Genomic DNA, 72,089 nt, shown 5'->3' on the forward strand with positions numbered 1-72,089 from the left:
GATGCTTCGCATTTTCCTATCTCCTCCTACGATAATTGTTTTTAATGGCTGAAAACCGGTTGAACAGCTCGAGTATAGCATCATAATGTTGAAGACAGGCCGATTTTCTTTAAAAAATACTATTTTGATAGATTTAATATACGTTTATACAAATGTATTGATTTGCGATGAATGGAACATTCCAATCTCTGTTCCACAAGTGTCTATTCCCTCAGGCGTCGTAAAGGCAAGTACAGGTACTGTATACTCATAACAGAAATTCGATCCATTTTTGTTTCAATCTGTGCTGCAGAGGTTGGATATAAATTTTTTTTAAACGGATAATGAGCTAGCGTTTTCACTCGCCGTATATTATGTACACATCTTTATTATTAAAGTACATCACATGCCCTAAACGCAGAACAACTTTGGTGGGTAGGGGGTGGGTAGGAACCAACTTAAGTATGAATTTGCTCTAAGAAACAATTGAAAACCATTAGGCCTACTAATTAAGTTGAGTTAGATAATTTAATATTTATTGACGATTAAATCGAATTTATGATTTTCCCCGAATAGAGGTGGTTTTCACAAATTGTTTTACATTATATAAACATATATACGTCGTAGTGATGTATCGTTACATGTACTGTACGATTTCAATCGACTATGACGGTGATAGTTTCAACAAAGTATTAAATCGCAATGTTTTACTGTGTTTAGTGGTATATTATTTGTAAAACATGAAAACAATTAATATTTCGTTAATAAATGGGTAAAGAATATATTTAAAAATTGTTCTTCTTTGCACCCATCCTCTTCCCCATCCCTCAACCCAAATGTTACATACAAACCACAATTTAAGTTTGTTTAAATTTGACTTAAACAATTGGTCTCATTTTGTGACAAGTTTATCTTTCGGAAGTAATTCCCAGGGTACTAATTTTACAGTACATAAATCACAGTGTCTATCTATTCGTTCCTGTAAACGACATGTATTATTGTCCTGCGGTACGTATACATTTGAAATCGCCAGTTTTTTTAACGCTGAAATTATTATGTATTCGAGAACCATCTGTGGGCACGACCTAGATGGTACGCGAGCGAAGCGAGCGTACCATCTAGTCAATTAAAATGATTCTTAAGATCGTCGCTATGTAAACCAATAAAATAGAGGCCGGTATTTTCTATTTTATTAAAAAAAACCTGGTGTTGCTAGGGTTGGTGTGAATGGGATATCTCAGGAGTTTCTCAGCGTTTTGAATTTCCACAAACCCCGGAGTAGTATCTCCGGAGATCATTGCGAAGTTTTGGTGTGAATGGGGTATAAGTGAACACAATATGATTAATAATATATAAGTCTGTTTAGTTTAGTACAAAGAAGTAATGCGGTACGTAAGTAATATTAAAACATTTCGAGTAGGCCTACAATTCCAGTCATTTTGGTCGACCGATTAAAAAAGAAATTATCAATCAATAATTATATAATTAATAGTATATATCGTATTGCACAAAATACATAATTATAATCAATTGCAAATTAGATAGTAAATTACTTCAGAGGAAGTCAGGATTTTATATACAATGTTCGAATCAAACTGAACAATGTACCTTTACAATTATAATATTGAAGACTGTACTTTTGTATATACAACAATATCCAACGTTAATAGCTCTAGACAAATGTACTACATATTATATTGCAAACAATTTGATTTGTAAATTTGTAAAGTCATGCATGATTTAATAATCTTGAATTAGGAACGTTAATTTAATATTATCACATGGTATAAGTGTAACGGATGATGATGATCGACCTAAGTGCAATTGTGAGTAAAGATTCTGTACAAGTACAAGACTCCACGGAATAGTTGTAGACTGAGATTTGAAAGAAGATAGATTTGAAGATAGCAGAATGTTATGTATAAATAGTACTGAAATTCTACGAAAACGTACATTAAGTCACGTCATAATAATGTTGGTAAGTACAATGTCAAAGTATTTATAGACTAGGATAATGTTAAACTATTACAGGGTTGGAAGTGGAAGTAGCATTGAGTACTTTTTGGCCGAAAAAAAAACAAAACCACAGCATTGACATGATTCTTATTCTACTTCTTTAGATTACTGTTTAGGCTTTATATAATGATCGTATTGTTTTTTTTTTATAATCATTTCTTTTTTTTGTTTTCAATATTTCATATATCAAATGGAATGAATTATAACAATGTTAATATTTTCCCTTTTTCGGTATTTTCATACATATTATTAAAAAATATGTTTTCAGAATTAATAATTGTATTTATCGATATGTTTTTAATAGACAATTCTTGCAGTTCAGCGAAGTTACCTAGCGGATTGTAGGAATATCAGCGCATGCCCAGTCAACCAGACACTAGTCAAAGCTTCAGACGGATACAGTTGTGTCACGCTTTTAGTAAAAAATAAGTGTTTCAGATATAGTAAAAACATGACAAATACTGTTAATAATTTATCTAACCGAACGAAAACTGCTACTGAAATAATACATGATGGTATTTTGGCTCACTTCGCATTTGAAGGTAATACATTGGCAAGCTCAGTTGACACAGAAATCTACGGTGCCATGGGCGGTTCTGGAATTACCTTTGCACATGGATTTTTTAACCTAGGAATTGTTTTTACAGGCAATCAGAGAATGATGTTTGCATTGGAGGATTTGGATTTTGAATTTTCTGTCAGTTTTTGGTTTCATCATGTAGGTGATGATGGAAATCAAGTTATCATAAACAATGGGTGTGGTAGTGCTCACTGGCAAATAATATCATATTCAACAAATATGGTTATGGTTGTATTTACCGATAATAATTTATTATCTGGAACTGTCCTTGGTTTTGTTAAAGAACTCCAAGAATGGCATCATGTACTTATGACGTGTAATGGCTTTTTGATGTCCGTGTACATAGACGGCGTAATGGCAGGTGATGTTTATTTTAACCTTCCAGTCATGAGTTCTGATATTTTCGTTGGTCAAACATGACTGTTCCGATTCCAGTGATCCATTTAATGGTATGATAGATGAATTGTTAATATTTAATAGCTCTATACCCATAAACGTAATTCAAACCTTGTATCAGATCTAAAAATGATTAAAGTCAATGTTACAATGTATCAACTAGTGTGCCTGGGCTGGCTAATCGCAATATATATTTTATATTTATTATTATTATGATTATGAACATATATATATAAAAATATATTTTATATTTATTTATATATATATGTTCATAATCAGTGTACCATGTCCCGCATGCGATTTTTTTTTTCGTACATAAGTTGGGGACCCCCTCATGAAACGTCACAAAATAAACATGAATAATTCATCAGTTAAATTTGTTGTTCCGTGTGCACCCAAGCGTATAGCAACAAGAAGCGATTACACAACTGCGATACGATACTTTCTACAGTAGGCCTAGGTTAGGATTCTAAGTCAATTCACGCGATTGCCTTCGCGCACTCTTCTTCACACAAAATGTGTCGAGTCGACGCTAATCGACAGCTAGGCAAGACATTAAACTAAGTAGTAATTCATTGGACATAGCCCAAAGAAAGCTTAGACCCACAAGAATAAAGAATGTGTATAATTTGTGTACTGTATTTTTTTTAAATTCTGCTATTTTATTATCAAACAATGCATGTACTCAAAGGAACTTTAAAAATGCGCGTATATGAAAACATGAGATGGGAAGATTAGACCCACGAGAATAAAAAATGTATTTTTGTGTAATGTTTATTGTTTAATTTTGCTGACTTATTACTCGGATTGTGTCATACCTATAACACACACACACACACACACACACACAGCTCTACTAGAATAGACATATGTCTAGAGACTAATAATTAGGCCTAGGCCTAATAGTATTAATAGAAACTATAATTTTAACACGTAATTCTTTAGTAAATTATATTAAAAACACTATCATAAACTAAAGGCTGATTATTTCGACAATCCACACAAAACGCCGCTATTCTTCTATGAAACAACAACAACAGCGCGGAGATAGGCCTAGTAGGCCTTACGGCGAAGCTGAAATGATGCCTGGAAAAGCAATCCCGTTCCTCATCAAGCATAATACTTTTTTACTACATATACTGTTCTAAATAAATACTAATTTAGTACAAAAAGTAAAAGTTCCACAAAAAAATACCTGGCGTTTGGTAGAAAATTACCGTTAAAGTTGGTAAATATGCCAACGATTTCTTACGAAATAGCGAGGCTGAAACAACTGGTGGCGCACTATAACTAGACTGTACTATTATTATCACGGTTTATAAGAAATATATAGGCAAGTTATTTATTATCAAAATAGATTTATTCTTTATTTTTTTAAATAAATTTGGTGAATACAAATTTATATTAACTCTAAAATTGAAATTTAGAGTTAATAATTATCCCCCGACATTAAAACATTTATAATTACAAATGGCTTCAACTGTTCGTATAATGGTTTCTCCCGACAGGTAGGCTATTAATAGCAGTAGAAATACAGCAGCAATATTATGCGAAGTTTATACCGTAGGATGTACATAGTGACTGATATGATTTAACTGTGAAACATATAGAACACATATTCCTAGTAATAAACACCAATGCAATAGTAAATTTAAATTATTAAATAAAATACAAACATCAAATATTTGTTTTGTTTCAATGTAATTGTATTTATTCTCATGGTTAATATTTTTCTTTATATTCTCATGGTTACACAATTTCTTTTAATGGTTACACAATTTCTTTATATTCTCATAGTTACTATTTTTCTTTATATTCTCATGGTTACAGTTTTTATTATTATATTCTCATGGTTAAATTATTTATTTATATTCTCATGGTTACAGTTTTTATTATTATATTCTCGTGGTTACATTATTTATATTCTCATGGTTACAGTTTTTATTATTATATTCTCATGGTTATATTATTTATTTATATTCTCATGGTTTCCATTTTGTTTTCATTTTTTTTAAATCTTTTTTTTTATTCACATGCTCACAGTTTCTGTTTGCATAACCATGGTTAGTGTTTCACATTGGTTATAGTGTAGGCCTATTACATTACAGTTACTTTTTATGATGATTTTGTTGCATTCAAAACCGTATAAACTATATTTCATATTCATCTTCCTTATAGTCTAATTCATCATCTTCAATGCCATAGTCTGGTGTGTCTTCTTTTTCTTCTCTTGTCCTGTTTTCACACTCATCTCATTCACACTCGAACAGTTAATCCTAGAGCAAGTGACTTTGGAGTCTGCCTTCTTCCTTTCCAAGCAAGGTACAGGATGTCCTGGCTTATCGATAAAATTTTCGTTCGAGTTTCTTCAGTAACATCTGAAAATGAGGTTTGTATAGTATCTTCTGCAGCACCAACACACTTTGCGATTAGATTAAACAACTCATATGGCACAATTTCAGATATGTCAACATCATTAATGTCCGCTGCTCTTGGAGGCCATTCACTCTGCATACCTTTGTTTGATTTGATGGCATTATTTACTATCGTACCTGCAAGTACATTTTATAGCATTGGGTGAATGAAACATAGTAATAATAAATTTATATAAAGCATATACTGTATTGTGTACAGCATTTATGATCGACACCACTTACTATCATAACAGTTTTGTTTTTTGAGTGTATACAGCTTTCACCTCTTTGATCCACAGCATTTCCTTAATTATGCAATAACATTTATTGTTGTTATTTAAAAATAAACCAATATATACAAGTTATTGTATTTTAACCGTACCTGCAAAATATAGAGTCCTTAGTTTGTCTCTATTGTCACCATCAGTGGAGATTTCGTGTGTTGTAGAAGTAGTTGGAATATCTATGTCATACTTTGATGATTCATCTGTCTCCGTTGTACTTTTTCCTGATGACAAAAATGGATCAGCCACAAATCCAGGGGATACATTGCTAAAGTACACCAGAACTGATTCATTTCTAATTAAGAAAAAATAAATAAAATATTTAGTTTGACCAATCCACAAAAAGATTTTTTTTTTAAATTATCCCTGGTGAAATAATCATTTAATATAAACACACTAAGCAACTAACCTTCTTGTGGGTGAATAAAAAATTAGGTTAGGATAATCCATCCTGAGCTTCTTCTTCAACACGTCTGATCTATAAATAACACATTAATTGATTATAATTAATTGTAACATAGATACAATGAAGAAATTATTACAGTAACTGGATCTCAAAATTATTTCATCGTTTTTAAGAAGGAATCGACAGCCTACCTTATAGTTGACAAGTAAACTTTTTCTGTTTTTTCAATTGATTTCATGAAAAGCTTTTGGAGTTTTGCGAGTCTTAGTATCTCCTGTCCATACTGTAACCGTTTATCAATTGCATCTCTGCAAAATACCTTATAGCTTTGCTTATATGTTAAAAAAACACTTTCCAATTCCCTGTAAATAATAATAAATACTGTATTATTAAAATATATTTTAATATTTTATAGATTTTGGTGTTTAAAAATTCAACATTTAGACTGAAGCAAATAAATAAAAAATTAAAAGTGTAAATTAAAAAAACCAACAGAGTTTTAGAAAGTTACGTTTTACTCACTTTCCAGAATCATGTCGTTTACGTGAATTAACAACTATTTTGGTGTAGTTTTTGTAACATTGGTCATGATATCGCACTTCAATACAAGCACAGCTTTTGCCTCGAATGTCTTTTAAAATACTTTCGTCCTCTCTCATTTCTGCAGCTTTTCGCAACATTCCTGTCATAAATCAAATCAACAAAAGCAATAGTGTGTAATTCCTAAATGATTGAAATGATATTTTGTTATGCATAACTACAGCATGGAGATATAAAATGTATAGCTCCATGTACACTATATAGCAAAGGTTCACATGGAAGAAATGTCCTGGAACACCTCATTATGCTGTACAGTAGGAAGGTTTTCTAATTGGATTACATCAGTTGAGCCTGCAAAACTCATTATAGGATGGGGATTAGAAAGCAGATTGATTAATTAACCATATGTTTACAAATTTAAAGGATAGGAGAAACAACAATAACAAGTAAATTTTTTTTCTTCAAATAATTACCTGCATCATCTGTTAAAGCCTTTCTTAATTTATCATGACCTCTTTTGCCTTGGATCGTCACTAATTTGTCTTGCAATTTACAAATGATACATTTCTTTGGCAAAATAGTGGCTTTTTGAACCATTGCTGTGGCTGAACTACTCTCAAAAAATGCTTGGCCCTCTTAACTGGTGGCTCATCTGGGCTCTCACTGTCTCCTGCTTGGGATCTCTTTTTGGCAACTCTTGTTTCAGCCTAAACATCAATTTCAACGTATAATTAATTTATACAGCATTTTATTTTGTCTTATATAGAGCCTATATTGGTATTTAACTAAAATTAATTTTGTAGCCTACTGAATAATATATACTGTATAATATAATATGGCCTAGGCCTAGGGCCTGGTACTACAGTAGTAGAAAGCCCAATCAACAACCAAGCACAGAAACTAAGGGCACAATATAGATCTATAAGTAAGTGCAGTAGCACCCTATATACTGTATCATTTAACTATATTATTAACTCTTAGAGTATTCTGATAATAATCGAAACCAAATATTACCTTTTTTAGTCGAGATGTATCAGTATATCGCCTGTAACAGGTAGCATGAAAACCTAAGCCTGATGCTCGCGTACGACATCGTCAAACGATTTACCTTCATCAGACATACCAAGCTCCGTCAAATGTATGGCGATTTCCTTGCCGTCTCCATCTAATTTTATCCAACTCTTTGAACAGAGCAACACTTTATTCCATCGAATCTCAGTAATTGGACTGATAATTTCATTTGAATGCTTGTAAATTTGGAAAAAACAGTTCAACTTTACTTTGTCTGAGCGAGAAGATCCTTCCTCGTCGGACGCCATTTCGTGTTTACATCGTGCTGATTTTGACGTCTGCTGCCTAAACGTCGCGTATGATTGGTTTAACTGATGTCATGTGATACAAAATGGCAACTGCGAAAATATATTCTTTTATACTTTTAAAATCAAGATTTCTTTAAAATGTCAGGAAAATTTTCGTGGAACTTTTTAATACGTGATTAATTTATTTTTATGTATATGAATCAAGAGAGTTCACTTATTATGCTTAATGAGGAACAAGAACAAATGTTTTTATCTTCACCGTAAGGCCTATAGATACCGCACTTGTGTAATCACTTCTTGTTGCTATACGCTTGGGTGCACACGGAACAAGAACATTTAACTGATGAATTATTCATGTTTATTTTGTGACGTTTCATGAGGGGGTCCCCAACTTATGTACGAAAAAAAAAATCGCGTCCCGCATACCTGGCTCAGCCTATATATTGTGCCAGTTCTGCGGTACATTTCATTTCGAAACTTGAGCTGCACTGACCAGATATAATAAGATCGAAACAGTACCGTCTGCAGATTGGATATATATATAGCACGCTCGTTGAGCTTGTGCACTCTTTGTGTTCATAATCAGTGTACCATGTCCCGCATACCTGGCTCAGCCTATATATTGTGCCAGTTCTGCGGTATATTTCATTTCGAAACCTGAGTTGCACTGACGAGATCTAATAAGATCGAAATAGTACTGTCTGCAGATTGGATATTACGCTCCTCTACTTTCTGCTTTATTCATATATAGTACGTTGTTTTGTAGAGCACTCTTCATTTCGAAACGGTGCATTTTTGTTGTGAATACTATTCGCATTTTGCAAAGCACGCTCGTTGAGCTTGTGCACTCTTTGTGTTCATAATCAGTGTACCGTGTCCCGCATACCTGGCTCAGCCTATATATTGTGCCAGTTCTGCTGTATATTTCATTTTGAAACCTGAGCTGCACTGACGAGATCTAATAAGATCGAAACAGTACTGTCTGCAGATTGGAGATATATATATATATATATAAATTAATTAAATAATTTTCAGTGTATCACCGGGCGGTTTGGAATTTATTTCTATGCCTGTTGTGTATATATATATATATATATACATATGAACATTAGACTTGTACACCAATATATATACATCAAAACTTGAAACAATAGCTATATATAACGTATTGTTGATTGATAAAAAGACTAGTCCGACCCCAGTTCAGGTTCACGTCAGATTTTACGTACAGCATTAGCGACTTCTTGCTTTCACGACGCGCAACGCGGCTAACCGCATATCGAATAAGATTGACCTATAGTCTATAGATGCGTGTAGCGTCGTGAAAACGAAGCATTGAGATGTGATTTTAATTTGCCAGAGTCGGACCGAAGTAGGTTTGAGAGAAACTTTATGTAATTAGATTTGATTTTGTATTGTGAGAAATTAATGAACAAAGACTTGACATATATCTATATTGCTGTGTACTTATTTTTTTATCCATATGACTAACTCGCAGAGGGGATCAGGGTTTCATTTATCAATAGTTATATAGCTTATATTTATGAAGTGCTTAAGCAAACAATTTAAACTTAATTATCAAACCGTCTTGACATAAAAATTACCATAGATAAATTTTACAGCAAATCATGTCTTAAGACGAAAAATCTTTCCTTACGCGTGCGCATAACGGTTTTTCTCTTAGCGATGGCAGCGCTATAACATTTTATCTCTGCATTCTGGCTACTCTGATTTTTTTACTTGAAAAAAAAGAAAAAGCAAAATTTGGAAGCAAATACTAAAATCATTCGCTCGAAACGTAAATAAAATTAACATTTATTTATTTGTATCAATTATGAAAGCGACCTTTGGCAGTCGATACTGTTTTCTAAAATTAACTGCTGGTTAGTCAAATGGGTCGTACCTATAATCCCAAAATAGTGGTTTTCCTCGTCCAATTTTTAGGCCTTCTTACTGAAGATATCGATATCATTTAGCATCCGTGATACCGCGGAAAACGCACTAGCGTAGCCTTTCTGAACGTGCGATGTTCCAGCCTTGCACGCTCGCGTTGTCAAAAAAGAATTTTATGTTGCAGAAATGAGATAAGACCAAAGAACTTATAACACATGAATCTCCTGTTCGTCTGAAGCGCGCAACAATTTCGAAAGGCATTGTGGGATAGAATAGAGGTATGGGTGGCGCCATTGTGAGCCATGGAGTAGGGCGCCCGCATCAAATTAGAAAGTCAAACTCATAGAGGGGATCTGCTAATACTCTAGGGGGGGATAGAGTAATTGACTGAGGAGTATGGTGCCCGCATCAAATTAGAAAGTCAAAATCATAGAGGGGATCTGCTAATACTCTAGGAGGGGGGGGGGGGGGTAGAGTAATTGACATCCTAGTTTGGAGGGGTCGCTGCTCCATGCTGTGAAATGGCGTCGCCCAGTTTGACCTTTTAACCCTGTACTTCAGATACTGTGTTTTGAATACAAATTGAAGAACAGGAGATTCTTGTGTTATGAGTTCTTTGATAAGACTAAATTGTTCAACTTGAGGCAGGGTGTTGTTCGTCTGAGTCTAGATTAAGAAAGTATCTTTTCTTCGATATAATTATATTAATAAATCTGACTTTAGCAAATTCAAGGATTTAAGGTAAAGTTTAGACGATTTTTTGCAAGGTATAGTACTTTATTTGTTACTTGGCAAAATATATTTTTCGCTGATGATTTCATAAACTTGTGTTTATGTTCTGACAAACTGTTGAACCGGATAGAATTTGCACAACTATGCCTATATACAGTATATATGTGTAAAATAAGTATCCAAGTATCATATGCTGGTATTATTTTCTAGGAAAAACAATAATAATTAGTGCGGAAGGCTAATACACGATAAACAGTATAATATGATCTAATGATATTGTTTTTTACCTATTGCCAGAGATACAATGGTCATTTTTTGTTGGTTCACTTATCTAAGCGGTTTTGGGATTTTCTTCTAAACGTCTTGCCCAACTCCATAATTAGTAGGCTACTCAATTACTCTCTTGTTCTTATTTATTTGTATTTATCGTCACATAAATAAATATATTAAAAATAAAAAATGGTGAAATAAACACATTTCAAGTTGGTATTATTTTTTAGGAAAGAGTTTATTGGACCAGAAGGTTATGGATTGTATTACAGAATCGGCTAATATTAATTGATATAAAATGCCATAATGTGGAGATAAGATAAAGATAATCTGATAAAAATTATAAGAAAGAACATTTAACGTTATGTCATTTACATTGCATATATCGTATTTCAGAAAATGTATAATTAGTACTCAACTTACTAATTAAGTAAATTATTCTGCGAAGAAGGCATATTTTAAAAATAAATTGTTCAGATCAAATTAAACAGTCTACAATTACAAATAAAATATTGATTACTGGAATTGTGTAGTTTCAAGATGCGTTTGATACCGAACGTTAAGAGCACTACAAATATTTACTATGATGCAATACATAGATGGAAAAGAAATTCGATATAGATTTGTAAAGACAAATTAGAAACGTTATTGACCACAAAATAAGGCTGACAGTTATGATATCGTACAATAAGAAGACTAGCTTTAAGTACAATCACTTGACTTGACTGATTTGATAAAAATAGTTTTGAAGAACAAACATTGAAGATAGATACAAGAATGTTATGCAGAAATAACACTGAAATTCTACGAAAATGTACATTAATTTATATAATAATAATTTGGGTAAGTACTTGAATTGTAACATTATTATAGGTTGGGAATTAAAAATAACAGTGTTGGCGGTGGGCAACAAATAGACATGTCTCGTCTATTTACCTATTTGTTAGGCCTATTCGATTCAGTACTCTACTGCGAATCACTGACATGACGGTACATGCAATAGCATTACTTTTCTTATTTCGGATGATAAATTTACATAATTACTCAGAAATTTTTAAATTATATTATTTCTTTTTTTTGATACTTTACGTAACATTCAAGTTATACACAAAATTAGGTATTTTTCTGTTTTGTTCAGTTATAAAAGTTATATTTTTCCCCATATATTATTTATTATTATTACAATGATTAGTGTCTTATTATTAATTTAGATTATTTTGTAGACTTTATATAATGATCGTATTGTTTTTTTTTTAACATCATTACATTTTTTTTCCCTCAATATTTTCATATTTCAAAAGATATGAATTATAAAAATGTTAATATTTTCCTTTTTCAGTATTTTTTAAACATTATTTAAAAGTTATAAATATGTTTTCAGAATTAATAATTGTATTTTATCGATATGTTTTTAATAGAACATTCTTGCAGTTCAGCGAAGTTACCTAGCGGATGGTAGGAATATCAGCGCATTATAAAAAACAATTTACCTTTACAATTATAATATTGACTGTACTTACATATATACAATATACCCAACGTTAAGATACATTATATCATAATTATTACCAATTGTATTTTATCGATATTTTTTAATAGACAATTCTTGCAGTTCATCGAAGTTACCTAGCGGATGGTAGAAATATCAGCGAATGCCCAGTCAACCAGACACTAGTGAAAGCTTCAGACGGACACCGATGTGTCACGCTTTTAGTAAAAAATAAGTGTTTCAGATATAGTAAAAATATGACAAATACAGTTAATAATTTATCTAACCAAACGAAAGCTACTATAGAAAAAATACATTATGGTATTTTGGCTCATTTCGCATTTGAAGGCAATACATTGGCCAGCTCAGTTGACACAGAAATCTACGGTGCCATGAGCGGGTCTGGAATAATTACCTTCGCACATGGATTTCTTAACCTAGGAATTGTTTTTACAGGCAATCAGAGAATGATGTTTGCATTGGAGGATTTGGATTTTGAATTTTCTGTCAGTTTTTGGTTTCATCGTGTTGGTGATGATGGAAATCAAGTTATCATAAACAATGGGTGTGGTAGTGCTCACTGGCAAATAATATCATATTCAACAAATATGGTTATGGTTGTATTTACCGATGATATATTATCTGGAACTGTCCTTGGTTTTGTTAAAGAACTCCAAGAATGGCATCATGTACTTATGACGTGTAATGGCTTTTTGATTTCCGTGTACATAGACGGCGTAATGGCAGGTGATGTTTCTCTTAATCTTTCAGTCATGAGTTCTGATATTTTTGTTGGTCAGACTAGTTATGAATGTTCCGATTCCAGTGATCCATTTAATGGTATGATAGATGAATTGTTAATATTTAATAGCTCTATACCCATAAACGTAATTCAAACCATATATCAAAACTAAAAATGTTACAATGCATCAACTAGTGTGCCTGGCTGCCTAATCGATAGTTTTCTTGTGGCAAGTTTATTGCTATTGTTTTGATGTATATATATTGGTGTCAAAGTATAACGTTCATATGTATTGTTAGGCCAAAATGAGTCCGGCCCCAGTTGAGGTTCACGTCAGATTTTACGTACAGCATAACGCGTGGTTCCCACTAGCGACGAAACACAAGGACGTAACGCAACGCAAGTGAATTGACCAATCAAAAGCGATGGCTTATTCGCTTTTGATTGGTAACCGTCTATAACTTCGCTCGTCCTTGCGTTACGTTCTAGTGGGAACCAAGCTTTAGCGACTTTTCGCTTTCATTGACCTATAGACGCGTGTAGCGTCGTGACAATGAAGCATTGAGATGCGATTTTAATTTGCCACAGCAGGACCGAAGTAGGTTTGAAAGAAACTTTATGTAAATAGATTTGATTTTGTATTGTGGGAAATTAATGAATAAATACTTTCTTTTGTCTTGTGTGAATTCTTCTCACGTTTATTTAAATTCTCAGAGATGAATATATTATATACATATAAGTACATTTGTGACAATTAAAAGTAAGTGTTTAAAGGGGTTAAAATACAGGTATATTTACAAAATAAAATGCTTGAATTCAGTATCAACCACATTTGTTTACATTTACAATTTTAGATACGATGTTAACTAAAATGTAAAAATAAAAAATGGGGGTAAAATACATGATTAAAATGTTCTTGTTAAACTATCTTATTTGTGTTCGAGTAGAGAGGCTATGCATAAAGACTTGACATGTATCTATATTGTTGTGTACTTTTCCCATATAACTAACTCGATCGTAGGGCGTCAGGGTTGGCATTTATCAATAGTCTAGTTATATAGCTTATATTTAAGAAGTGCTTAAGCAAACAACTTAAGCTTATTTATCAAACCGTCTTGACATAAAAATTGCCATAGGTAAATTTTACTTAGCGCAAGCGCAAAGTTAATCTCTAGAAGGCAGCAAATCATGTCTTAAGACGAAAAATCTTTGCGCATTACGCTTTTTCTCTTAGCGATGTCAGCACTATAACACTTTATCTCCGCATTCTAGCTACTATGCTTTTGTTACTTGAAATAGAGAAAGAGCAAAAGTCAGAAGTAAATACTAAAATCATTCGCTCTAAATTAATTAAATAAAATCAATATTTATTTATTTATATCAATTATGACAGTCGATACAGTTTTCTAAAAGTAACTGCTGCTTAGTCAAATGGGTCGTACCTATCCCTTAATAGTAGTTTTACTCGTCCCACTTCTAGGCCATCTTTATCGATATCATTATTTAGCGTCCGTGATACCACGGAAAACGCACTAGCGTAGCCTTTCCGATGCGATGTTCCAGCTCAGCACGCTCGCGTTCTCAAAAAAGAATTTTTCCTGTTGCAGAAATGAGATAAGACGAAATGTTTCATCTTAATGCAGGGTGTTGTTCGTCTTAGGTTTAAGACAAAATTAAGCAAATATTTTTTCTTTGATATATTAATACATCTAACTTTAGCAAAATTAAGGATTTTAGGCAAAGTTAAGTCGATTTTTTAAGTAGGATAAATACGGCCCCTAGTAGATAGTTCGCCTGTTTGCCTGTAAACTTACTTTTTATGTTGTTTCTGTGTGAGGGTGTGTGTGCAGACAAACTATTAAAAGCTGACAAACAAATATTTGTGATACCATGATTGGGGTGAGTTCAGCAAAAAAGTAGCATAATTGAATGATAACATATCAAGACAAAAAAAAAATAAAAGGGTAACGGAAGAGAACGTAGAGAATACGTATGGGGTGGAGAAGAAATTCCAGCAAAGGTCACGAATGAATTGACAGAGTAGAATGTAACACAGACAATACAAATAAAATGTTTGAAGAAAACGCTGAAGAGAACACGTGGTGACTGAAGAGAATGTAACAGAGAACATGATGATCACTGATATACGGGTTATTATGTCTTCCAGCTCGATATTTGTGCCAAAATAGATTTTTTAGCTAATTAATTTTATTATTCTTGAGATGCTAAATCCAAAAAGTTTGGTGCCATTTTTGTTTTACCACTCCTTCAGCTGCCATTTTGTATTTCAAAATGGCCGACGTTCCACACTAAAGTTGGTCATTCATGGTATCATTGGAAATGGAATGTAATACTGATCATTTTATTCCACTACACCCATATCAATAAACGCATAGTTACATAGTAATTGTGCAATAAAAAAAATCACGTGACCAATAAAGGTCAAAAGGTCAACATGCAATTTCACCAAATACTGTACTGTTTGGTATCGTTGGATAGATTTTGTTATTCTAAATACAGTTTTATTAATGAATAAGTGCGGTACTGGTGGATTACACTTAACTTCAATGTCAAGTTTCAAACTGTTGTCAAATCACAGCTTTGTTTTGTTTCGTTGGATAGCTTTTTAAATTCTGAATCTATTTTATTTGTATTAGTCTAAATTTCTGTTTTTTGTAAAAAGAAAATGGTCATGGTATTATTTGCGTAGCGTTTAAAATCATTTGTATAACAGTGTTATTTTGTCAAAGCGGGTACCACACAATATAAATCCATCTGTGTACAATGTAAATGTTAATTGGCATGCCTTTCTCTTTGAACATAAAATGAAGTGCAGCAAACAGAATGTTTGCATTTGGTATTATTATACAGTGAACAAATCTTAAAAAATTTAAATCAATTAGTTTTCCTCAAATCAAGTTTACACGAAATAAACAAAAGTCAGTGTCCTACTGCTGCTTTTACTACCTTTACAAACTACCAATCGATATTGTAAAGAAACTAATTATTGTGTTTGGAATGTCTAAAAGTTCCCTTTGATCGTTACGTATGGTTTGTGATTATCGCAATATAAATCCTAACCTCATTCTCACAGATTTCCTCATCTTTAACGCTTCAAATTATTTAATTAAATTTCAGTATATCACCACGCGGTTTAGAATTATTTTTCTTTGCCTGTTGTGTTTATATATAATATAAAAGTATCTCTTTGGAGATCCCGCTTCGTGAATAAAAATACTGAATAGATGAGGGTGTATCAATTTGATCTCTGGTGCGCGTGCGTACAACTGAGGACTAGTGCTGTTCCGCCGTACCACGCCGAGAGTGTGAAAGAGTCGCTATCCAATCGAGTTTGAACAATACTATGAAAGCCCCAGTGGTCTGATGGTTAGGACAGCTGCATATCAATTAGCAGACGGTCCAAGTTCGAATCTCATTCTCACAGATTTCCTCATCTTTATCGTTTCAAATTAATTAATTACATTTTTTATTATATCACCGGGCGGTTTAGAATTGTTGTTCTTTGCCTGTTGTGTTTATTCAATCGAGTTCGAACAATACCATGAAAGCCCCAGTGGTCTAATGGTTAGTACATCTGCATATAAAGCAGGCGGTCCGAGTTCGAGTCTCGGTTGGGGCGACTTTTTCTCATTCTCACATATTTCCTCATCTTTATCGTTTCAAATTGATTAATTAAATTTCAGTATATCACCGGGCGGTTTAGAATTAATGTTCATTGCCTGATGTGTTTATATATATAAAAGTATCTCTTCGGAGATCCCGCCTCATGAATAAAAATACTGAAAGATGAGGGCGTATCAATTTGATCTCTGTTGCGCGTGCGTACAACTGAGGACTAGTGCTGTTCCGCCGTACCACGCCGAGAATGTTAAAGAGTCGTTATCCAATCGAGTTCGAACAATACCATGAAAGCCCCAGTGGTCTAATGGTTAGGACATCTGCATATCAAGCAGGCGGTCCGAGTTCGAGTCTCGGTTGGGGCGACTTTTTCTCATTCTCACAGATTTCCTCATCTTTATCGTTTCAAATTAATTAATTAAATTTCAGTATATCACCGGGCGGTTTAGAATTAATGTTCATTGCCTGATGTGTGTATATATATGTATATATAAATAAATATATGAATAAAAATACTGAAAGATGAGGGCGTATCAATTTGATCTCTGTTGCGCGTGCGTACAACTGAGGATTAATGTTCTTTGCCTCTTGTGTTTATATATATGTATATATATACATCCAAAGGCAAATTAATGAAAATGACAATGCTGTGGGTATCAATGGAGATACAAAAAAAAAAGCGAAAAGCTAAATCAAAACGATATAAACACAACAGGCAAAGAACAATAATTCTAAACCGCCCGGTGATATACTGACATTTTATTAATTAATTTGAAACGATATATATATATATATATATATATATATATATATATATATCTATAAAAGGTACTAAAATCAATGAATTTACCTCCAAGATCAAACAACAAGTTTGCGTCGTAATTAATTTACCTGCAAAGCAATGGTTGTTTGATCTTATTTTTTACTACTTGAAATGCAAAAACCGGGCATATCGAGGATCTTGATAGTTAAACTTAACTTATACTAAAGTATTTTCACACACTGAAATTGTTATTATAACCAGATAAATGTTGCCAACATTTGAATACATTGTAAAACCAATAAGAAAAACCGTATTTATCTTCATACGAAGGAGACCGTTTTCATTGTACATTTAAAAACAATTTATTTACATAATTGGAAAATTATGACAAAACTGTATTCAGAATAAAAACAGCTATCCCACGATACCAAACAGTAAAGTATTTGAGAAAATTAAATGTTGACTCTTTGACTTTATGTAACTATGCATTTTTTGATATGAAAGTAATGGAATAAAATGATCAGTATTACATTCCCTTTCCGATGATACCATGGATGACAAAGTTGAGTGTGGAATGTCGGCCATTTTGAAATACAAAATGGCGGCTGAAGGAGTGGTCGAACAAAATGGCACCTAACGTTTTTGAATTCAGCAACTCAACAATAACAAAGTTAGCGAATAAAATCTATTTTGGCACACATATCAAGCTGGAGCTAGTTTTCCTTACATATGTGACTGTACTATGAGGATGTTGCAGAAAACAAAAACAAAGAATGGAGTGTTTAAACAAATTTAATAGAGAACATGATTGTTAAAGGCAGTTTTAACCTGTTAACCGCTCTGGAAAACAACGCAGTACCAAAAAAAAGTAGAGAGGACGCAATATAATTTTACTTGATGCTTTTTTAAAAACTGAGTATGCATATTGTTTGTCCAAAATGTGTTCAGTTTCATTTAAAGAAATATTTATTAACTTTTACAAAATTATTTATTATCTTAATTTTACAACCTCTCCAAACACATTATTCCATTCTTTAATTGCGTAAACCCAGTTTTGAAATATCTGTTGATTTAAAGTTTCACAAACACACGTTTTTTCTTCTTTCTTATTTAAAAATGAGTAAATATTTTGATTAGACACGAGTAAAGCTTCTTATCAGTTAATCTCAGTTTATTGAGAAACAAGGTCCTTGGTTCTCTAACATTACAAAAACATTAACACACCAAACGGAAGAAAATTCACTTATCACTTAATTTAATCAATAAATTAGCTTCTTGTCATTATACCAGTACATCGTTTTGAGTTTTAAAAATAATTTTTGTAATAACAAAATACAAGTTGGTTTCTTAAATTCTTGTATTCGATGTAATATATTTGAGATTTTACGAATTGCCACTACTTCACTAATTTTAGCGGCAATTTTTTACTTTGCAAAATCGATTTTTTTCGATTATGATTTCATGTATTGTCTCCCCTGCCCATATTATTCCTACCAGCTGGTAACAACTAATTAAAATCAATCAAATAAAAGTCTAGACTTTAAATCTATAATATTATAAGTAACAAATGTTGGTATTATTTCTTGTAACAATAGTAATTAGTATTGAAAGATATAGATATAGAGCATGTGATTGCAAGATTTATATGATATTGTTTTATACCCATTTGCCAGAGATACAAAGGTCATCCTCTTTTGGTTCACTTATCTAAGTGGTTTTTTAATTTGTTCCATGCCAAACTAGAATGATTAACTTTGGAATTGTGTTTATCGAACAAATATTTATTGGAGAATATTCTGAAAGTTGACATTTGACTAGGGTTTATATTTTTTTTAGCCGATTATCGGCCTATAGTACTATAGGAAAATGTTGAGATACAGTTTTACATATTTATCTCATGTGGCGCCTGTACTAAACTGACCTTAACCATGACAAACATGTATTTCCTTTATCATGCCTTAACATTGCATTTAATAAAGACACACATGAAATACATACATATGTGCCTCTGTATTACAGATTGTGACACTGGCCGTAAAATGTGGAGATACACTATAGGCCTACACATAATCTGGAGAATTAAAAAAGTTGCATTTAACATATAGTTAATTTACATTGCATATATCGTCTTGCACAAATCCATAATTAGTACTCAATTACTATTTTTTCTTATTTATTTGTATTTTTCGTCACATCATAAACGAATGAATATGCAATAATACACTGTTCGGATCAAATTAAACAGTATACAATTACAAATAAAAATATTGATGACTGGAATTGTGTAGTTTCAAAATGCACTTGATACCCTACGTTAAGAGCTCTAAAATATTTACAATATACAGATGGACATAGATGGAAAGAAATTCGATATGATTTGTAAAGACAAATTAGAAGCGTTAATGACCACACAATAATGTGACAGTTATGACATCGTATAATAAGAGTCAATCAATCACTTGACTTGCACGCAATAGCAGACTCTGATTTGAAAAAATGGCTTTGAAGAACAAACATTGAAGAATGTTATGCAAAAATAGTACTGAAATTCTACGAAAATGTACGTTAATTTATATAACAATAATTTGGCTAAGTACTTGCATTGTCACATTATCATTTAAAAATAAAATTAAGAATGATAGTTTTGGGCAACCAACATACATGTTTTGTCTATTTATATTTGTTATTCGACTCAGTGCTCTCCTGCAAAATACATATAACTTTACACAATATTTAAGATATCCACATATGGTATACCATTAAATAGGTATATTTCTGTTTTGTTCCTTCAATGTAGGTCTACATCTATAATCATAATAATCATTATTTTATTATTACAATGATAATAATAATATAGTCTTTTCTGACATGTTTTTAAAAGGTAATTAAAAATAATAACTTTCAATTTTGAAATAATCATGGATAACGTTCCTTTGATTTAGGATATTCTTGTAACTCAAAGATGTTACTTAGCGGATTGTAGAAATGTCAGCGCATGCCCAGTCAACCAGACACTAGTGAAAGCTTCAGACGGATACCGATGTGTCACGCTTTTAGTACAAAATAAGTGTTTTAGATATAGTAAAAATATGACAACCACAGTTAACAATGTATCCTACCAAACGACTGAAGAAAATTATACAATATTCACAGAAAGTGGCGCTAACATCACACAAAGAGTCACAGAGCAAGTAATAGACAGAGATACTCTGACATTTTTTGAAGAATCCACAACTATTAATAATTTACGAATGACGACAGAATTTGATGAACTATCAACCGCCGTTGTTATCAACATAACAGAACATACAAACGGGGGCGTTGAGAGCAGAAAATGATGTGACAGAACATACAAATGGGGTGTTGACAGAAGATAATATAAAAGAACATATAAATGGGGTGTTAACAGAAGAGAATGTAACAGAACATACAACCGGAGTGTTGACAGAAAAAAGTGTAACAGAACATACATACGGGGTGTTGACAGGAGAAATTGTAACAAAAAATACACATGGAGTGTTGACAGAAGAGATGTTAATATAACATACAAATGGAGTGTTGCCAGAAGAAAGTGTAACAGAAAATACAACCGGAGTGTTTACAGAAGAAAATGTAACACAACATACACATGGAGTGTTGACAGAAAAGACTGTAACAGAACATACAAATGGAGTATGGACAGAAGAAAGTGCAACAAAACATACAAATGGAGTGTTGACAGAAGAAAGTGTAACAAAACATACAAATGGAGTGTTGCCAGAAGAAAGTGTAACAGAACATACAAATGGAGTGTTGACAGAAGAAAGTGTAACAAAACATACAAATGGAGTGTTGACAGAAGAAAGTGTAACAAAACATATAAATGGAGTGTTGCCAGAAGAAAGTGTAACAGAACATACAACCGGAGTGTTGACAGAAAAAAATGTAACAGAACATGCAAATGGAGTGTTGATAGAAGAAAGTGTAACAGAACATACACATGGAGTGTTGACAGAAGAAAGTGCAACAAAACATACAAATGGAGTGTTGACAGAAGAAAGTGTAACAAAACATACAAATGGAGTGTTGACAGAAAAGATTGTAACACATCATACGCATGGAGTGTTGACAGAAGAAAATGTAACAGAACATACAAATGGAGTGTTGACAGAAAAGATTGTAACACATTATACGCATGGAGTTTTGACAGAAGAAAGTGTAACAGAACATACAACCGGATTGTGGACAGAAAAAAGTGTAACAGAACATACAAACGGAGGTTTGACAGAAAAGATTGTTACAGAACATACAAAGGGAGTGTTGACCGAGGAGGATGTACAAGAAAACAGGATTACTGACGAGAACGTATTAGACAACACAAATATATTGTTTGAAGAACATTTAGCGGAAGTCACGATTGTAGTGACTAAAGCTAATGTTGGAGAAGGCACGAGTGAAGATAATTTATCAGATCCCATGGTCGGTGGAATTGAAGAGAATCCAGCAGCAGAAGAAGTAAATATTTTAGCTTATTACGACTTTGAACATAACATACAAGACACTTCAGGTAATGGTCACGATGGTAATATGCTTGGCACTAACATAAACTATACCCCTGCAATTCAAGGAGTTGGTATTCAGTTTACTGGTATTCAATGACTAGTGGTACCTTCACTGTCTGGTCTGGGCGAAATAGACAAGTTTACTGTGAGTGTGTGGTTTGTAAGAACAGGTGGAATGCACACACAAGTTATAATTAATAATGGGTGTGGTCCTAATCGTTGGAAAATTACAACACAAATTAACGATGATTATAAAATCGTTGTCATTGGACATCTTAATGAGCACGTGATTTGCTCTATTGTTGGTGGAAATGTAAACGAATGGCATCATGCTGTAATGGCTTACAACGGCACTGACTTTTCATTTTATCTAAACGGAAATTCATCTAATAACTGCGACAGCTGCTGCTTCTACAACGCACGTATTACGTTTAAAATGTCAATAGGTCAATTTGAAAATGGCTGTGCACCGTCTTCATTTCAAGGGGTGATAGATGAACTAATGCTTTTCAATACTTATTTATCACGAAACCAAATGTATATTCTTTATTATTTTGAGCGCGTAAGTGCATTAACGCTATCACAAATTATAACGTCACTGGCAGCAATTACAGAAGATCAAATCCTGAATGGAGGGGTCCTTACGGCATACGACGATGAAAGCATATCTTTGTTTAGGTCTAATGATTATGGTTATGATGATGATTCAAGTTATGTTACTTAGACATGTTACGGATTTCGGCCTATTTATATACATAGTTAAGACATTCAACAATGCTATAACATATACAACATAATCTATAAATCCATAAGCATTATGCAGAACCTTTTTTTAAAAATTCTTTAAAAAAAACAAAACAAACTGTATACTCATTGATGTGTTGATGTTTTTTGACCACTTTAATACAAGTTGTTTTCTTTTTGGATTTAATACATATCAAAGTCCCAACTTCAGGAGAATCGACATTCAAAAGCATTGACAGTAGGCATATACTTTTTAGTCACGTGGACGCGACTCTATAGTTCACTATGTTGGTCGGTCGGTTGGTCTGTCGGTCTGTCGGTCTGTCTGTCGGTCTGTCTGTCGGTCCGGTATCACTATGCGTTTTATCGCTTTTCTGTACTTTTTGAACTGTTTTGATGTACAGACAAGTTTTAACTATGTCGGTAGTCGCGTGGATGCGACTCTATAGTTCACTATGTTGGTCGGTCTGTCGGTCTGTCGGTCTGTCTGTCGGTCCGGTATCACTATGCGTTTTATCGCTTTTCTGTACTTTTTGAACTGTTTTGATGTACAGAGAAGTTTTAACTATGTCGGTCGGTCTGTCGGTCGGTCGGTCGGTCTGTCGGGTATCACTTTGCGTTTTTCTGTACTTTTTGAACTGTTTTGAGGTACAGAAAGTTTTAGTCGCGTGGACGTGACTCTATAGTTCACTATGTCGGTCGGTCGGTCTGTCGGTCCGTTGGTCTGTCGGTCTGTCTGTCGGTCCGGTATCACTATGCGTTTTATCGCTTTTCTGTACTTTTTGAACAGACAAGTTTTAACTATGTCGGTCGGTCTGTCGGTCGGTCGGTCGGTCTGTTGGGTATCACTTTGCGTTTTTCTGTACTTTTTGAACTGTTTTGATGTACAGAAAAGTTTTAAAGTACATTACTTTTTGAAAGTTCATTTTTTTCTGAGAGCACGCGACTTATGGCTGTTGGCCTTGTAAACAATAATACTGTGCTGTGCTAAAAATTGCCATAGTTGAATGCGGATTGAAGTCCTACAACTATGATACTGCACGTTTCAGGCAAACGGTCAGATATCGAATCGACAATTAATGGAATAACTGGATAATGCATTGAAGTGACAAAAGGATTGGGAAATAGGTCTACATATATAGATGAGGAATCATTCGTTTTTCATTGTTAGCAAGATAAGGTATATATCCAAAGTATTGTGTTTACTCATTTTATGATTAAAAATGAGCTGTGTCATTAGAAAGTTACAACAAATTAATAAGGTTGAAACACTCGTGATAATTTAACAAAGTAACGAGCACATGATTACGAATAATCAATAGTACAAATACAATTTATGCAAATAATAACACGTTTCTAGAAGTTCATTGCCTATCACTCGATAAATAATGAACACAGTATTTTTCACGGTATTGAACCTTGAGCTTTCTGTTGGTTGGCGGGAAAATAAGTAGGCCTAAAGAGTGGTTTCCGTTGACGCAATAATAACGTATAGTAAGCCTAAGCCCAGTCACAAGCGACGTGAATGATCAAATTAATACGATGGGCTTACGTTCTTGCGTCGCGTTCGCCAAGTGAGCCAAGCTTTTAACGTCTACCATGTAGAAATTGAGAGAGTATGCGGCTAATCTGATCTACGGGCCATTTTACCTTACATTTCCCCTGGAGCTGTATTCGTTACCATAAAATATGATAAACGCCAACATTAAACTCCAATTGCCTATTTGTTTACGTTTGACGGACAATATTAAGATCATTAATCACTAAAGTTAATTTTCTACGAGTTCGTGTTGCATAGAATATGTCATCAGTCATAATAAAACAATATATTTTATATCTATGTCAATCATTGAGCATCTATTACCGTTAGACTGAACACGTACGATAACAGTGGATTGTAACCCAGACTTAAGGTATGTACAGTACGTTCTTAACCATTATTCAACTGTAAACTGTTTCTTTTAGTGTCATATATGTATTTAGTTCGTATGACATTAATATTCTATAGTAATTATATGCCAATAACTGAAACAATTAAGAAATACTCAAGTACCAGGTATAGGCCTACTATTATAAAGAACTCCTAAACCGTATGACTAAAACCTCAAAACTTTCAATTACCATTTACGTCTGTGATAAGACGGCACATTTTAATTCCCTGCAATTTTTTGCCCAAAAAATGGATTTTAGACCAATCAGAATGCAGGATGGGAGTAAATTTCAAAACTTGAACTTATACTGTACTGGATAGTATAGTGGTGAGTATATCCGCCTTTCATGCGGAAGACCGGGGTTCAATTCCTCGTCAGGGAGCTTAATCTTGGTGTCGAGTTATGGTTATGATGCTTGGCTACCACGGGTCCTGGGTTCAAGTCCAAGATTTTTTCTAAGGACAAATTTACAACTCCACTCCCAAAGACTTGTAATAAGATTCTTTATGTAGAGCATCTCGTGTTTATGTTTTTCTTGTGAACCTCTGAGGGTCGCAAATGATCAGCAATTGCTAGATGGATCACCCTCATAAAATATGGTTAAAAAAAACCAAAAAAAAAAACTTTAGTTGACGTATCACAATGTCAACCAAATTGTACTCATTAAAGTTGATGATAACAAATAGATAAAAATCATATGTTCACGTATCAGAGGCGCTGATTCAAACTATAACGAATGACTTTATTGGGGTGGGGGGGGGGGGGGTTGAATTGAAGATTATTAAAAACTCATTTTAATGATCTTAAATTCAACCTCTTTTCCCCTTCCAATAATGTGTAAAATAGGTAAAATAAATATATAAAGTTCACTTACCATACATAGGACCTGATAAAACAGCTATTCCGTAATAATATACTAACTTTAAAACAGGTTAGATGAAAACCAATGATGATTTTACAAATAATGTGTCAACAATTGCATTTATCATTGGTTTTGCGTCTCAACATTCCAAAAGAAACACACGTTTCCTGATGTAATAGGTATAATACCGCACGTTTCCTGATGTAATAGGTATAATACCGCACGTTTCCTGATGTAATAGGTATAATACCGCACGTTTCCTGATGTAATAGGTATAATACCGCACGTTTCCTGATGTAATAGGTATAATACCGCATGATTCCTGAATTGTATGTAAGAACATCAATATAAATAAACAGAAGTTATTTTCAAACCACTTGAAGGAGCATTGCAAGAATAAAAAGGGCGTTTCTTGTCGTTTTCTCTCAGTTCTACGTACATATATTCGTAACCGATAATTTAAACATTTTTTCATCTCATTTCACGCGATTTGCATCATATATTTCTGAAATAAATATTAAAAACAATTTAGATAGATATATAATGATGTGTTTATTAAAAACATATTGTCCTTTTTCAAATTGTTTTGTGTAATATGCCATTTTAATGTCACATAATAGTTATTCACTTTGTAATTTAAGTCAAAAAAATAAAAAAATCAGGCAATTGATGGGTTTTGGTTGAATTTCACAGTTTATTTTTGTCTTTTTAAACTTGAAAATATTACTTTTTCGTTTTTTATACGGAAATGAATACCTTTATTAAATGGCCTATTCAAAGTTTAATTGTATTAATATTCATTTTCATGTATTTGAGAAACAATATGATTTTTAATAATACAGGAAATATCTTCACAATATAAGTCCTTCTCATAAATAAATTATTTTGTACACAGCTTTCAGAGTTAACACAAACAAATTTAGTCAGTATGCATACTGTAATGGCGGGAAAGAAGTTCCGAATTGAAAAATCCGTATCTAAACATAGATTTATTTATTGGGTAAGTAATTTTTAATTTTAGTAATTCAAATGTTATGATAATTCAGGGCCATTTTATTTTCTCAATTTTATTTCAAATTAAGAATTAAGAAAATACTGTACAAGGCAACCACTACACATAACGGTACCACGCAACAAGATAATACATATATACCAGATCACGATGTGTGCTCTGGCATAGTGAAACATAACACGCTGATCTTTTTTCATTGTAATGACCTATACTATAGAAGTACTATTTACGTTAAAAAAATCCCTATCTTGGTGAAAATAGGGTTTTCCCCTTTTTTGGAATCTACAACTATTCTATAATCAAGATGTGAATTAAGTTTATAAAAGGGCTAAATAAGTGATTTATTGAGTACCTTTTTTGTCTTGATTTCATTTTGTTGGAAAAAAATGAAATAAAGTGCGTGAAACACTGTTAGAAAACTGTGCAGTTTATGAAAATATTTGTAAAGTTACCATTAAAAACATGGTAGAGTCTGAAAATATAAATATTTATAAGCCATATTTAGTGGGTATTTCAAGTGGTTTTCAGTATTTTTGGCTTCTTCAGCAGGTATTAGAGAAGGTAAAAAGCTTCTCTGACGTGATTTTTAAACAACAGAAATCCGTTGTCAAGGATCCGCCACGTAATGGCTAGACTTGCCCAAAGTCTGTATTGTCTTTTTTTTAAATTTATTTGTTTTTATGTCTGAAAATACAGACTTGTGAAACACGTATATAAATCGATTTGCAGACCGCAAACATCCGATAAGAATGACGAAGGTTATCATACCGTATTTGGCTATATGGGGCGGGCGGCGATTTTTTTTTTGTACATAAGTTGGGGACCCCTCATGAAACGTCACAAAAATAAACATGAACTAGAATTTAATTCGTCACTTTGACGAATTATAGGTGATCATTTTTATAATGTTATTGAAATTAATATTTTTTTAAACATGCACGTACGTTAACATACAATCGAAAAATGTTGATGTATGCCATCCTATGACATGATGCATATACACTTATAGTGCTGAGTTGTACCTATGTGTCATTATACAATATGTACAATATATACTGTATATCTATACACGTAGCATACGTGAAATTACGGGACCCACATCATATGTTCAAATTTTTTGGTATGATAGAATTATCAAAATAAACTCCAAGATGACAATTTCGAAAGATAAGGAATTGAACAAATAAATATAAGGATTGGAAGAGAATTTGACACGTAGAAGCGCAATGCGCGCTCTTTGAAATTTTTATAACTTCGACTAAAGAAATTTAAAAACAACGTTTTAACTTCAACTGGCCATATGATAACATCACAACATCCGATAGGCTTAATTTGTATATGAATTCAAATCTACATTTCATCAGCTTTCATAATAAGTTATAATCTTCAAGGTCACCTTTAATTCTGAGGAGCTATAAGATATTCAAATGTATGGTGTAGCTGAAATTACACGACCTAGGTTATTCATGGTTTTCCGCGTGATGACGTCATCAAAATAAAAATGTTGACAACTCATGAGAAAGATAATTATTTGAGCCTAGCACATACTAAAATTTCTGCGAAAATCGGGCTCAAATAACGGCGATGCGCTCTATTGAATGTGAAAACCCACACAAAAAGATAAAAATTACTAATTTTTAAATTGAAGTGGCCATTTGATGACGTCATACCATTTTGTACGTCTAATGTGTACATGAATATGTATCTACAACCAAATAGCTTCCTGAATAAGTAAACAAAATTGGGGGTCACCTGCCATTCTGAAGAGTTATATTCATTTTAAAAAGGCCTTATTTTTCACCATTTTCATCACTTTGATGCAATTAATTTGCGCATTTTGTCATTTTTAACCTGCTCGTATAGCGTTATTTTAGGTCGGAACTGACTCAAATTTGGTGAATGTACTAAGGATGGTGAGTAGAATGAGATTTGTAAAAAAAATTCATATTTTTTACGCTTTTTAAGTATCGCGCGCGCAAAATTTTTTTTTGCGCAGTAATTTTTTGAAACACGCAAATGGCCTAATTCATGCTCTAAATTGATCAAAACTTAATTTTGAGCATTTTAAATTTTTAACGCGTGATTTCACGCGCATGACCCTACGTGCACGTGCGTTTTTATTTGCTAATATATTTACCCTTGACCTGAAGTTTACGTGTTGTGAATTTCGTTAATATGTGATAAAGAATTATGGAGATATGATTGATAATGTGATTTCACAAAATGGCGTATAAATGACGTCACGGATGAGTTATCACGCTGAAAAGCTTATTAGGACTAAGTTAAAGTATTTGAAAGACATTGTGAAATTTTGGTAATCATTGACATTAAACTTTTTGAGATATTTGTTACACAAAATCTGTACAGAAAGAAATTGCGAAGAAACATTTTTTTTGGACAAAAACAATTTCTCACTAGAATTTAATTCGTCACTTTGACGAATTATAGGTGATCATTTTTATCATTTTAATGAAATAAATTTTTTTTAAACATGTACGTACGTTAACATACGATAGGAAAATGTTGATGTATGCCATCCTATTATACGCTTATATTGCTGAGTTATGCCTATTATATGCCATATACAATGTACAGTATATACTGTATATCTATATACAGTGTAGCATAGGTGAAATTATGGGACACACATCAAGTTCAAATTTTTTGGTATGATGGAATTATCAAAATAAACTCGAAGATGACAATTTCGAAAGATAATGAATTGAGCAAATAAATATAAGGATTGGAAGAGAATTTGACACGTAGAAGCGCAATGCGCTCTCTTTGAAATTTGTATAACTTCGACTAAAGAAATTTAAAAACTACTTTTTAACTTCAACTGGCCATATGATAACATCACAACATCCGATAGGCTTAATTTTTATATGAATTCATATCTACATTTCATCAGCTTTCATAATAAATTATAATCTTCAAGGTCACCTTTAATTCTGAGGAGCTATAAGATATTCAAATGTATGGTGTAGCTGAAATTACACGACCTAGGTTATTCAAGTTTTTACGCGTGATGACGTCATCAAAATAAAAATGTTGACAACTTATGAGAAAGATAATTAATTGAGCAAGCACATACTAAAATGTGTGCAAAAATTGGGCTCAAATAACGGAGATGCGCTCTATTGAATGTGATAACCCACAAAAAAAGATAATAATTACTAATTTTTAAATTCAAGTGGCCATTTGATGACGTCATACCATTTTGTACGTCTAATATGTATATATATTTATATCTACAACTTATTGGCTTCCATAATAAGTTAAAAAAATTGGGGGTCACCTGCCATTCTGAAGAGTAATATTCATTTTAAAAAGGCCTTATTTTTTTACCATTTTTAGCACTTTTGTACAATTAATGTGCGCATTTTGTCATTTTTAACGTGCTCGTATAGCGTTATTTTAAGTCGGAATGGACTCAAAGTCGGAGAATGTACTAAGGATTGTGAGTAGAATATGATGTATACATCAAATTTTATTTTTTACCCTTTTTAAAAATCGCGTGCGCAAAAATGTGTTTTTGCTCAGTAATTTTTTTAAACACGCAAATGGCCTATTTCATGCTCTAAAATGATAAAAACTAAATTTTGAGCTTTTTAAAATTTCAACGCGCGATTTCACGCGCATGACCTTGAAACGCCCGAGTTTTTATTTGCTAATATTTTTTACCTTGACCTCAAGTTTATGTGTAGTGATTTTCATTAATATGTGATAATGAATTATGGAGATATGATTGATAATGTGATTTCACAAAATGGCGTATACGTGACGTCACGGATGAGTGATCACGCTGAAAAGCTTATTAGGACTAAGTTAACGTATTTGAAAGACATTGTGAAATGTTGGTAATCATTAACATTAAACTTTTTGAGATATTTGTTACACAAAATCTGTACAGAGAGAAATAAATAATAAGAATAAGAATAAAGATTTCATACAATAACAATAGGTGATCATTTTATTCTAAATGATCACCTAACTAGAATTTAATTCGTCACTTTGACGAATTATAGGTGATCATTTTTATCATTTTAATGAAATTAACATTTTTAAACATGCATGTACGTTAACATACGATCGTAAAAAGTTGATGTACGCCATCCTATGACATGATGCATACGCTTATAGTGCTGAGTTGTGCCTATTATGACATATACAATATGTACAGTATATACTGTATATCTATATACAGTGTAGCATAGGTGAAATTACGGGACACACATCAAGTTCTAATTTTTTGGTATGATGGAATTATCAAAATAAACTCGAAGATGATAATTTCGAAAGATAATGAATTGAGCAAATAAATATAAGGATTGGAAGAGAATTTGACACGTAGAAGCGCAATGCGCGCTCTTTGAAATTTGTATAACTTCAACTAAAGAAATTTAAAAACTACTTTTTAACTTCAACTGGCCATATGATAACATCACAACATCCGATAGGCTTAATTTTTATATGAATTCATATCTACATTTCATCAGCTTTCATAATTAATTATAATCTTCAAGGTCACCTTTAATTCTGAGGAGCTATAAGATATTCAAATGTATGGTGTAGCTGAAATTACACGACCTAGGTTATTCAAGTTTTTACGCGTGATGACGTCATCAAATAAAAATGTTGACAACTTATGAGAAAGATAATTAATTGAGCAAGCACATACTAAAATGTGTGCGAAAATCGGGATCAAATAACGGAGATGCGCTCTATTGAATGTGATAACCCACACAAAAAGATAATAATTACTAATTTTTAAATTCAAGTGGCCATTTGATGACGTCATACCATTTTGTACGTCTAATATGTATATATATTTATATCTACAACTTATTGGCTTCCATAATAAGTTAAAAAAATTGGGGGTCACCTGCCATTCTGAAGAGTTATATTCATTTTAAAAAGGCCTTATTTTTTACCATTTTTAGCACTTTTGTACAATTAATGTGGGGATTTTGTCATTTTTAACGTGCTCGTATAGCGTTATTTTAAGTCGGAATGGACTCAAAGTCGGAGAATGTACTAAGGATTGTGAGTAGAATATGATGTATACATCAAATTTTATTTTTTACCCTTTTTAAAAATCGCGTGCGCAAAAATGTGTTTTTGCGCAGTAATTTTTTTAAACACGCAAATGGCCTATTTCATGCTCTAAATTGATAAAAACTAAATGTTGAGCTTTTTAAAATTTCAACGCGCGATTTCACGCGCATGACCTTGAAACGCCCGAGTTTTTATTTGCTAATATTTTTTACCTTGACCTCAAGTTTACCTGTAGTGATTTTCATTAATATGTGATAATGAATTATGGAGATATGATTGATAATGTGATTTCACAAAATGGCGTATACGTGACGTCACGGATGAGTGATCACGCTGAAAAGCTTATTAGGACTAAGTTAACGTATTTGAAAGACATTGTGAAATTTTGGTAATCATTAACATTAAACTTTTTGAGATATTTGTTACACAAAATCTGTACAGAGAGAAATAAATAATAAGAAAAAGAAGAATAAAGATTTCATACAATAACAATAGGTGATCATTTTATTCTAAATGATCACCTAATAATTCATCAGTTAAATTTGTTGTTCCGTGTGTGCACCCAAGCGTATAGCAACAAGAAGTGATTACACGAACAACTGCGATACGAATCTTTCTACTACACAGTAGGCCTAGGATTCTAGGTCAATTCACGTGATTGCCTTCGCGCACTATTCTTCACACAAAATGTGTCGAGTCGAGGCTAATCGACAGCTAGGCAAGACATTAAACTAAGTAGTAATTCATTGGACATAGCCCAAAGAAAGCTTAGACCCACAAGAATAAAGAATGTGTATAATTTGTGTACTGTATTTTTTTAATTCTGCTATTTTATTATCAAACAATATGCATGAACTCAAAGGAACTTTAAAAATGCGCGTATATGAACACATGAGATGGGAAGATTAGACCCACGAGAATAAAAAATGTATTTTTGTGTAATGTTTAATGTTTAATTTTGCTGACTTATTACTCGGATTGTGTCATACCTAACACACACACGTCACACACACACACACACCGTACCCACACAGCTACTACTAGAATAGACATTGGTTTAGAGACTAATAATTAGGCCTATAGTATATTAATAGAAACTATAATTTTAACACGTAATTCTTTAGTAATAAATTATATTAAAAACACCATAAACAAAGGCTGATTATTTCGACAATCCACACAAAACGCCGCTATTCTTCTATGAAATCGCACGCCGCAACAACAGCGGAGATAGGCCTAGACAAGTACCGCACTTGTGTAATCACTTCTTGTTGCTATACGCATGGGTGCACACGGAACAAGAAAATTTAACTGATGAATTATTCATGTTTATTTTGTGACGTTTCATGAGGGGGTCCCCAACTTATGTACGAAAAAAAAAAACCGCGGGCGGGCGGTATGTAAATATGGATTTCGAATCAACAAATGATCATTTTGTTTTAAAATGAAAAAGATCGAGTACGTACAGTGCTGAATGTACGATCGAGACTGTTGAAATATAAAATCGTGTTGCCAAGTTGTTTTGTTTACCTCCTTTGTAGGTCCTACTCAACTCGCACGTATGACCTGCCAAATAAAACGCCAATAAGGTAGTCCTACATACCACCACCACCGGCACACAACAGGATTCACACACAACAGGGCTACACCACTACACAGAACAGGACAGGGTGGGAATTAAATCAAATTATCTCCGCCTAATAAATGATCCATTCAATGTTTGATTTGCGGAGAAGCTAGCCTATCATATCAAGACGAGTTTTCATGTTCTTGGGAAAAATCCCATCAATGTTTATTACCAGACTACTAGGCATATAAAATCATTTCTAACCTTCAATGTACCCAAGTACACATTGTCTAAACGTAACATAGCGCATGCGCACCATCTTAGTTGTTGAGTCTTTGAAATTCTGAAATATGAATATTAAAATGGCTGTACGAGTGAGTAGCCAATCGCATGCAGCTGAAACTAGTCAACCGGATAATCTATGCACCAAGAATTCTTGGTGTCAAACCACGTGACTTTTGCGCGTTTCCCCAGACGGAGTTGCCAAACTAAAGTAATACACGTATGACACGCCAAATGTGCAAAAATATTTATATTTTTACTAATATTAAGACAAAACTCCGTCTGGAGCCCAGACTACGTAATGGCTAGCGCGTAGGAGAAATACAGTACTGTAATTGGCTTATCCTTAAATGACCTTTGACCTGTTTACTTTCTACGCGGAGAGGAGAGTGTAAACAATTCAGATTAAGGATAATTGATGGATCTAGCCTAGGCCTAGGCCAAATACAACGACAAAAAAAAACACACCAATATGAGAGTGGCAAAGAACCTATGATATTAAATTATTACAGCCAGTCTAGTGACTAGCCTAAGCCTACTAAGTAGCTAATTGGACTCCAGGCTGAGTCCTTCTACCTATCCTAGCCTAGCTAGGGTAGGCCTAGGGTTAGCAGGTATAGACTAAACTACACTAGCTAGGCCTAGGCTAGCTAGGTAGGTAAGTAGGGCAAATAGGCCTAGCTTAGGATAGGTAGGCTAGGCATATGTGGCACTCCGACAGGCCTAGTCTGGGGGTCACTGTCTGCTTACATACCACATAAGCTTACCATATTTATAGTTTTTACATAAGTATTGTGTTAATTCATGTTATTGTAGGCTATTATTATGCACTTACACCTACATAATTTCAAAAACATTACACAATTTTAAGTAAATGCTTAAAACAGACTTAATAAATTAGTAGTGCTTAACATATCCATTATTTAATATTGATTAAAGCAATGCCATAATGTTATTTAAGTTATATTATTTTGTTATCTAATCAGCAGGCACTACACAAGTAAAATTTAAATTATTTAAGTACACTTTTAAGAACGTACTTAAATCCAGTAGTTCAAGAAATGGTATTTAATGGTATATAAACTTAATTAATTGTATACATTTAAAGATGTATTGTCCCTTGAAACACAAGAAAATGAAGGTCAAAATATACTAAATTTTAATTGGCCATATCAAAGAAATATTAAAGTTATTCACTTTAAGTCGAAAATTCAAGACAAAAACAACAATTTTACGTAATTAATAACTAAATTAATTTGATTACATTTCGTCTGGAAAACAAAGTAAAACTTCAAACCATGAGTATACATGCATGATGCTAATTAGGATTGTTTACAACTTGTCACGGTTGAGAAGGTGTTTTCAGACAGATCGCGAGAAAGTTTATGATTATGCATACAGAGCAGCCAAATATGCGCATTGCATTATGAGGTATTTTTGTGGATTTTTACTTTTATGTTAAACCAAAACAAATTACCTTCGTGACGTTTCGCCGACAATCTGTCAGCTGCTTCAGACTAATGCCTGGGTTGGAATGGTCTGGTTTTTTGTAAGTGACGCTGAACAGCGCCACCAGCCGTCTGGTTGGTATTGACGGTAGAGCGTCTCCGCTGGCCCCCCCTCCTGCTTCAACTTTTTCCAGCAAACTATCATATGTATGTGGGAGGTCATACCCACCAATGTCTCTGTTGATATTATGTGGTCTTTTTCTTATGCAGATAGATTCTTTTATCTTTCTTTTGTCTGTCTGTGCTTCTTTTTCAATAACTCTCGCATTCCAATTTGGAATATGGTCATTCCCTATAGCGTGGTCAGTTATGGCTGACTTATGTAAAACCTTGGACGAAGAATTTCTATTTGCACGTGTTCTAACTACTTGTTTGTGTGTTGATACGTCTTTTTTATGTTCCCCAATTCTTGTATTCAGTGCCCTTCCGGTCTTTCCTATATATACTTTCTCACAGTTTAGACAGTTCACTTCGTATATAACCCCGCACATGTCTTCCGTTTTTATTATATCTTTTGGGTGGACCAGTCCATTCTTTAATTTATTACTTGGAATGAAGAAAGTGTTCACTTTGTGCTTAGCAAAAGTGCGTCGAATCTTTTCAGAAATTCCGTGTATGTATGGGATACCTATGTGAGCTTTCATCTTCTCCATTTCCTTTCTTTGGCGTTCTTCTGGTTTGTTTTTTTGACTTTTGTTCTTTTCTCTTGTTTACGACTCTGTCTACTGACAATTTTGGATAGTTACAAATTTTCAATGCTTTTCTAATGTGTTCCAACTCATGTTGAGACGCTCTACCGTCAATACCAACCAGACGGCTGGTGGCGCTGTTCAGCGTCACTTACAAAAAACCAGACCATTCCAACCCAGGCATTAGTCTGAAGCAACTGACAGATTGTCGGCGAAACGTCACGAAGGTAATTTTATTCCTTTTCGTTGTTTTGGTTTAACATAAAAGTAAAAATCCACAAAAATATTATTTGGAACCAGATGAATTTATTCAATGTAATTATGAGGTATGTTTTGATCGAAAACTTTGACTGGAAGTCAAAGTTATTTTTTGAACCAAAAAACGTCTGTATTTCAGTTAAATGATTTTTTTTTCGACTATTTTTTGGTGAAAGTTAATAACTATTATGATACTTCAAAATGATCCACCTTTTTTCGAAATCTTTTTATTTTTATTTTTTTTGGAATTTGACAAAAGGAATACAGTTTTTAGTGTAAAAACATTAATTTACCACCTTTTTTACCATTTTAAGTAAGTGCTTAAAATAAATATAAGTATGTACTTAACATAGCATGTGGAAATATTTTTGGTATGCATTGTCACAGTAATCAATATCCTACGAAAAAACATTTCATTGTATCATATTTTGTGAATGTGTGATACTTAGAAAGTATACACTATTAGATTAACAATCATTAATTTGTGTTGTTTTTAAAATAACATTGACATTCAATCATGATTTTCTCAAAACTGTTATTTGTATATTTCTTTATACATGCTTCGACTTAACGTACAATATCTCAAGATCCCCTTCATGTTAAATATTAAGTTTGGTATCATTGTAAAGGATATTACATTTCCTACCAGATAGAATACAAATCTGAAAAAATTAAATTTTCGACTTATGTTATCACTTTGCCAGAGCAGGTCACCCATAGCTAATGTCACAGGTGTGATATACCAAATAAATAAACAGTATTCAAACAATCAAGTCAAGTGCCTTTATTTGTATCCTCACATTCATATATTATACAAACGTTGTAGTCAAGTGTATTCTCACATTCATATATAACAAACGTTGTGTGCAGTAGGCGGCTAACTAGCATGTATCGCATCTATAACCAACGCTATTGTCCCCGTGTCACTGTATATCCCGTTAGTATAAAGAACTGGCCAGCTGTAGACCAATATGCAAATAAAGCAACTCCAGACCAAGTAGGCTATTTACATAAATAACTACGTAAACACTACAACAGGTTCATCCCAACTAGAAAGTTTGGAAATGCAATGTGATTGTTAATGTTGATTTAATTCCCAGTTTATTTCAATCTCGGTTTATTTTCATTCCTGATTATACTATGTTTTAATAAAACGATAATGTCTTATTAGATATTGTTTGTCCTTTTTATTACAGGCATTTCTTATTGAAATTCATTTTAGTTTGACGTCATATGCAATAGCAAGTGACATAACATGCCCCAGTGATCAAACTATGGTAAATGTATCGGGTAAAGAACGTTGTGTTAAAATAATTGATAAAAGCAGTGCTTGTCTTTATAAAAAAAGGAATTCTTTAACAGAAGAAATTCAAGAAAATGGTACGGAAGCGATAAAAATAACTAATACCGACACATTTACAAGTAAATCATCTGATATCGAAGAAAGTCAGCTTGTATCTGTTACTAACAAGAACAATTATATAACAACACATGATAGCACAGCTGATACAACTTTTATGGAAACTCCTATGCTCGATAATTTGGAAAGTACAGTCAATAAAGAAGAAAGGTCAACTGTGAGAGAAGTTGCCAAAACAAGTGCAAAGAAGACGACTTCTGAAATTAAAACTACTGAAATTAAAACTACATCATTTCAGAACAAGGAAACCAAGACTGTTGGTAAAGCTATCACATCAATTGCAAAAAGAATAACTTCCAACAGTAACACTATCGGAACTACATTGTCTGATATTGAGAAATGGTCGACTACTACATCTGAAAACATGCACATAACCATAACTGCCGGAGATACTTTTGCATCAACTGCGAAGAATTGAACTTCCAACAGTAACAGTATCGGAACTACATTATCTGATATCGAGGAAAGTTTGACTACTAGGCCTATATCTGAAAACAGACACATCACCACAACTATCGAAGAAGTATAGTCACAACAATTACAAGGAGACCAACTTCCAACACTAAATATGACAACAAAATATAAAACAGACATTACCCTACATACTCTAATATCTATTTGTAAAGATTTGATCAAGAAAAATACTTGTTATTAACCCCTACCCCAAAATGTACGGAAAATAATGAAACTGATTGTTTTGTTAAGTTGTGTACACATTTATAGCTATATACAAGTACCTAAACATGGTTATATGAAACAGAATGTATATACCTATCATATATGAATCATTTTAGCCAATTTTGTAGACAAAAATGATGGCATATTTAAAAGATATATTGACATGTTTGTAGATACCAGAATTTTTTTTTTATTTTCCAAGAAGATGTGACCTTTTTTTCGATCTTTTGTAATGTCATTAATTATTTAATTACCACATATTTTATATCGTCTTGTAGAGCAGACAATACTTTATATATTGATGCCAAGAATGAATGATTTGTTCAAGGAAACTGTACTTATGGCTATTTATATTACCCCCTACCCCAACATTGGTAAAAAATCCGAAATTGAATCGTTTTTTAAAAATCCGTTAAAACCCCATCTCTGGAAGGAGGATATTTGATGTTAACATCTATTTTTTAGTTCACCGGATATATAGGTACATAAAAATACAAAACATGTAGGGGGTGGTGCAGGGGGACCTCTCCCAGCCCATGGACTATATTAAGTTTATTGTAACAGTTGGTGTGTATACAAACAAAATAACAAAATTATTGTTTTTTATTCATTGTTTATAGTTGTGGTGGCGCTGTGCATTCCTTATGCGTGATGATGATTTATAAAATGATGAAGCCATGCATTACAGTATAAATTACGTTTTCTCCTCTTGTAATAAGTAATCGTAGTATTTAAAAAAAATTAACGTGTTGTACGTGTTAATCAATTTGCTAAATAAAAGGATAGGCCTGCATGTTTTATACACAATAGTGTTAAGATTATCTTTGACACTTTTGAACTCTAGATGGCAGTATAATCAAAGAAAATCGATACTTTTAGACTGCAGAATCACTACCAGATATATTAATGAAAATAATTAATACATCAAATTGTTAGAGAATTTTATTGGATAATAAGTATACATATTAGATATCAGGAAAAATTGTTTACGAGATTTGAATAAATATTAAAATTAAGCCTATGATTTTAACGAAAGAGATTTTATTGTAAAAAAACCTATAAGACCGCCAGAAAATAATTAACATAAGGCCTAAATACAATTTTGAAAAGGACAACTTTGTGATCGTCTGCTGCTTTTAGATCTAGACTATGTCGACTGCTACCCTACAATATCACTTCATTTTATGATAAGGATAAGCGCATGCGCTAGGCGACTGGCATGTCGACTGGTAAATGTGAGCACTTTGCGTCTTATCCCCGGTCTTATCAGTAGGATCAAGTCTAGGCCTAAGCTACACACTTAGCCTGACCTAAAGCCCGTGTAGGTCTGCTTTAACCGGCCCAGCGCGATGGAATAGCTCTGCGGAAGAGCGTTATTTGAGATCAACGTAAATGCCTACTTAATATAAACATTCATAATATCTGTCGACGAGTCGATTACGACCCATGTGGACCTAAACGTCGGGCACGTTCACAAAAATCTAAAACAGGGTAACAATGTATTTTAAGAGGAACGTGGTTTTTAATGTTCAAAGGTTGGCCTAAATTGCATTGATATAATACGCGATTGATGGGATCATGAACAGGTCATTGGGTTCTACATAATAAAAAATCCCACACATCGAATTTTGAATACTGGAATGTACCGATCGACATTTCTAGCAAATTATAATTTCTAATAGGAAAAGGAGAGGGTTACTTCTCATATAGCAGTGCGACGGTGCTGCTGCATCTGCTATGATAAGCGGCGCAGGTGATAAACGCCTTTCACACGCAATGCGCTTGGTAACATTTAAATTATTAAATGCTTTGTTTAGCAGCATTGTAAGCATAGAATGTTTCCTAATCTACTGCAAACACATAGGCCTACTGCGAATATTGATTAGTTTGTTGGTAATGGAATAAGTAATTAAGTCGGATAAAAGTCAATGAGGTAGGCTCGAGACAACCTTGTATAGGCATTTGAAATGAATTATACAGTACTAATTTAACAATGAATAATCTCTCCCACGACTAAGACTTGTCAATATTGAAGTACGAAAAGTCAAAGGTCACCTAGAATCTTGACGTTTCTGAGAAAGAATAATAATAACTTATTTCTGCATGGAATAATTGATTCTAATAAGGACCCCGTGAGTGGTTCCACAAACATTACATACTTATAATAATACTTATAATAATTATTGTCAATTACGATCGTTGCACTGCAAAGAGTTTAGGCCTATTGGTTTAAAATTACCATTTTGAGTGTATGTTGCCATGTTGATTTAAAACCGGGCCTAATTATGTTTATCCATCAACTTTAAAATATTTTTTAAATCAGATTTTCGTTTTTCATGAAAAACGAAAATCTGATTTCAAAAATATTTTGGGAAGGAGATGATTTTTTTCAATTTTAACTTTAAAATAATTATAAAGCTTCTTTTGTTTTTACATTTCAAATGCAAGGTTAGAAATCGAACAGAATACGACTCTTTCAAGAGTAAACAAGTTATTATAACTTTTTTACTCCTATGTCCTACCCCCCCCCCCCCACACACCCCAAGCAAACCAAGAATTATTAATTTTATACATAACATTGCATCATGTAAAGGCTTACTGTTAGTACTGCATGGTAATTATACAAGAGGTTGATCCAGGGTTTCGAGGGTCGAAACATTTAAAAAGTACAGAACTTACTGTATCTTGTGCATTGCAATTTTATAAATGTGTAGGGTGGCTATACCATCCCACTCTGTTCCTGTCTATATAGTTTGATCATTGATATGTACAGCACTAGGTAGATCATCCATGGCATACATATTATTCGTATTCGTGTAAAAAGAACTGTATTTGATATGTATACGTTAATGACGTTACAGATCAATAATTACCGCCTACTAATAGCGATATGCATATTGCAGTATCAATGTGAATGAGTATTTATTTCACCATCAAGATTTTCTATTGTATTTAAAGCCTTAATTAGTACACTAACGACATTAGTGAAATATAATGACAACATTAATAGCGTTGCTGCAGTGTGTTATTTATAATAATCAAACCGAGTATGTATTAATTTCGACAAAACTTGTTACCGGTACTACACTGTACTGTACTGTACAATTAACATTAAGGAATTGTGATAGGTAATGTCAATGTTAGTGTATACATACATATAAATTTAAGGGCATTGTATCCCATAGGAGGTAAGAATTATATTGTATTATTAAATTAGTATGCTATATAAAGTTATTATGACTCGTATTTTAGAAAATGGGATCAGTATGGTTGAATTAATAATTAATGAACACGAACAAAATCAAAGAACATTAGAATTACAATTATTTTCTTTTAATTTAGTTGCATATTCTTAGGACGGACTAACTGGTACTACGCTTATTTCCTCTTTATATACGAGTTTGCACTTTATGATTTATGAGGGATCATGTCAAATATTATGTTGTTTAGGAGCCTATACACTCTTTAACTTTAAATATGCAGCAAGCCCTTTTTTAAATAATGATACACACTGTTTATGAAGCTGTTTCTACACTGACAAAAAAATGTGATATGCCTGTATATGGGTACGATGACGTCATATCACTACAATATTTGGACACTGTTTTGTCAAACTATAAGTTTTATAGTGTAGATAGAACTTTACAGTGACACATAAACTTTTACATTGAACAATTTAAAATATTACGGATATTACAATCAAATAATGTTTAGTGTAGTATAATAATTTGAAAAGGTTCCATTTACACTACAAATAATAATAGTTGTGATTCGTAAATAGCTGTATTACATCGTCTTTCCGTAATCAGTCCGGCTTGCTTATGCATATGTACCGACAATAGGCGTACTTAATGCATTAAATAATATAGTGACCTAATTATATAATATTCTTAACAAAATATTAAAATTACATTATTCTACGAATGCATCATAAACGGTATTTAATACCGGTTACGTCAATCCCGAAGACGATGAAATAAACTGGCAGATATCCAACTTCCTATTCTACAAGTTAGTGACAAACAAATAATAGTACATATTTTTTTCTTCACTTATAAAATCAGTGATACGTAGGCTTACATGCGACGTGCATAGTACGTGTGTTAAAATATACAGTATACGAGTTTAATTTGTGTCCTGGAATTTTTATTTTACATTTTACCGAGTAGAAAATAATAAAATTACAGGTTTCATGCATCAGAACACATGCCTGAAACATGTTTGGTGTTGTATGCGAAATTATTTATAGCACATTGTGTTATTTACCTAATTCTATAATAAAATCCTCAATAGGCTTAATATTGAAATAACAATAGTAGTTCTTAGTACTCAAATATTGAATGCATGTATTTCTGTAAAGCTAACAGCGTATCCGAGTGTTCTGATTTAAAATCCGTTTCCTTGGTTACGGTAAACAATTTTGAGCATGCTTATTGTGATACTGTGGTTTCTCCATGTATGGCAATACAACGTTTGTATTATATGTATATCTAGGCATATGCATGTTTAAACTACCGTAGGCTACTACTACTATAATTAAACTTGAGTATGAACGGAATATCTTAACCACACACAACGGATCCGAAAGTAATACAAAGTTCGTTTCCTTGACTACCGTATACATTTCCGGGTATTTTTTATTGTCGTCGTTCCACGCTGCGGGAGATCAAACAGGCACACACAATATTAAAATCAATGCGTTCTTCCGTCGTCACTTATTTCTTTTTCTGGTAAAATAAAAGCGTTTTCATTTTGATCTTTTAATTTCACAAATGTGGCATGAGAATCTACAATATCGCAATCAAGTCGTAATCGTTCGTTGTATAACACATCGTAAAATGGCTGAACAAATTTAACAACTTCTCGAACATCATCTGGTAAAGAATCCATATCAACTCTCGATCTTTTAGATTTTTGCCTAATTCCATCACTATTCATCGCATCAGAATACCAACCCATGATTTTATCAGCAATTAAATTAGAATACGCTACGTGCCATTTCATTTTTTCTTCTGGTTCCCAGTGCAACATCTCTTCTCGATATGTAAGTCCTACAGCCTTGCAGTATTTACGCATCATCTGCTTAGGATCGGCAAGAAGATCGTCTGCGTCCAGTATAAGAGGTGCCTCACCAGTAGTATCGCGTAAGTGAATAAAAAGATCATGAAGTTCTTCGTACATATAACCAGGTGGCATTGCAAAAGACACGCTTCGCTTCCATATAAGTCCCATCCCGGGTAGCGGTCCACAATTAATTCGTTCCTTCCAAGATTTCATAACTTTAGATGGGTCTCGTATGAGGAATGTATGTTTATATCCTTTTGGAATAGCATCCCAGTTACCATCAATAGCGTAAGCAAAGTCTTTACAAAACACCACATCTTTATCGACGTATTCTCTCTCTAATTGTTCTTTTATCCATTGGTATGAATAATTTTCCTCACATCCTATAAGAAAGCTTATTAGTTTATTTGGTTGATACTTACGCTCAGGACCAAAATGCCAAGCAGTCATAAACGGTTCATTAAATATTTCACATTTATCTAGAGTGTGTATAGAGCGAAGGAATGCCGTTGATAGCGCTCGTGGAGTTGACCACAGCATTACACGAGTTTGAGAACGACCTGTCTCGTGCCTAGGCATATCCATTGCAGCCTACACTATCCGTCGATATCTTGGCTAACACCCCTCCGGATACTATGCTTGCTTTCTTTCAAATGACGAATTTTTTACACTGGGCATTCAACGAAGCACAAAAGACTTGTCAAATAGGCGATTCACGCTTACCTAATTTCAATAAATGCATAGCACTCTAACTTGTTTGCTAAAATGCTTTTGCTCTGCCTATGAAATCAACGCGATGAAAATTAAATCTTGACAAAATCGATATAGGTCTTTCCCGCAAATTGTATCAGACGATATAATTATATCTGAATATTGATGTGTCGTATAAAGCGGATTAACCGTGTGATTCGATCATTAATACCAGCAACTTTTGACTACAACATTCTATACGTGTTATTCATTTTAAACGTCTAAAATACGTAAGCTAATGTTTATACACTAATCCTTTTCGATGTTAGTACTGTATATACCTCCCGTTGAGACGTCTCATGTTAAAACTCTCCGATTATGAACCCGTAGCTGGAATGAATCTAATATGATACTGTACAGGCTTAACCTGCTTAAGATATGGTCCGCGAAAAACTCAACACAATACAGAATTATACATCTACATTAACGGCTGTGTATATTATGTATAGGCTGTCACAGGTTTATACAATTCCCAACCCAAATTAAATGTGTTCCAATACTAATATAATACACTAAACAACTGAAATTTGATTCCTTCTTGGTTTTAACATAATATGCATATATATATATATATATATATATGTGGTCTAATGGTTAGGACATATGCATATCAAGCAGGCGGTCCGAGTTCGAGTCTCGGTTGGGGCGACTTTTTTTCATTCTCACAGATTTCCTCATCTTTATCGTTTCAAATTAATTAATTAAATTTCAGTATATCATCGGGCGGTTTAGAATTAATGTTCTTTGCCTGTTGTGTTTATATATATGTATATATATATAAACGTTTATATATATGTATATATATATATAAATCCAAAGGCAAATTACTGAACAAAATGACAATGCTGTGGGTATCAGTAGCTGGATCTCAACGGAGATACAAAATAAAAGCGAAAAGCTAAATCAAAACGGGAAGTAAAACAGCCAGAAAAGTTAGCAGAGCTTTCGGGCAACACTAGCCCTTCATCAGTGCAAGTATATATATATATATATATATATATATATATATAAACACAACAGGCATAGAAATAAATTCCAAATATATATATAGATATATATATATATATATAAATATATTTTATTACTAAAAAAAATGACAATGCTGTGGGTATCAGTGGCAAATTAATTAATTAAATTCCAGTATATCATCGGGCGGTTTAGAATTAATGTTCTTTGCCTGTTGTGTTTATATATATGTATATATATATATAAATCCAAAGGCAAATTACTAAAAAAAATGACAATGCTGTTAGACCGGGCGCCTGGAAGATTTATTCATGTGAAAAGATACAAAAGGTTTGATGATGTAGTTAGGTGCGTATTAGGGCGAGATGCAATATTCGACATTGCTGCCGGGTCACAGCCTGTACATAGGGCCTGTGGGGATCATAACATAGGGGGGTAAAAATGAATTTATTTATGTGAAGCGATACAAGGATAAACTTTTTTGGATATCATTCGCAGTGGGCTACTAATGATAACATCACCAATGACAGCAACTTTATCCTGTACGGGGCGCCAAACAGCAACATTTTAGGGCCACGCCCAAATGGGTTTATTCATGTGAAGCGATACAAGGTTGAATCTTTTTTTAATGGCAGCAGTATATATTGGGGATGTCAAAAACACCAATGACAGCAACTTTATCCTGTACATAAGCTCAGACAGCAGCCCTAAAGGTCCACAGTTTCCCCCTATTCTGCTATATACTAGGTGCGTATGTCGTCTAATGGCGTTCAGCTGAGTTAGAAATACGTGATACGGACTCGGACCGACAATAAATACACAGTAGAATGCTAAAACAATAAAGAGAGCAGTTGTTTCCTGTACCAAATCATCAAACATCAAACTCTTAGGAACTCGCCCAAAATGGGTTTATCCATGAAGTGTGTAATCATTTTTGAAAAAAATGGTTTTTTTCCCACTTTATCCGGTACACGTACAGAACAGCTCAAATGCCCGAGGCTCCATTCGTGATTAACAATGTTGATAATACAAACACATTCACGATAACGTGTGACTTTTATTTTATAATTGAAATATATCTTTATTTTGGAATAATAAATAACACCAACAAAAACACTTAAACTAACCAACAGCAGATTTGTATTAGGGTAACATTTTGAACAATCAATATTATATCAAAATCATTATTTCGATCAAAATAATATAATTTAAGAATATTTTTCAGATAAACTAAATAATTACACTCATAAAGATCGACACCGGTACCGATTATTGTACATTATTATTATAACTCGATTTAAATATTGTTTTAATTACACACTAGACACTAGTGATATGTCTATATGAAAAAAGGCAACGAAATCTAAATTTGCAACATTTTTTAACATAACATAACATAATAGTAAAGTAAATAATAGTTCGAATTCAACATAATCACTTAGAGAATTGGTAAGGTATAGATTAGACTATCGATTGCACATTATTACTGTATTTTTAACTCAATTTAAATTAAAAAAAGTAACCGTTTTCATGTGAATTATACTGATAAAAACCAACAAATAACTTAATCTGCCAACATTTTAAACATCGTTACTTGTCCATAATGGATCGACTACTGTATCGATTACTGCACATTGTTTTACTTTAACTGAAACAAAGTCAAATTTTTAATTGTTACTGTACTAACATTAGACAGTGATATCTGATAAAAGGCAACATTAATTAATATTAATAATACTGAACCAAATTAAATATCGTTACTTATCCACAATGGATCGACTACTGTATTGATTATTGCACATTATTTACTAACTAACATAAGAAAGTGATATCTGATAAAACGCAACAAACTGAATCGAATTAAATATCGTTACTTATCCATAATGGATCGACTACTGTATTGATTACTGCACATTATTTTACTATAACTGCCCTAGTCAAATATAAAATTGTTACTGTACTAACATTAGACAGTGATATCTGATAAAATGCAACATACTCAGGACCAAATTAAATATCGTTACTTATCCATAATGGATCGACTAATGTATCGATTATTGCAGGTTATTTTACTATAACTGCCCAAGTCAAATTTAAAATTGTTACTGTACTAACATTATACAGTGATATCTGATAAAATGCTTACTCAGGACCAAATTAAATATCGTTACTTATCCATAATGGATCGACTACTGTATCGATTATTGCACATTATTTTACTATAACTGCCTAAGTCAAACTTAAAATTGTTACTGTACTAACATTATACAGTGATATCTGATAAAAGGCAACATTAATAATACTGGACAAAATTAAATATCATTACTTATCCACAATGGATCGACTACTGTATTGATTATTGCACTGAACCCAGGTCGAATATTTTACATGCAGTGTAACTACCGACACACTGTAAAAGCACAATTGAGCAAAGACATCGAGGTTACTGGCTGTATGCATTAAATAACTGAATATTGTACATTCATCATATTCCATTGTCACTAGCTAAACAGAATACACGATATAATAAAACCAATAGGGGCTATTGGATTTCTTTTTACAATTTTTATTTAATTTGGTCCAGTGTTATTAGTGTAACAATTTTAAATTTGACTTGGGCAGTTATAGTAAAATAATGTGCAATAATTGATACAGTAGTCGATCCATTATGGATAAGTAACGATATTTAATTTGGTCCTGAGTATGTTGCAGATATCACTGTCTAATGTTAGTACAGTAACAATTTTAAATTTGACTTGGGCAGTTATAGTAAAATAATGTGCAGTAATCAATACAGTAGTCGATCCATTATGATAGGTAACGATATTTAATTCGATTCAGTTTGTTGCGTTTTATCAGATATCACTTTCTTATGTTAGTTGTAAAATAATGTCCAATAATCGATACAGTAGTTGATCCATTGTGGATAAGTAACGATACAGTAGTCGATCCATTATGGACAAGTAACGATGTTTAAAATGTTGGCAGATTAAGTTTTTTGTTGGTTTCTTTCAGTCTAATTCACATGAAAACGGTTACTTTTTTAATTTAAATTGAGTTAAAAATACAGTAATAGTGTGCAATCGATAGTCTAATCTATACCTTACCAATTCTCTAAGTGATTATGTTGAATTCGAACTATTATTTACTTTACTATTATGTTATGTTATGTTAAAAAATGTTGCAAATTTAAATTTCGCTGCCTTCTTTCATATAGACTATAGTGTCTAGTGTGTAATTAAAACAATATTTAAATCAAGTTATATATAATAATAATGTACAATAATAGGTACCGGTGTCGATCATTATGAGTGTAATTATTTAGTTTATCTGAAAAATATTCTTAAATTATATTATTTTGATCGAAATAATGATTTTGATATAAAATTGATTGTTCAAAATGTTACCCTAAAATACAAATCTGCTGTTGGTTATTTTAAGTGTTTTGGTTGGTGTTATTTATTATTCCAAAATAAAGATATATTTCAATTATAAAATAAAAGTCACTTGTTATCGTGAATGTGTTTGTATTATCGACATTGTTGATCACGAATGGAGCCTCGGGCATTTGAGCTGCTGTGTACCGGATAACGTGAAAAAAACAACATTTAAAAAAAAAATGATTCATACTTCATGGATAAACCCATTTTGGGCGAGTTCCTAAGAGTTTGATGTTTGATGATTTGGTACAAGAAACAACTGCTCTCTTTATTTATTGTTTTATCAATCTACAGTGTATTTATTGTCAGTCCGAGTCCGTATCACGTATTTCTAACTCAGCTGAACGCCATAAGACGACATAAGCGCCGAGTATATAGCCGAATAGGGGGAAACTGCGGACCTTTAGGGCTGCTGTCTGAGCTTATGTACAGGATAAAGTTGCTGTCATTGGTGTTTTTGTCATCCCCAATATGTACTGCTGCCATTACAAAAAGATTCAACCTTGTATCGCTTCACATGAATAAACCCATTTGGGCGTGGCCCTAAAATGTTGCTGTTTGGCGCCCCGTACAGGATAAAGTTGCTGTCATTGGTGATGTTACCATTAGTAGCCCACTGCGAATGATATCCAAAAAAGTTTATCCTTGTATCGCTTCACATGAATAAATGCATTTTTACCCCCCTATGTTATGATCCCCACAGGCCCTATGTACAGGCTGTGACCCGGCAGCAATGTCGAATATTGCATCTCACCCTAATTATACGCACCTAACTACATCATCAAACCTTTTGTATTTTTTCACATGAATAAATCTTCCGGGCGCCCGGTCTATGTGGGTATCAGTGGCTGGATTTCAATGGAGATACAAAAATAAAATGCAAAAAGCTAAATCAAAACGATAAAGTAAACAGCCAGAAAAGTTAGCAGGGATTTCGGGCAATACATATATATATAAACACAGCAGGCAATAATATATACATTAATTATAAACCGCCCGGTGATATACTGAAATTTAATTAATTAATTTGAAAGGAGGAAATCTGTGAGAATGAGAAAAAGTCGCCCCAACCGAGACTCGAACTCGGACCGTCTGCTTGATATGCAGTTGCCCTAACCATTAGACCACTGGGGCTTTCATGGTATTGTTCAAACTCGATTGGATAGCGACTCTTTAACATTCTCGGCGTGGTACGGCGGAACAGCACTAGTCCTCAGTTGTACGCACGCGCAACAGAGATAAAATTGATACGCCCTCATCTTTCAGTATTTTTATTCACGAGATCTCCGAAGAGATACTTTTATATATATAAACACAGCAGGCAAAGACCATTAATTCTAAACCGCCCGGTGATATACTGAAATTTAAATAATTAATTTGAAACGATAAAGATGAGGAAATCTGTGAGAATGAGATATGCATAACAATTGATATGATTTTAATCAACACTAACATTACATGTTTAGTATTTCAAGGTAGAGGGAAATTGGAAAATAGAGTCTTTCTTGATTACCTACAAGGTAGACAAGTCAAATAATGATTCTTAAATATTTAGGACTATGCCTGCGGTGATGGTAAAATCATCCACCACGGAAACTTAATGACGATACTCCGGTTAATTAAAAACTAAACCATTCCATTCTGGGTAGGCCTAACCATAGGCCAATGTCTACTAAATACATATACTGACACATCACTCGTACAGCGTACATGCCTATACGTTAATAGCATGTTAATACATGCCAAGAATGTTGAATTTTGTTTTGCAAGATATAGTTTTATTGTAAAATAATAATAATAATTACAGTATACGGTTCTTATCTCTAATGATTTGTCCTAAATACTTAAAAATATTCATGGGTTACGATCGCCATCAATAATTTGTTCCTCCAGATAGACAGAATTAAGAGTTACTGTATAAGAATAATATTGAATTGAACTAGGTACTCTGCAGTGGTGTGGCAAGGAGATGTGTTTAAACTTACCCACTTTTGTTCAATGTGAATCTAAAGGAATAATAAAGGTCTATTATAATTTAACAATAACGTGTTGTTGGCGATTATAAATAATAGGGCTCCAAGCTACCCGAGATCCTTTCGATTGCCTACGTACTGTCAAATACACTAGTGATTAATATTGACAAGGGAGTTGATCTTGGATCTGATCTGATAAAGTAAGGTTTTTTGATTGACCTTATTCGAGATTTTCCGAAAAACATTACAGAAATATTTCTATAAAAAATACGGTAAAAACAATACAAAAACATGTCCAAAACACCTCCATACCCCCATCCCCCACAGAAAAATAATCAATAACGTGTTGATTGATGTTTTGGTTGTTATGCTAATAAGCATCTTCGCTTGTATGTGAATTTGGTCTCCTATATATATATATAAATAGTCTAATACCTCGTATTTGCAGAAGTAAAAACCCCAACCCATATACCCAATATGCCTATATATAGACCTAATGGTTAGCTTAAAATTAATTCGTAGTTTATGCCACTATTATGATTTTAGAAATCAGGATGAAGCTCTCCTTATATAATAATTATGTATAAGGAGTGTTTGCTATGTCAATGTGCCTTTTATGTATTATAGATAGGCTCATTAATGTCATTCAAACTCTTGTCTGAAACTAATGAAACCACAATGTAGATCTGACAAGAATGGGAATTGTTTTTCACTCTCTAATCAAAGGGCATCGTTTATATAAGCACCAAATCCCCGAGATCAAGCATAACATTCATACTGTGGTGTCTTTACTTAGACGGTGCAAAAAATAACTGTCCAGACAGACAGAGCTAAACAAGTAAACTGCTCTTTAAATTGAATTACAGATAAATTCTTCAAATGTAGGCCTATTACTCTCAACAGACAAGTGAACCATGGAAACCGATACACGTGACTGAAAACAACTAAGGTTGAAAAGTTTTCCATTTAGCATTTGACTGCCGATCAAACCCTAAGGCCAAACACGAACACAAGGGCTACGCATCGTTGTAACTGTATATAAAAATAGGCCTAATTATTACACTGTGTTGACTGCGAATACATTGCTTGAACAAAACGAAACAAAAAAAACCCCCAAAAAACACACACAATAAATATTAAACAAGGGTTATAAGTTCTTGCATGTTGAAAAGGTAATTGAAATATTATGGGTTGGTTTATAAAAGAAATTTATTTACACACTCTTATTTTTTTGAAATAATAAATTAGTATTCAACAACTCCAGAATTCTATATGGCCATTGATCGAAAAATCACCTCATTCTCACTTTAAAATTGTAACGATCATGTTGTACTGTATTTACTTATAATGCCAGGGAAGTTATAAGTGGTACCGTATTCGTTAAGGTTGATTTCATATCGATCAGATCGAGGACGAGAAAAGGGAATCATGATAATACCAAAAACCCTTTCATCTATATAAAATAATAAAATTCTAAGGTTATTATAACGAATCAATAAGCATACGTGTTTATTATGATTGTATAATGTTCTTCTCGTACTTAAGCTCTATCAACACTATCAAACTTTATGTGACAAAAAAGTGTGATGTGCCTATATGGACATGATGATGTCATATCACTACCCCATTTGGGCACATCACACTTTTTTTGTCAAACAAGTTTGATAGTGTACACAGAGCTTTATACATAAATGCTTCTATAGAGTCGAAAGTAAGTAAGTTACGATGTAACAAAATTATACTAATTGTACATTCATTTTGTTTTGAATATGGGTACCATTCATATCTACATCACCTCTCTGTAGTGTATGGACATGGTACGACGTACCAGCACAACAAGCAAGACTAGGTCTACTGTAATTTGAGCATTTCACACTGTCTATATTTACAGCCTAACGCGTAAAATCTAATCGATTTGAGTCTTAATGAACGTGGTCTGAAATGCGAAGCAATCAATTTTTTGTTTTTCCTTTACCAAACGTTTTGCAGGTGTTTCATCACCTGATTTCATTCGTCATTTTATATCCACCGCATTTACAGATCGATATTACGGTAGTGCACATTACTGATGAAAAGGTATTCATTTGCTGTGTTTCCCGGTGAAACTGGAAACTCATCATCATCCAACCGAATTTGTTTAATCAACCGATAATATTATTAAATTCACGATTCCATTTTAGTAAAATCTCATATTACGCTCACAGCATTCTCCATACAGCAGGTTGACGTAATAATGAGACGATGACCGGCCTGTTGAGCGGTATGCCTACATATATCCAGCCAATTAACACATTTTAGCATTCAATTAAGTAGTCCAATTTATAATTACATATCACTGTATCATGTTCATCGTCAATGGTAATTTTGGAGTAATTATACAGTATAGAGGGTAGCAACGTGACGCTTTCGGTCACATGACTGCATATACTCCCTCAATTTCACGAATTGGGCCAACACTTTTTACGTTTGCTTTAATCAGGCATAATGAATACATTTTTGCTGCTCAGAGATCACACAATTTGATTAGGGCCTGCTATCATTAATAACATACGATTTTTGTTAACTAATATTCTCTTTCTTCAAATTACTCCATATTTATGTAATCTTAACCATTGAATATGCATTGTGTTCATGCATTCAATGGTACCAAACCTATTCATGGTCCCAATATATGATGTCACTATCTCCTCTCTCAACCCAATGTACTTCACTATACAATTTGGACAATCAACAGCGCCACCTGTAATTATCGATGCGTATACTATCAGGAAACCAATGGAAGCACATTCAAAGAAAGATTTTAGGCCTACGGTAAGTTCGTACTAACAGTTGGTTTTCTAAAAGTGAAAACATAATGATGATCATCAAACGATATGAAGCAATTTTTTTTTTAAGTTGGCCTACATTATAAATTTGGACACAAATATATACATTTTTTCTGTATATTTATTCAGTAAAAGTGATTATATTTTAAAATAAGCAACCTGAAAAAACTTATACATGATACGATTTTGGACCGAGCAATACGCCAGTGTGAATATGGTCTACCGTAGTCGAATAAAGTTATATACAATTTTTCCAATTCGATATTGTTATATTCTTTCTATTCCTCATTATTATGTTAACTAGACCTTCACATCGGTCAAACAGTGTGCATATTATTATTAGCTTATCTCTAATAACCTTGAAAGTACGGATGATTTCAAAATATATATGCATACTAATCTGCAAGAAAAACACCAAAAAGGAAGGAAACAACGTTTGTATTGCTTTGATCTTTGACCTCTTGTATCCAAGCGGAACTACAACTTACAAACCACTTAAAATATCAGTTTTTATGTTGTTGCTGTATTTGTCAATTTGATTCAGTACCAGTACCAATCATGGCCCTGATATTGAACATCGTTGGAATATTATGGCTTATGATGCTAACTGGAAAAACTGTAGGGCTAAGGTGTATGGTGTCCAAGTCTGATGTTCAAGTTGGAGACGTTGTTAATTTTTATTGCATAACGGATTTTATAGTTTCTTCGACGCCGACAAAATTGATTTTGAAGTACGGCAAAGCTTTAGAACAACAACGGATACAGACATCCAGTAATGTTTCTCTAACGACAACAATAACGGCGGAGGATAATTACCGACCGTTTGTATGTAAGGAAAAAGATGGCCAGAAAACTTTAGCTAACTGTAACCTTATTCCTTTTGCCATTCCAACTACAGTCACCATTCGAAGTCACCAGACTGACTTGTCAGAAGGCGATACTGCGGCGTATACATGTAACGCAGAAGCACAGCCACCTGCTGTTTCAAGTGATTATATTTGGTACTTCAAAGGGGCTCCTGTTACATCTGGTAACCCATCCAGGATACAAATCGCACAAGCAGGTAGAAAAATAAAAATCTTCGACATAACACGTTCTGACAACAACTCGGAAGTTAAATGTGTAGTCATCAACTCTGTAGGAATCAATGGTACTGACACACTGAAATTAAAAGTACAAAAACCACTTAAAAATAAAGATGTGCTGACTACACCAACTGTACTGAAAAACAATAGCTTGGTTACTAAGATATCTGTACAATCTACTAATAAACCTGATATCACTTATACAACATCTATACATGCTACTGATGAGTCAGACATGTTTGTTACCGATGAAACGTTTTCGACAATACTGGCATTGGAACAGGCTGACAGTGACACAAGTAGTTTCTCGAACGTCAAACTTTGGTATTATAATGTCATTGAAGGAACGGCTATTGGAGGCTTCGTGCTCTTAGTCATGTTGATAATGTTTACTAGTTGCCTGATTGGGCTAGTCTTACGACGAAAATCTAAAGGTAATACAGAATGGGAAGAAGAACAAGAAAGAGAAGTGAGAAAACTCAAACGTTTATCTATAATTCCTGACGAAACGCGAGTCGGAATGACGGAGAACGACGCGTACCTATCACCAGCTAAAACAAATAATTCTAATACTGTTTCCTACATGAACCAAACTACATCAGCTTATCATTTTCCACCAACTCCTCCTGTAACGCATGTATCACATCGTTCTGCTTCTTTACCATTAACAACATTATCAACGCGTTACGATGATCCGTCAGCACAAGATTATGTAAACACCATTCCGCGTCATCACGACGACGCCGGTTATGTAAACGCACCAGGAACCAGTGATGTATCAAATATATTTAATTTTGACCAAATGCAGGTTAATGCATACTTAAATGAGGAATATAATCGACTAAGTGAACTTTATGAGAATGATCCATCGTTAAGTGATATATTCAAACTAGATACCACAGCTTGAGATTGACAGATCTATTATAAATGACATTGAGGCTTACGTAATTATGTATTATTACCAAATCATAATATAAATGTATCTATCAAGTAAATATCATTACAGTACAGTAGGCGGTATATCCATGTAATATCCATATGGAAATTTATTAAAACACCTAAAAACGTATGTTTTTAATTTTTTAAAAAGATAAACTGAACTGTTAGGCCTACATAATTAGTACATCTTTTTCATTTGATTTTTCTCAATGAATAAATTCACATAAACATTTTATCAAACGTTTAAAAATTGATACTTTAACAACTTAAGTAATCTGCTAAGACCAACAATATGTGGACATATAGACATTTGAGAACTCTATTTTAGCTTTAAGACTTTCGAATTATGCCTAATCAATCTTTAATTTAAAAAAGAAAATGTTTTATATAAATGAAAAACATAATGACATGATAATTATTATTACATTATAGACTGAACGTCTACATTTAATTTCAATTAAATTCAATTTTTTTAAAAACATTCCGAATAAATAATATAGTGGAATTTGTTATTATAATTGATATGTATTATAATGTAAATAAAATATATATTATAAAACCATTATCGTTCTATTTTATAAAAAAAAATATATCGTATTTTTGAAAAGTAATAATAAAAAAAAACAATATTCATTATGCTGGCTTTGTTTTTATTTTAGAAAAAACGTATGTAAGGACATTGGCCATTTCTCCTATTTTTAAAGCTTTCCTCCATTTCTGTTGGGTGTTACGTCACATTTCTATCATAATCTCTATGGACTATTTAAATGATGATAATAATAATAATAATGGTTAGATAAAAAGTGCAGTACTATAATATTAATAGAAAGTTTCATAAAGCCATGCTTTATTAAGAACATGAATATTTTGACCGCCTTGTACTTGTATATAGTTGTCAAATTTGTGTTGCTTTTATGCTGTAGGCCTAAGTAGGGCTGGAGGGATCCACCACTACTCGTGACTGGCCATTGTTTCTTCTCAGGTTTATGTTATTGATTTTGTAAAAGAATAAAATATGCCAATTTCAAAACTAAAATTTGCTAGTCTGTAATTAAAACATACATAGCATTACAAACATATACATAGCATTACAAACATAATTTAGTTAGGCCTATACCCGAGTTTTCTAAATTTGAATTCATTTAAAAAAAACAACAAATAACGCATGAACAAAGAATAATTAAGCTAGCTTGCTCAATGAATTACTTAAAACAGATATGACATTACGACTCCATTATTAACTGTGGTATGGAAGTATTTTTACCGGTAGTATTAACCGTGATAGGGAAATTGAACTTTAAAAACCTCAATAAAACTCCGGAAATGATCTATAGGTGTTCCGTAGTTAACATTAAAGATGGGTGTTATTTTTTTATGGACTGAGTACATATAAATAGACGTATAATTGTCTATGGCGTAGTCGTGGAAGTTATCACAACGCGGCTTGCTTTGTAGGAATACAAATAACATATTAGCCTTTGAAATTTCTTCGCTGTATTTTATAATTATGTTTAGTCTAAATTTGTGGGAAATAGTCTAAAACTATATTCATTCAGTCGGTGGACTTCCTTACGAATGAGTCAGAAGCATGGTTCACCAAAGGCCAATATTAACTTTTATGAATCCTAATACGTATCTGTTATATCCTATCGAATTTCCTTTTACTTTTCTAGCATTTTATTTTATTTCGTTAACATATGAGGCTTTGTTTAGAACATTTGCTTTTTTTTTACTAAAACAAAATGTCTATTACTTACCAGTCAATACCATAAATGAATTAGCAGTTGTAGATCTACTGCCATTGTTAAAAAAAACACACGGGGAGAGACATACGATTCAAGTGTTGTGGAACCATACTAAACCATTCGGCCGAAGAAAACTTTGTCATCCTTTTTTAACGGAAAAAAAATATCGCTAAAATATTTCAAAATGTACTCATGGCAATGGAAGACCTGTCCAATGCATGCGGCATATTATAATTTATTTTGTATATGGTTTTACATGGTTGTTTAAATACTTAAAAAAAACTTTACTCAACTAGCCAATCTTTTGTGACATAATCGCAGTTCAATATTCTCCCCCGCCTCCATTGGCTAAATTGGTAGTAGTACGGCAGGCCAATAATGCTTTCAGAAACTGCTATAATTCTGGTAACAGAATAAAAACACATTCTGTCTTTTTTTTTACATACAATCAACATTTAGATCTTTTTACGGTTTAGGCTACATACCGTGGATACACTTACGAGATTTGATAAAAAAAAATTGTAAATTCGCCCCAAAGAAACTATCATTCTAGCATTGAACTTAAATAAAGTATGCCTCCTTAAATCCATGATACATTTACTATTACCCCTTCGAATCACTGTTTTACATGTACAGTTTGTCGTCTGGTGCATGAGTTCTCCTTATTGTTTTATTACTTATGGTGTACGCAATGAATAAAACAGACGGGATACAATCATATAGAGGTGAAACAGAGTAACAGGAAATCTATAAATCTAGTTTAAAAATCTAGCGGATCAGTACAAACATTCAAGAGACACACATCATTATGTGAAATAACTCACTAACTAAGTGCAGAACATGTACCCTCAACATAAGATAATATGTTAAAATACTTTTTTTACGTAACAGGACATTTGTGGATAAGTTATTGTTAAATGCAAATTAAAAACAAGACTCAGAAAGTCAAAACAGTTAAGAGTGTATTATTCTACATTCATACTTGTTTAATTTAACGGAACAGCAGACGGTAAAATTATGGAATACACAAAATTGAACGGCGCCTTTTTTGTTCTGTGAATGTATCTTTGCACAGTTAAACCTGTTCGAAAAAAAACCCGCTTGCAGAAGGAGGCGACCGCTTACGAGAGATGTCAATGGATGGGTACAAAACAATTAAGTAAAAATGATGGTGAAGTTGTTACTGTACGTTAGAGTACGTAACAGCTATCCCTTTCACTTTCCATTATGTTCAACATTAACAGTTTAATAATGAAGTTTTGTACGTTGGAAATATAAATAATCACTATCAACTATCAACCATATTTGTGTATTTGTTATTGTATAAAGGTGATATATAGTTCAAAATATTCTGCTATTTATTATGAACCTAGCTTATTGTTGATCAATTCTTTATTAATTCAAAAGCGAATGATTCATATCTGTAGTTATACATAACTAGGTCTTTTCAATAAAATATTATGGCTGACATTGACCTTACGTATTTCTCTGTGATCTATCTTAAAGCAATTGGTATTTGACCAGGTAGTATATATTATAGTATTTCTATAATAATAATAATATATATTGGCGATATTTTCTACCCTTGAACTAAAACAATGCAGGCAATTAGGCATGAGAAAAAAAACACATTTTAATTTCCATTAAAATAGGTCACAATTGAGAGTATTTGATGAAAGTCAAGGCCCTGAATTAGACAACGACTTCTCTAAGAAGCAAAACAGATAAACAAAATAATATAATAAATTAAATAAATAAATTTAAAAAAATCAGTTCTTTCTCATGTAACACATAAAGCAAAAACTGATTTACCTACATGATTTCATCCGATCAAGAACTTTAATTCAACCACATAAAAGATGCATCTAACTACAAGTACTGTTTAATATCTTTAGACAAACATGCTTTATTATTTATAATACTAGTACCAGAGTGTAATAATCGTTATTGAGTTTATATTCGTTTTCTGCATAAAGAAATGAACTGAAAAAGCACAATCAGCATTATATAAAAGACTGCTTATCTTTATAGAGATAATTAAATTAGGGTTTTTCAATCAATCATTGTCAAGTGCATTGTCTTTTCTCCATAACATGATCTAGTTAGGTACGTTATTCCTACCACATCACCTTGATGGTTCCGATCGTTAAAATAAACGACTATAAAAATGATCATGAACTTCTTTACAAATTCCCCGATGGAGATCATCGGAAACATTCATTGTTAGACATGAGTCTACGAATGTGGGAATTTTCCACCTTATTTAATAGTACGTGAGTTAAACTAATCATGTTTGTCTACTTTTTCAATACAATGTACTTTTTTACCTTGGAAATTGATTGTTTTTAAAATTTATTTTACTACAAAAAGTACAATACCGGAACAAATAGCAGACATGTCCATTGTGATATGCGTGTTACTAAACGGATTGGTTAGGTACTGAGTATAGGCCTATTTATCATTAACTCACTTTCAGGTACTTTTAGGATTCTTCAAATCTGTTCTTCTACCGACTTTTATTAAACATTTTTTACAATGGAGAGTCTACCATAGGCTTAATAAAAATCCGAAATAAATTAAAGAACATGCAGATCATACAATCTATATATATATATATATATATATATATATATATATATATATATATATATATATATATATATATATATATATATATCGAAAACAGACACACTTTCTTTGTTAATAGTAACATTTGGATATTAACATTTTTTAAATTTGATTGAAACATAATGTAAATATTTTTCTGAATTTATTACATTATTGAAATATATATTTATACTTGGCGACCTCTTCAGTCAAAGAATGGTCTCCCAGAGGGCCCAGTTATGATCAGTGGCTGTGATGTACTAATACACCGGGGTAACCCTCTACTCGTCTCGAAAGATGTACTAGGTTCTTTAAAGTGCACACGAGCTAGATGTGAGCAACCATACTTTTACTAGACTATGGTATAAAAATCATTTTTAACTTGCTATGTTAACTAAAAGTCAAGTTATAAACTAAAATACGTTTAAAATGGCGGCCATCTTGGATTTCAACATGGCGGCTCAAATAGAATATTTACAAATTTAATAAAAATATATTTGGAATTCTCAGTATCACAAACATAGGTATAGAAACCATTTTTAACTTGTTATGTTAATTAAAAGTCAAGTTATAAGCCAAAATACGTTTAAAATGGCGGCCATCTTAGATTTCAAAATGGCGGCTGAAATAGAATATTTGCAACTTTAATAACAATATATTTGGAATCTTCAGTATCACAAACATAGGTATAGAAACCATTTTTAACTTGCTATGTCACTTAAAAGTCAAGTTATAAGCCAACATACGTTTAAATGGCGGCCATCTTGGATTTCAACATGGCGGCTGAAATAGAATATTTGCAACTTTAATAACAATATATTTGGAATCTTCAGTATCACAAACATAGGTATAGAAACCATTTTTAACTTGATATGTCACTTAAAAGTCAAGTTATAAGCCAACATACGTTTAAAATGGCGGCCATCTTGGATTTCAACATGGCGACTGAAATAGAATATTTGCAACTTTAATAACAATATATTTGGAATCTTCAGTATCACAAACATAGGTATAGAAATCATTTTTAACTTGCTATGTCACTTAAAAGTCAAGTTATAACCCAAAATACGTTTAAAATGGCGGCCATCTTGGATTTCAACATGGCGGCTGAAATAGAATTATTACAACTTTAATAACAATATATTTGGAATCCTCAGTATCACAAACATGGGTATAGACACAATTTTTAACTTGCTAAGTCACTTAAAAGTCAAGTTATAAGCCAAAATAAATTTGAAATGGCGGCCATTTTGTTTTTCACATTTAAGGGTGAAGATCTAAAAATTGAGCCGGGTAAACAGCAGATTTGAATTCAGCACCCAAAAATTACCCTAAAACACATGTTTTTTCGCTTTTAACACGAAATGCCTACAGCATCTTATTAAAGTGGAAATATAACTATCTGGACTAGTCTACACTGGACCTACGGTTTATAGTCCTTATCCGAGAAGACTCGTTCTACCACCAGAACCATAGAGTGAGTGAGCCTCGAACCCTTGCCAATGTTATGGCTACGTAAATACGGTTCCACTGTCTTAACCGCTCGGCCACTCACTCACTCAATGATTATTATTATTTGATGATGATGATAATGATGATGATGATAGCAAATCTACAACATATTGGAATGTTACACTATTCATTCTCTAAATAGCACCAGTTTTAGACATATTTACCGAACAGTTCTCTATTGATGTCCGAAGTACTTCCACATTACATATTTTACAAACTTGGGTTTAACTGTAATATTACATAGTGGATTTAATGAGCCATCCTCTAGAGCAATATAATCTAACTATTTATAAATATCGTAAAAGCAGATGTTAAGGATTCATAAAGATATAATAGTTTTATCAACACAGCTGTTAGCCTAGGCCAACCTGCACTTAAGATTTCCCAACGGTGTGAATGAGTATCTCCGCAAAGAAACCACATAATCTCGCAGGAAATGGAGCATATTGACTGATCCCCTTACTGAATTAACTTTGGCAGCAGACAGCATTCTTAAATATGTAATAATGTTATAATGTTAGTGGTCTCAACGTGTTTACACACAATCGAGTAAATGCTGCACCTCACTGTATTTGAATATTAAATTACTGACGAAAATTATGCTTTCTGTTATTTTCAGTTACCATCCACTGAAAAAACAGTTATACCTAACGGAGAAATTCTATGCTAAGTTTGATTCTGTGTCCGTTATAATCTATATACCTCGTTCTATAAAATAAAACCTGTACTACTTGTATTGCCAGTAGCAATGATAGTGTTGCGGGGAATTGGCTGTGAAAATTCTTAACCAGCAAAATATTTAGCATTTTCTCAAACTGATGGTTATTATGTATACCCACTGCTAAAGGAGGAATTAATAATTTCAGATAGCTGTTGCATATTGTTCAGACTATTAACATAAATAGATTAATTTCCGAATTGAAAATGTAATGTATTGTCCTTTTATCTTACAATTAATTAATTATTGATAAAGTTAAAAATTAAAATAGTAAATGAATAAAAACAGGTTTTTAGTAAATGCAGTTAATTTTCCGTTAAATAGAAATGACAAGCATGTATGTACGCTTAAAGTTGTTGTTATAGGTGGAAGTAATTTCCTTGCAATAGTGCATAAAAGCGTATTGAAAAAATATCTGCTTGATCAACGCTAAATTTATTTTAATTGTATAGGTGTATTTTAAATTGTGTAACACAGTAATACAAATTGATTACATTTTTTATATATTCTGTATATTTTATATTCATTTTTAACTTGTATTAAGTTGTATATTACAGGGGTTGCGGACACAAATGTGTTATGGCGCTCTGTTGCTGTCGCAACCCCTGGACCGCTTGTTGTCGAATAAAGAAATGAAATGAAATGAAATGTACCAAAACAATGCAAATAATTATAACAACCACCTATTTCCTTTCTTTATTTTGTGTATCCTATTTCATCGATGAATATTTTACTAAGATAATTGAGGGCGTATTCGACTATTTTAAAAGAGTGTGCTCTTCAACTTTGGTAAACCTAATAAAAACTGTGCATGCATTGTTATGAATTTATTAAACTTGCATTCGTAAATAAATAATGTAACTGTGATTCCATGACAGCCACTGTTAGAATAGTACAGTATCTAATGGAACAATGTTGAGCTAATATTATTAAATGGTATATTATGTAGGCCTACACTCCGTCACTCACCAGACGCCTGTGTCCAGGGGACTATTTGACACGTGTGCATAGGCCAACACAAAACAACCAAAATAAAACTTAAGCTGTAATTTGTTAAACAAATTGTGTCATATTGTAAATTATATAAATTAATAATTATACAAATATTATCAATAAATGTAAACATTCAATTAAATTATTGTTGAGCTTATATTATTAAATGGTTCATTATGTACACTTCGTCACCCACCTCCACACGCCTGTGTCCAGGGGACTATTTGACATGTATGCATAGGCAAACATAAAACAAACAATATAAAACTTAAGCTGTAATGAGTTAAACAAATTGTGTCATATTGTAAATTATATAAATTAATAATTATACAAATATTATCAATAAATGTAAATATTCAATTAAATTATTGTTGAGCTTATATTATTAAATGGTTCATTATGACACTTCGTCACCCACTTCCACACGCCTGTGTCCAGGGGACTATTTGACATGTATGCATAGGCAAACATAAAACAAACAATATAAAACTTAAGCTGTAATGTATTAAACTAATTGTGTGTTATTGTAAATTATATAAATTAGAATTATACAAATAGTTTAAATTAATAAATGAAAACATTCAATTCAATTATTGCTCCCTCTATTGTAAAGTTCTAAAAATTGAATAACACCGTTTTAATATTAACGCCCTCTTTAGTGGAGCACGAGTTAACATACGTTTTACAGAAACTCAATCAAACTCTATTAAAGTATGAACAGTACTAACAAAACATCTCTGATATTGATATTATCATTTTTGGCAGAAATTAATTGTGCTGTACAAAACAGCATTAATAGGCCTATAAACAAAAACAGAACACGCACTCTAAAATTAATATGATCGTTAGTAGCATTAATATATCGAAAATGTTACTGTAGAGATACAGTCATGTGTAAGACTTCATTCGCCATAATCTTGTGACATTCATTATACGCCTAATTTGAATACGTGATTCTAAAATCGCCCTTACGAGGCCTATTTTAGTGATAGTACAAACATGGTGAAAATAAACCCTGGTACGAATAGGTATGTCAGAACAATAAGGATATGATCCGTACAATGTACAATCGTCTAGCCATCGTACTACCGAAACACTTGTTAACAATCGAATACATGTCACAACATTTGATTATAAATGATATACTTTTTTCCAGACGTTTCCAAAAAATAAAATGTAAAGATGACTGATCAATATTCTCTATACATTTTTCATTAATTTTAGGAACTGGATACATTTACAGTTGTTCTGACTTGTGTATTGTTGTTTTTTTTTGTGGTAATTTTGTGTCATGTGCTGCCGTTTGGTTTCTGTGTTATTTCTTTTGAAATTATGTTTGTTTTCCTGTCTATTTCTGGTTAAACATGTCGGCGTTTAGTTGTGTGGGTTGTCTACCATTTTCTCCATTAAAACATTACTATTCGTCATTCATGATTAAGCACTAACGGGGGTAAAAACAATTTTGAATGTCATTTTTTTTTCAGTATTATTTTGAATTATCAAATAAGAATATTTTGGCAAGTACAGAACTGTAGGTACTGTTACCTAATTATAATAATTACATTAATTATTATTGTTATAATTAGCTATAGTATATATTTCTTTTGATGTTTTTATTTTTGTTTATTCATTGCCAAATCACAATTTGTTTCACTTATTTTTGTTTTTAATGATTTATCCAATTTTCCAAACAAAATTAACCATATAAATGGCAACGCACAGAATATAAATGAACAGAGGTTAGTGAGTGTGGCCGAGCGTTAAGACAGTGGAACCGTAATCCATAGCCATAACATCGGCAAGGTTTCGAGGCTCACTCGCTCCATGGTTCTGGTGGTATAACAAGTCTTCTCGGATAAGATATAAACCGTAGGTCCAGTGTACATCTGGCTCATGTGCACTTTAAAGAACCTAGTACATCTTCCGAGACGAGTAGGGGGTTACCCCGGTGTACTAGTTCATACACACACACTGTCGTGGACAGACGTAATGGCGCCGTAGTTGGCTGCCGATGACACGATGTGACCCTTATATTGGGAGAAGAATGTTGTTTGATCACTTGTTGCTGAAATTGGCGCTTTACAAATTCGTATATATTATATTATATTATTATTATTATAAAATACTAAACTAATTAAATAATGTTTCAATTATTTATTATCATTTATTGCTAAAATATTCAACTCATGATTCCTTAACTTAAAGCGAACAAATGATAACAATGTAATGTAATAAAATCTATTTTACTCTTGCATGCTAAAATAAATATTGAATTCATAGTTTTTCTTAATATATTTATTTATAAATAGACGGTCCTTGTCACTGACAGACACTGATTACAAGGAATTTATTTTTTCCCCACAGATAGGCATACTGCATATAGACCTACTCTATAGGCCCTACTGCATGGGTCTCACTGTATAGGCCTATTACAAATAAAGCTGATCATTGTATCTCGTATCGGTATACCACAAACGGATATGGAGCATTATTAAGAAAACATCGTGTACTTGTATACAATCTATTCAGAACGTTGTACAATGTGTTACAAGACCTGCAAATGAGGTCAATTATTAGAAGGTCGTAAATAATAATCACACATATTTAAGAGCAATTAGGTCAAATGATATATCAATACGATGACACTAATAATATAATGGAATAGCATTGTTTAAGTAAACTTATGTCATTAACCTTATAAGAAGAATATTTAAAAACATGTTTATTATAATTTAGGCTTCTGTAGGCATTTGTTTGTCGTATCAATTTTATCAAAAGTAAAATTTAAAAAATATTCCTATATTTAAGTTAGCTTTAAGTTTGTGATTGGTCAACTCACTACCCTGTGTTGCGTCCACATAAGAACCATTATTTTCTCTTTTTTTTAAATTTTAATTTATATTTGATTTATATATTTATAAATGATTGTAGATATTATTTTACTTTAATACCCCTTAATGCGTTTTGAATACCCGGAAGTAAACGTATGGATTACGACGGATACAGGAAGCAATTCAAAAACGTACTTCCAGACCAAGTCTGTAACCGCTCTCTATAATAATACTGTGTTCAATTTGTTTAAAATTCCAGGCTTTACACAGGCTACACACAAACAATGTACTCAATACTGCAAAATACGTGTATTGTACTTTTTCTATCAACACTGGCCCACTGTAAGTTACATTGTTCAAAGGATCCAGATAATCTAATGTTAGGAGACTTTGTTACTTTAACTTGTAAGAAAGATATCATTACCGAAAACGATTCTTTTCGGTTGGTGTGGAAATCACTAAAAACACAGGCGATTAATACCGATAGTTATGTCCTTTCAACGGGACAGACAGCCAAATTGGTCGCTAAGGTAAAACTTACCGAAGAAGATAATTACCAGAAGTTCACATGTAAAGAAAGGCGGGATCAACAGACAGCAGATATGTGTGAGGTAACACCGTTGAAAATTGCGTCAGAGGTAATGGTTACGGCTTCACTACAGCCCACGTATCAAACAGCAAACGTAACTTTTTCTTGTGAAGCAAAAATGTTGCCAATTGTTTCAAGATATTCGTGGAGTTTTGATGGAAACTCGATTCAAGATGGTGGACGTTTTCAAATATTAAATGGTGGAAAGACACTTATTGTTCAGAATGTATTGCTTGATGACCACAAAAAGATAGCAACCTGCACAAGCTTTAATCGACTTGGTCTAAGTAAGTCAGGCTCAAATATTGTTATGATAGATCCTGAAATGATTCCCCCTTCAATGATAAAATCTGACAAAGACTTATTCATCCTTGGTATTGGAGCTGGTTTTTCAGCGATGGCTATCCTTGTCGTTATATTCTGCATCGTTGCTGCAATTGTAAAGAAAAATGCCAGAAAGAATTCTAAACCTCTTACTGATTCCGATGAAGATGAAGAAACAGCATGTAAGGCAATCGATGGCCATACGAGGTCAAAGTGCAATCCATATGCGTCTAGTGATCTAGGAGTTAGTGGGCCTACATCGATGTCTGAAAGATGTCAGGAGAAAGAACGCCAACTTGACCTCGAGGCAGAAAGTGACCAAGAAAGACGCTATTTTACGTTAGAAAAACCAGATGCTGAGAGTTTCAGTAAGCCTGAATCATTATATGCTTCAATCGAAGAAGAACGTTTATAAAATAATATTTATGTTAATGTTAATCAAAATACAAAAAGTGTCTGGTACTATTTGCACTTTCAATCCGAAACTGCTTGATAGTGATTTTTTAATTTGTAAGGTTATTTCTACAATCAAAACTCAATTTTTGTTTATTATAGAATAAATAATTTTGATAATAGGCCTATATAATAACTTTTTAATAAAAAGCAGATGATGTTTGAAATAAATAAGAAATGTAAATTAACTACTGTTCATAACTAGTATGAGCATGAATTATTTTAAATTAATAGTAAATATTAAATAAAGGGTTCAGTTTTATTTTAGTAAAATTTGACTAAAGTTATCAATGTATATAATATAATGACAATATCATTACTATTAATATGTTTTGTAACAGTCAGTCTGTATCTGCCCTGTTGGCTTGGGTATTAAGTGGAAACAATACTAAGGTCGAAATTCTCCATAGATCATCTTTTCATTTCTCAGACAATGTCTAAAGTTTAATATACATCAATTGTGGCTTAGGTTACCATAATATAACATTTATAAGTTGTAGACGTCTGTCATAATATTGTTCTCCTAAATTTTAATTTGGAATACATGAATTATTAATATTAATACCGTATATATATCATTATTCGTTAACAACAAATTTGTATACCATTATAAATAAAGAAACGAATGTACCGAACTGTTATTAGGATTAAATGCGAAACTTAGATTATTAAATTTTCTCAATGTTAAATTTATTTGTAATAAAAATTGTACTAAACTAATTAAATATTACAAAATCAAACCGTGTATCATTTAACTTTATAATTTTGTTATATGTAAGCCTAAAAAATGCAAATGCATAGATAACAATATTAAGAAAATGTTATGAAACAAAGCGAAACAGTTAAAATAACAACATGTAATGTCGGTGTTCTTGACCTTCTATCACGTGATATTAATAATCCCGTGGTCGTATTCACCAATCACACTTAAGTATGATTATTTTACTTAATTAATAATATTTCAATAAAGTCAATAGGTATTTTAGAATGGTTGGTATTTGTAGGTACCAGAAGTTTTTCAAATGTTGAATTTGTGTGAGTGGTAAATAAGTGGTTACTTTTATATGAACACAAAGAACAGTAACACCAGTGCACGTTAGTAAACATTTTTAAAATGTTGTACCGTAAACTAGAAGCATAATTTCAAGTTTGACTAATTCCGGGCATTTTAATATCCAAAAGCTTTTATTTTTGGCGAAGTAATCAATGCTTTATTTATGCAACTATGTATTGGTATTTTTTTTAATCATTTTTTTTACTGAAAGTTAAAAGGTTTATACAATTATGACAGACAGTGAATATTCAAATCACCTATGTTAAAAAAATTGCTCTTCGATACTGAACAATCTTTTCACTCTAACTTTCAGGCGACAACTTGTAAGTTTATAATTAAAATGCCGTTGACAATTACATTTATCATAATTAAAAGCAATCAATTTGCAGGCCTATTATTTGCGTGCGATAATACATGTAATCACTTTATATAAAGCCCATAGGCGCTAATCGGTGTGTTGAATGACGATCAAACATGAATAACAGGATAATCATGATAATGAATTACATCGTGTGAATGCACATCGTTTTTCACACATCCCCGTTATCCCAAGGGAGTTAAACATACGTTCTTAGTAATCCAGAAAAAAAGAGGTAGCCGAAGTTATGTTTTCCTCCTTTTTTCCTATTATGATATTTATTTTTTTCATAAGTAAAAGTGGCAAATAGGATTAATCAAGCCCGAAACAGGTTGTTTAAAATTTGGAATATCAGATTACCGTAGATATTGGCTGAATTCAAGCTTCTTATAAAAACCTATTCACTGATGTTCATCGTACATAATATATACATTTAAAATAATTATAAGGAGTAGATGTACGAGTGGATGAAATATATATTTAGAATGTTACGCCAATACATTTTATGCCCCACTTATTTATACAAACAATATAAGTAAATCAAAATACACGCAGAAATACAGTAAAAATATATAACATGAAGACTAGTTAAAAAATCCCTAATCGGCTCTATTTTTAAAAAGGTTCCCTTTGTTTTAAAATCTTCTATATATTTACAATTGTTTGCTGATTACTGTTATTGTTAATTTGATTTTATTTTATAAATTCAAATAGAAATGAACACATTGACGAAGACAATTTCAATACGATCAACATAAATTAACAGAACCAATATTATAACTACAAAGCAGATGTACATATAGAGGATTTTCCGCCCTGTATACAGTCCTCGAAGGAAATAATTATACCGTATTACATATTGAAATCACGAAATATATGTTTTAATATTCAACTTATAAAAGAAGCTTGTATGCAAACGACGATGCGTTTATTCACACCGGGAAAACGTAAGAACGAGAAATCTGAAACATAATTAGATGTCCCTTGCTATCCCAATAGTTTGGGAGCAGGAACGCTAGTAGACCAAACCCAGTACTGTTTTGATTACGATCAACAAACATTTTAATTTATTTATTAAGTTCAATATTAAAAATCAAAACGTGGCAGGCTATAGCGCTTGACCTTTGACAAGATCCCCTAAACTTTATAAATTTAAACTTACGATACTTACAAATATTGTATAATTATTCAGGAAAAGCCACTCCATAAATCTTTGCTTTTCTTTTTTATATCTATATTTTTAAGTTTATACTAGTAAATATCTTTTTATTGCTATTATAATCATAACAATAAATAGTAAACAAATATATATATATATATATATATATATATATATATATATATATATATATAAATAATAATATTTATCGCATACAGTCTAGGATAATTAATTGATACAAAATCATTATACCAAACTACTATCTTCTTCTCCTTATATGCGGAACATTATTTGAATAATAGAACAAGTCACACATCTACACATAATCAAACATCGTATACTCTATCTCTAACAATATTTCAATCTTCTATCGAAGTATAATCGTTATCTCGGGACCGTTCTATGTTCACCACCAGGTAGGCTTACTTTATCAAGGCTTCTATGAATGGATGACTGGTTGGGAGCAGGAACGTTAGTAGACCAAACCCAGTACCGTTTTGATTACGCTCATGCGGAAAATTACCTCACGACGAATAACCCCCAATCTATAAGACCGAACACTGCGCTCCCCGCGAATATTATCCCACAGAATAGAATAATCAGTTGCGTAATTGCAGATTAAAAAAGAGAGGACGGGATAGGCCTAACTAGAAACATAATGTGCAATGTCAACATTATAAGACGAAGATAAACAAGAGAAACTTATGATGATTTTGAAGTTGGTGGTGATAATGAAATTCTTTAATTTAAAACATTTTATTAGCTAATTTCAATATAATTATTCATTATAGTTATTTAGTTATTACTGAGCTGCATTCAGTATATTTAGTGGGTGTACTTTATGTCAATAATTCTTATTGCACTTAAAGCATACGGTAAGATGTGTAATGTTATAAACGTGTTAAATAATTAATTATTAAATTATCATATTACATTTATTATAACGAAAATAAAGATGATGATGTTGTAAATAATGATGATGGTGAGGGTCTTAGGATAATGATAATACTCTTAATACTCAATAATGATATTAATAGAAGGCCTACAAAAATGACAATAGGATTGCTGCAGCTCCTAATCCAGTGAAAAGATATAAAACTAAATCATAGCATTCTAGACAACGTGAACGAAGTCGAGGCACAAACTAAATGTGCAATTGTAAACTTAAGGAAAGAATGAGAAGTAAAAAACATATCCGACCTAGATTCATCATTAAAGAAACTTTAAAAAGTATCTCAAATTTCTTTTCTGTAGGCGTGGGTAAAGTTATTTAAATTTATAAAATGTAATCCTGTGTTTAATGCACATTAATAATATTTAAAACACTTGTGCTGATAATCTAAAGTAAATTGCCTAAATTAATATTTCATTAAGTTAAAAGGTTTCATTACTATCGATTCGTTTAGTTTTGTCGATAAAACTAGAGAAAGGTAAAATTAGCCGTCTTTTAATTTCTACACGCAATCCGTAAATACTCTCAGACGGTGTTCTAAAAGAACATAGGGCTAATCAACGGATGTAAATGTTTGTATTTAAGCCAGCAATCTAGGTTGGTGATGATAGTATAAAGCTATTAGTAAATTACATAATTATAGAGGCGTTTCGATGATAATGCTTGGACGTATCCTCGATTTTAATACTATTGTGAGTAAAATTGTTCGGTATGCGTTAATTAAAGGGCTTTCACTATAAATTATACAACATTGCTTTGCTATACTTATAACGATTAGAAAATAGGAAATGTAGTTAATTTGTGACGAATTAGACGGATTGACTTAATCAAAGAGAAAAGTAGCAACTGCTGTAATAGGCCTACTCTTTTTTACACAAAAACCATGGCACTATTTTATTTCAAAATATTCTTATTGAATATGTTTGTTGTTTCTATTTGCTCGCTGAAAGTACCACTTGGATATATTTATTATGCCATTATTTTTTTTTGTGGTGGCCCACGTTTCAATTGTTTTCATAATAAATAAATTTGCATTTGGAATTCCTTCTTGATTTTAGCCCTTTCAATTTAAACAATACTAATTTAGTAAGAACAAGGGTGTAACGCAACGTAATTGGTTTTGCCAATCACAGGCGATGAATTATTCGAACAGTCGCTTGTCATTGGTCAACTCGCTTGTTGCGTCTATGTCCTTGCGTCTCCGTCCTTGCGTCTCTGCTATGAAACTAACTGTAATTTGACCAATCACGATGCGATGGACCATCCGAACTTTCGCTTGTGACTAGTCAATTTAGTTGTGTTGCGCCTACGTCATTGTGTTGCGTCCTAAGTGGGAACAATGAGTGCTACCTATGTTAATGTCATACAATATTAATTTTATTTGTGTTTGTTATTAATATATTATTCGTCAACTACACTATTATTTATAAATAATTTAGTAACATACAACTACCATGAGAGTATGACTTAATAAGACTAAGTAGCCTGGTTAGGGATGCGCGCTCAAACTTCACATCCAAAATAAATACGCCTCAATGGTTCTTGCTTAAGTGGTAATTATATAAATAATTAAAATCATAATTAATATAATGCAACAGGCTTCGTGGGAAATTTAATTATTTCTTTAATAAACATAAAATTAAATAACGGTCGTGGTAAACAGAATAATTATTAATAAAATGCACTATTACACCTAGCTATTTGTTTATGTAAATAAAAAATATAAAAAAAGTATAAAAT

At 32.5% G+C, this 72,089-nt stretch overlaps 4 protein-coding genes and 2 non-coding genes across 7 annotated transcripts; 3 read left to right on the top strand and 3 right to left on the bottom strand.

Moving 5' to 3' along the window:
* Nucleotides 1-4,548: 4,548 nt before the first annotated feature.
* On the bottom strand, nucleotides 4,549-7,220 carry LOC140049194 (uncharacterized). 2 transcript variants are annotated; one of them, XM_072094034.1, is made up of 6 exons: nucleotides 7,089-7,177; nucleotides 6,598-6,798; nucleotides 6,267-6,437; nucleotides 6,079-6,147; nucleotides 5,768-5,964; nucleotides 4,549-5,523 (listed from the first exon to the last, which is right to left on the bottom strand). In XM_072094034.1, exons 2-6 carry the CDS (start codon nucleotides 6,762-6,764, stop codon nucleotides 5,228-5,230), a joined length of 900 nt encoding a protein of 299 aa, XP_071950135.1. In that variant the 5' UTR covers nucleotides 6,765-6,798; nucleotides 7,089-7,177; the 3' UTR covers nucleotides 4,549-5,227. The 2 variants fall into 2 exon arrangements, with proteins under 2 accessions (XP_071950135.1, XP_071950129.1); XM_072094028.1 differs by having other exon boundaries at nucleotides 4,550-5,523; nucleotides 6,598-6,757; nucleotides 7,089-7,220.
* Nucleotides 7,221-16,628: 9,408 nt separating this feature from the next.
* On the top strand, nucleotides 16,629-16,700 carry Trnay-aua (transfer RNA tyrosine (anticodon AUA)). The gene has a single exon. It is a non-coding gene; the product is annotated as a tRNA-Tyr (tRNA).
* Nucleotides 16,701-16,992: 292 nt separating this feature from the next.
* Trnad-auc (transfer RNA aspartic acid (anticodon AUC)) lies at nucleotides 16,993-17,064 on the top strand. Its single transcript has one exon. It is a non-coding gene; the product is annotated as a tRNA-Asp (tRNA).
* A 17,226-nt stretch (nucleotides 17,065-34,290) lies between these two features.
* Nucleotides 34,291-35,620, bottom strand: LOC140044215 (uncharacterized). The gene is made up of 2 exons (XM_072088696.1): nucleotides 34,937-35,620; nucleotides 34,291-34,296 (listed from the first exon to the last, which is right to left on the bottom strand). Exons 1-2 carry the CDS (start codon nucleotides 35,618-35,620, stop codon nucleotides 34,291-34,293), a joined length of 690 nt encoding a protein of 229 aa, XP_071944797.1.
* A 6,516-nt stretch (nucleotides 35,621-42,136) lies between these two features.
* Nucleotides 42,137-43,849, bottom strand: LOC140049211 (uncharacterized). Its single transcript, XM_072094045.1, has one exon. The coding sequence runs from the start codon at nucleotides 43,659-43,661 to the stop codon at nucleotides 42,705-42,707; it is 957 nt and encodes a 318-aa protein (XP_071950146.1). The 5' UTR covers nucleotides 43,662-43,849; the 3' UTR covers nucleotides 42,137-42,704.
* A 21,094-nt stretch (nucleotides 43,850-64,943) lies between these two features.
* LOC140049219 (uncharacterized) lies at nucleotides 64,944-68,173 on the top strand. The gene is made up of 2 exons (XM_072094058.1): nucleotides 64,944-65,194; nucleotides 65,720-68,173. The coding sequence occupies exons 1-2, from the start codon at nucleotides 65,190-65,192 to the stop codon at nucleotides 66,786-66,788; spliced, it is 1,074 nt and encodes a 357-aa protein (XP_071950159.1). The 5' UTR covers nucleotides 64,944-65,189; the 3' UTR covers nucleotides 66,789-68,173.
* Nucleotides 68,174-72,089: the final 3,916 nt, after the last annotated feature.

The sequence above is a fragment of the Antedon mediterranea genome, chromosome 1 (assembly GCF_964355755.1).
Source record: "Antedon mediterranea chromosome 1, ecAntMedi1.1, whole genome shotgun sequence".
Lineage (NCBI taxonomy): Eukaryota > Metazoa > Echinodermata > Crinoidea > Comatulida > Antedonidae > Antedon > Antedon mediterranea.

What these genes read in the sequence shown, in the direction of transcription:
- LOC140049194 (XM_072094028.1), bottom strand. Translation starts at nt 7,212, where the DNA reads ATGGTTCAAAAAGCCACTATTTTGCCAAAGAAATGTATCATTTGTAAA. An exon ending in GGCTTTAACAGATGATGCAG is followed by an intron (nt 6,758 to 7,088) that starts GTAATTATTTGA and finishes GATTTATGACAG; the next exon opens with GAATGTTGCGAAAAGCTGCA. An exon ending in GTTTACTTGTCAACTATAAG is followed by an intron (nt 6,148 to 6,266) that starts GTAGGCTGTCGA and finishes TGTTATTTATAG; the next exon opens with ATCAGACGTGTTGAAGAAGA.
- LOC140049211 (XM_072094045.1), bottom strand. Translation starts at nt 43,661, where the DNA reads ATGGATATGCCTAGGCACGAGACAGGTCGTTCTCAAACTCGTGTAATG.
- LOC140044215 (XM_072088696.1), bottom strand. Translation starts at nt 35,620, where the DNA reads ATGGAGAAGATGAAAGCTCACATAGGTATCCCATACATACACGGAATT.